The sequence below is a fragment of the Macrosteles quadrilineatus genome, unplaced genomic scaffold (assembly GCF_028750875.1).
Source record: "Macrosteles quadrilineatus isolate MER2022 unplaced genomic scaffold, UCM_ALF_1.0 Scaffold_1__1_contigs__length_201487025, whole genome shotgun sequence".
Lineage (NCBI taxonomy): Eukaryota > Metazoa > Arthropoda > Insecta > Hemiptera > Cicadellidae > Macrosteles > Macrosteles quadrilineatus.
In genome coordinates this window covers 92,192,317-92,264,405 of record NW_026542594.1, presented here as the reverse complement: position 1 = coordinate 92,264,405, position 72,089 = coordinate 92,192,317, and positions in this window count along the sequence as shown.

The window sequence follows — 72,089 nt, the reverse complement described above, 5'->3', positions numbered from 1 at the left end:
ACTCTCGATACTCTTGATACTCATGATACTCTCGATACTCTTGATACTCTTGATACTCCTGATACTCTTGATACTCATGATACTCTTGATAATCTTGATACTCATGATACTCTTGATACTCTTGATACTCATGATACTCTTGATACTCTTGATACTCATGATACTCATGATACTCTTGATACCCTTGATACTCATGATACTCTTGATACTCTTGATACTCTTGATACTCATGATACTTTCGATACTCTTGATACTCTTGATACTCCTGATACTCATGATACTCATGATACTTTTGATACTCATGATACTCTCGATACTCTTGATACTCGTGATACTCATGATACTTATGATTCAAATGATACTCTTGATACTCTTGATACTCATGATACTCATGATACTCATGATACTCTTGATACTCATGATACTCATGATACTCTCGATACTCTTGATACTCTCGATACTCATGATACTCTCGATTCTCTTGATACTCATGATACTCTTAATACTCATGATACTAATGATACTCTTGATACTCATGATACTCATGATACTCTTGATACTCTTGATACTCATGATACTCTTGATACTCTTGATACTCTTGATACTCATGATACTTTCGATACTCTTGATACTCTTGATACTCCTGATACTCATGATACTCATGATACTTTTGATACTCATGATACTCTCGATACTCTTGACACTCGTGATACTCATGATACTTATGATACAAATGATACTCTTGATACTCTTGATACTCATGATACTCATGATACTCATGATACTCATGATACTCTTGATACTCATGATACTCTTGATACTCATGATACTCTTGATACTCTCGATACTCATGATACTCTCGATACTCTTGATACTCATGATACACATGATACTCATGATACACTTGATACTCTTGATAATCATGATACTAATGATACTCTTGATACTCTTTATACTCATGATACTCTTGATACTCATAATACTAATGATACTCATGATACTCATGATACTAATGATACTAATGATACTCATGATACTCTTGATACTCTCGATACTCATGATACTCTCGATACTCTTGATACTCATGATACACATGATACTCATGATACACTTGATACTCTTGATACTCATGATACTAATGATACTCTTGATACTCATTATACTCATGATACTCTTGATACTCATAATACTAATGATACTCATGATACTCTTGATACTCATGATACTCATGATACTCTTGATACTCATGATACTAATGATACTCATGATACTCTTGATACGTTTGATACTCATGATACTCTTGATACTCATGATACCCATGATACTCTTAATCCTCTTGATAGACTTGATACTCATGATACTCTTGATACTCATGATACTCATAATACTCTTGATACTTATGATACTCTTGATACTCATGATACTCTTGCTACTAATGATACTCCTGATACTCACGATACTCATGATACTTTTGATACTCTTGATACTCATGATACTTTTGATACTCTTGATACTCATGATACTCATGATACTCTTGATACTCATGGTACTCATGATACTCTTGATACTCTTGATACTCTTGATACTCTTGATACTCTTGATACTCATGATACTTTCGATACTCTTGATACTCTTGATACTCCTGATACTCATGATACTCATGATACTTTTGATACTCATGATACTCTCGATACTCTTGATACTCGTGATACTCATGATACTTATGATACAAATGATACTCTTGATACTCTTGATACTCATGATACTCATGATACACTTGATACTCTTGATACTCTTGATACTCATGATACTCTTGATACTAATGATACTCTTGATACTAATGATACTCCTGATACTCATGATACTCATGATACTTTTGATACTCTTGATACTCATGATACTTTTGATACTCTTGATACTCATGATACTCATGATACTCTTGATACTCATGATACTCTTGATACTCATGATACTCATGATACTTTCGATACTCATGATACTCTCGATACTCTTGATACTCTTGATACTCCTGATACTCTTGATACTCAATATACTAATGATACTCTTGATACTCATGATACTCTTGATACTCTTTAATCTCTTGATACTCATGATACTCTTGATACTCATGATACTCATGATACTCTTGACACTCATGATACTCATGATACTTTTGATACTCATGATACTCTTGATACTCATGATACTCTTGATACTTTCGATACTCATGATACTCTCGATACTCTTGATACTCTTGATACTCCTGATACTCTTGATACTCATGATACTCTTGATACTCTCGATACTCATGATACTCTTGATACTCATGATACTCATGATACTCATGATACTTACGATACTCATGATACTCTTGATACTCTTGATACTCTTGATACTCATGATACTCTTGATACTCTTGATACTAATGATACTCCTGATACTCATGATACTCATGATACTTTTGATACTCTTGATACTCTTGATACTCATGATACTCATGATACTCTTGATACTCTCGATACTCTTGATACTCATGATACTCATGATACTCTTGATACTCATGATACTCATGATACTCTCGATACTCTTGATACTCTCGATACTCTTGATACTCTCGATACTCTTGATACTCTCGATACTCATGATACTCTTGATACTCATGATACTCATGATACTCATGATACTCATGATACTCTTGATACTCTTGATACTCTTGATACTCATGATACTCTTGATACTCTTGATACTAATGATACTCCTGATACTCATGATACTCATGATACTTTTGATACTCTTGATACTCTTGATACTCATGATACTCATGATACTCTTGATACTCTCGATACTCTTGATACTCATGATACTCTCGATACTCTTGATACTCTTGATACTCCTGATACTCTTGATACTCATGATACTCTTGATACTCTTGATACTCATGATACTCTTGATACTCTTGATACTTTTGATACTCAATATACTAATGATACTCTTGATACTCATGATACTCTTGATACTCTTAAATCTCTTGATAATCATGATACTCTTGATACTCATGATACTCATGATACTCTTGATACTCTTGATACTCATGATACTCTCGATACTCTCGATACTCTTGATACTCTCGATACTCATGATACTCTCGATACTCTTGATACTCATGATACTCTTGATACTCATGATACTCATGATACTCTTGATACTCATGATACTCATGATACTCTTGATACTCTTGATACTCTTGATACTCTTGATACTCTTGATACTCTTGATACTCATGATACTTTCGATACTCTTGATACTCTTGATACTCCTGATACTCATGATACTCATGATACTTTTGATACTCTTGATACTCATAATACTCTTGATACTCTAATACTCTTGATACTCATGATACTCATGATACTCTTAATACTCTTGATACTCATGATACTCTTGATACTCATGATACTCTTAATACTCATGATACTCTTGATACTTTCGATACTCATGATACTCTCGATACTCTTGATACTCTTGATACTCCTGATACTCTTGATACTCATGATACTCTTGATACTCTTGATACTCATGATACTCTTGATACTCTTGATACTCATGATACTCATGATACTTTTGATACTCATGATACTCATGATTCTCTCGATACTCTTGATACTCTCGATACTCATGATACTCTCGATACTCTTGATACTAATGATACTCCTGATACTCATGATACTCATGATACTTTTGATACTCTTGATACTCTTGATACTCATGATACTCATGATACTCTTGATACTCTCGATAATCTTGATACTCATGATACTCTCGATACTCTTGATACTCTTGATACTAATGATACTCTTGATACTCTTGATACTCATGATACTCTTGATACTCATGATACTAATGATACTCATGATACTCTTGATAATCTTGATACTCATGATACACATGATACTCATGATACACTTGATACTCTTGATACTCATGATACTAATGATACTCTTGATACTCATGATACTCATGATACTCTTGATACTTATAATTATAATGATACTCATGATACTCATGATACTTATGATACTCTTGATACTCTTGAGACTCCTGATACTCTTGATACTCATGATACTCTTGATACTCTCGATACTCATGATACTCTCGATACTCTTGATACTCATGATACACATGATACTCATGATACACTTGATACTCTTGATACTCATGATACTAATGATACTCTTGATACTCATGATACTCATGATACTCTTGATACTTATAATACTAATGATACTCATGATACTCATGATACTCTTGATACTCATGATACTCATGATACTCTTGATCCTCTTGATACTCTTGATACTCATGATACTCTTGATACTCATGATACTCATGATACTCTTGATACTCATGATACTCTTGATACTCATGATACTCTTGATACTAATGATACTCCTGATACTCATGATACTCATGATACTTTTGATACTCTTGATACTCATGATACTTTTGATACTCTTGATACTCATGATACTCATGATACTCTTGATACTCATGGTACTCATGATACTCATGATACTCTTGATACTCTTGATACTCTTGATACTCTTGATACTCATGATACTCTTGATACTCTTGATACTAATGATACTCCTGATACTCATGATACTCCTGATACTCATGATACTCATGATACTTTTGATACTCTTGATACTCTTTATACTCATGATACTCTTGATACTCTCGATACTCTTGATACTCATGATACTCTCGATACTCTTGATACTCTTGATACTCCTGATACTCTTGATACTCATGATACTCTTGATACTCTTGATACTCATGATACTCATGATACTCTTGATATTCATGATACTCATGATACTCTCGATACTCTTGATACTCATGATACTCATGATACTCTTGATACTCTCGATACTCTTGATACTCATGATACTCTCGATACTCTTGATACTCTTGATACTCCTGATACTCTTGATACTCATGATACTCTTGATACTCTTGATACTCATGATACTCTTGATACTCTTGATACTCATGATACTCTTGATACTCTTGATACTCATGATACTCATGATACTCTTGATACCCTTGATACTCATGATACTCTTGATACTCTTGATACTCTTGATACTCTTGATACTCATGATACTTTCGATACTCTTGATACTCTTGATACTCCTGATACTCATGATACTCATGATACTTTTGATACTCATGATACTCTCGATACTCTTGATACTCGTGATACTCATGATACTTATGATTCAAATGATACTCTTGATACTCTTGATACTCATGATACTCATGATACTCATGATACTCATGATACTCTTGATACTCATGATACTCATGATACTCTCGATACTCTTGATACTCTCGATACTCATGATACTCTCGATTCTCTTGATACTCATGATACTCTTAATACTCATGATACTAATGATACTCATGATACTCTTGATACTCTTGATACTCATGATACACATGATACTCATGATACACTTGATACTCTTGATACTCATGATACTAATGATACTCTTGATACTCTTGATACTCTCGATACTCATGATACTCTCGATACTCTTGATAATAATGATACTCATGATACTAATGATACTCTTGATACTCATGATACTCATGATACTCTTGATACTCTTGATACTCATGATACTCTCGATACTCTCGATACTCTTGATACTCTCGATACTCATGATACTCTCGATACTCTTGATACTCATGATACTCTTGATACTCATGATACTCATGATACTCTTGATACTCATGATACTCATGATACTCTTGATACTCTTGATACTCTTGATACTCTTGATACTCTTGATACTCTTGATACTCATGATACTTTCGATACTCTTGATACTCTTGATACTCCTGATACTCATGATACTCATGATACTTTTGATACTCTTGATACTCATAATACTCTTGATACTCTAATACTCTTGATACTCATGATACTCATGATACTCTTAATACTCTTGATACTCATGATACTCTTGATACTCATGATACTCTTAATACTCATGATACTCTTGATACTTTCGATACTCATGATACTCTCGATACTCTTGATACTCTTGATACTCCTGATACTCTTGATACTCATGATACTCTTGATACTCTTGATACTCATGATACTCTTGATACTCTTGATACTCATGATACTCATGATACTTTTGATACTCATGATACTCATGATTCTCTCGATACTCTTGATACTCTCGATACTCATGATACTCTCGATACTCTTGATACTAATGATACTCCTGATACTCATGATACTCATGATACTTTTGATACTCTTGATACTCTTGATACTCATGATACTCATGATACTCTTGATACTCTCGATAATCTTGATACTCATGATACTCTCGATACTCTTGATACTCTTGATACTAATGATACTCTTGATACTCTTGATACTCATGATACTCTTGATACTCATGATACTAATGATACTCATGATACTCTTGATAATCTTGATACTCATGATACACATGATACTCATGATACACTTGATACTCTTGATACTCATGATACTAATGATACTCTTGATACTCATGATACTCATGATACTCTTGATACTTATAATTATAATGATACTCATGATACTCATGATACTTATGATACTCTTGATACTCTTGAGACTCCTGATACTCTTGATACTCATGATACTCTCGATACTCTTGATACTCATGATACACATGATACTCATGATACACTTGATACTCTTGATACTCATGATACTAATGATACTCTTGATACTCATGATACTCATGATACTCTTGATACTTATAATACTAATGATACTCATGATACTCATGATACTCTTGATACTCATGATACTCATGATACTCTTGATCCTCTTGATACTCTTGATACTCATGATACTCTTGATACTCATGATACTCATGATACTCTTGATACTCATGATACTCTTGATACTCATGATACTCTTGATACTAATGATACTCCTGATACTCATGATACTCATGATACTTTTGATACTCTTGATACTCATGATACTTTTGATACTCTTGATACTCATGATACTCATGATACTCTTGATACTCATGGTACTCATGATACTCATGATACTCTTGATACTCTTGATACTCTTGATACTCTTGATACTCATGATACTCTTGATACTCTTGATACTAATGATACTCCTGATACTCATGATACTCCTGATACTCATGATACTCATGATACTTTTGATACTCTTGATACTCTTTATACTCATGATACTCTTGATACTCTCGATACTCTTGATACTCATGATACTCTCGATACTCTTGATACTCTTGATACTCCTGATACTCTTGATACTCATGATACTCTTGATACTCTTGATACTCATGATACTCATGATACTCTTGATATTCATGATACTCATGATACTCTCGATACTCTTGATACTCATGATACTCATGATACTCTTGATACTCTCGATACTCTTGATACTCATGATACTCTCGATACTCTTGATACTCTTGATACTCCTGATACTCTTGATACTCATGATACTCTTGATACTCTTGATACTCATGATACTCTTGATACTCTTGATACTCATGATACTCTTGATACTCTTGATACTCATGATACTCATGATACTCTTGATACCCTTGATACTCATGATACTCTTGATACTCTTGATACTCTTGATACTCTTGATACTCATGATACTTTCGATACTCTTGATACTCTTGATACTCCTGATACTCATGATACTCATGATACTTTTGATACTCATGATACTCTCGATACTCTTGATACTCGTGATACTCATGATACTTATGATTCAAATGATACTCTTGATACTCTTGATACTCATGATACTCATGATACTCATGATACTCATGATACTCTTGATACTCATGATACTCATGATACTCTCGATACTCTTGATACTCTCGATACTCATGATACTCTCGATTCTCTTGATACTCATGATACTCTTAATACTCATGATACTAATGATACTCATGATACTCTTGATACTCTTGATACTCATGATACACATGATACTCATGATACACTTGATACTCTTGATACTCATGATACTAATGATACTCTTGATACTCTTGATACTCTCGATACTCATGATACTCTCGATACTCTTGATAATAATGATACTCATGATACTAATGATACTCTTGATACTCTTGATACTCATGATACTCTTGATACTCATGATACTAATGATACTCATGATACTCTTGATAATCTTGATACTCATGATACACATGATACTCATGATACACTTGATACTCTTGATACTCATGATACTAATGATACTCTTGATACTCATGATACTCATGATACTCTTGATACTTATAATACTAATGATACTCATGATACTCATGATACTTATGATACTCTTGATACTCTTGATACTCCTGATACTCTTGATACTCATGATACTCTTGATACTCATGATACTCTTGATACTCATGATACTAATGATACTCATGATACTCTTGATACTCATGATACTCATGATACTCTTGATACTCATGATACTAATGATACTCATGATACTCTTGATACGTTTGATACTCATGATACTCTTGATACTCATGATACCCATGATACTCTTAATCCTCTTGATAGTCTTGATACTCATGATACTCTTGATACTCATGATACTCATGATACTCTTGATACTCATGATAATCTTGATACTCATGATACTCTTGCTACTAATGATACTCCTGATACTCACGATACTCATGATACTTTTGATACTCTTGATACTCATGATACTTTTGATACTCTTGATACTCATGATACTCATGATACTCTTGATACTCATGGTACTCATGATACTCTTGATACTCTTGATACTCATGATAATCATGATACTTTTGATACTCATGATACTCTCGATACTCTTGATACTCATGATACTCTTGATACTAATGATACTCTTGATACTAATGATACTCCTGATACTCATGATACTCATGATACTTTTGATACTCTTGATACTCATGATACTTTTGATACTCTTGATACTCATGATACTCATGATACTCTTGATACTCATGATACTCTTGATACTCATGATACTCATGATACTCTTGATACTCATAATACTCATGATACTCATGATACTCTTGATACTCATGATACTCTTAATACTCATGATACTCTTGATACTTTTGATACTCATGATACTCTCGATACTCTTGATACTCGTGATACTTATGATACTCATGATACTTTTAATACTCTTGATACTAATGATACTCCTGATACTCTTGATACTCATGATACTCTTGATACTAATGATACTCCTGATACTCATGATGATACTCATGATACTTTTGATACTCTTGATACTCATGATACTTTTGATACTCTTGATACTCATGATACTCATGATACTCTTGATACTCTTGATACTCTTGATACTCTAATACTCTTGATACTCATGATACTCTTGATACTCATGATACTCATGATACTCATGATACTCATGATACTCATGATACTCTTGATACTCTGAATACTCTTGATACTCTCGATACTCTTGATACTCATGATACTCTCGACACTCTTGATACTCTCGATACTCCTGATACTCTTGATACTCATGATACTCTTGATACTCTTGATACTCATGATACTCTTGATACTCTTGATACTCATGATACTCATGATACTCTTGATACTCATGATACTCATGATACTTTCGATACTCTTGATACTCTCGATACTCATGATACTCTCGATACCTTTGATACTCATGATACTAATGATACTCTTTATACTCATAATACTAATTATACTCATGATACTCTTGATACTCTTGATACTCATGATACTCTTGATACTCTCGATACTCATGATACTCTCGATACTCATGATACTCTCGATACTCTTGATACTCATGATACTCATGATACTAATGATACTCTTGATACTCTTAAATCTCTTGATAATCATGATACTCTTGATACTCATGATACTCATGATACTCTTGATACTCTTGATACTCATGATACTCTCGATACTCTCGATACTCTTGATACTCTCGATACTCATGATACTCTCGATACTCTTGATACTCATGATACTCTTGATACTCATGATACTCATGATACTCTTGATACTCCTGATACTCTTGATACTCATGATACTCTTGATACTCTTGATACTCATGATACTCTTGATACTCTTGATACTCATGATACTCATGATACTCTTGATACTCATGATACTCATGATACTCTCGATACTCTTGATACTCATGATACTCATGATACTCTTGATACTCTCGATACTCATGATACTCTCGATACTCATGATACTCTCGATACTCTTGATACTCATGATACTCATGATACTAATGATACTCTTGATACTCTTAAATCTCTTGATAATCATGATACTCTTGATACTCATGATACTCATGATACTCTTGATACTCTTGATACTCATGATACTCTCGATACTCTCGATACTCTTGATACTCTCGATACTCATGATACTCTCGATACTCTTGATACTCATGATACTCTTGATACTCATGATACTCATGATACTCTTGATACTCCTGATACTCTTGATACTCATGATACTCTTGATACTCTTGATACTCATGATACTCTTGATACTCTTGATACTCATGATACTCATGATACTCTTGATACTCATGATACTCATGATACTCTCGATACTCATGATACTCTTGATACTCTTGATACTCATGATACTCTTGATACTCTTGATACTCATGATACTCATGATACTCTTGATACTCTTGATACTCATGATACTCTTGATACTCTTGATACTCTTGATACTCATGATACTTTCGATACTCTTGATACTCTTGATACTCCTGATACTCATGATACTCATGATACTTTTGATACTCATGATACTCTCGATACTCTTGATACTCGTGATACTCATGATACTTATGATACAAATGATACTCTTGATACTCTTGATACTCATGATACTCATGATACTCATGATACTCTTGATACTCATGATACTCTTGATACTCATGATACTCTTGATACTCTCGATACTCATGATACTCTCGATACTCTTGATACTCATGATACACATGATACTCATGATACACTTGATACTCTTGATACTCATGATACTAATGATACTCTTGATACTCATTATACTCATGATACTCTTGATACTCATAATACTAATGATACTCATGATACTCATGATACTAATGATACTCATGATACTCTTGATACTCTCGATACTCATGATACTCTCGATACTCTTGATACTCATGATACACATGATACTCATGATACACTTGATACTCTTGATACTCATGATACTAATGATACTCTTGATACTCATTATACTCATGATACTCTTGATACTCATAATACTAATGATACTCATGATACTCATTATACTCATGATACTCTTGATACTCATAATACTAATGATACTCATGATACTCTTGATACTCATGATACTCATGATACTCTTGATACTCATGATACTAATGATACTCATGATACTCTTGATACGTTTGATACTCATGATACTCTTGATACTCATGATACCCATGATACTCTTAATCCTCTTGATAGACTTGATACTCATGATACTCTTGATACTCATGATACTCATAATACTCTTGATACTCATGATACTCTTGATACTCTTGATACTCATGATACTCTTGCTACTAATGATACTCCTGATACTCACGATACTCATGATACTTTTGATACTCTTGATACTCATGATACTTTTGATACTCTTGATACTCATGATACTCATGATACTCTTGATACTCATGGTACTCATGATACAGTTGATACTCTTGATACTCTTGATACTCATGATACTTTCGATACTCTTGATACTCTTGATACTCCTGATACTCATGATACTCATGATACTTTTGATACTCATGATACTCTCGATACTCTTGATACTCGTGATACTCATGATACTTATGATACAAATGATACTCTTGATACTCTTGATACTCATGATACTCATGATACTCATGATACACTTGATACTCTTGATACTCTTGATACTCATGATACTCTTGATACTTTCGATACTCATGATACTCTCGATACTCTTGATACTCTTGATACTCCTGATACTCTTGATACTCATGATACTCTTGATACTCTCGATACTCATGATACTCTTGATACTCATGATACTCATGATACTCATGATACTTATGATACTCATGATACTCTTGATACTCTTGATACTCTTGATACTCATGATACTCTTGATACTCTTGATACTAATGATACTCCTGATACTCATGATACTCATGATACTTTTGATACTCTTGATACTCTTGATACTCATGATACTCATGATACTCTTGATACTCTTGATACTCTTGATACTCATGATACTCATGATACTCTTGATACTCATGATACTCATGATACTCTCGATACTCTTGATACTCTCGATACTCTTGATACTCTCGATACTCTTGATACTCTCGATACTCATGATACTCTTAATACTCATGATACTCATGATACTCATGATACTCATGATACTCATGATACTCTTGATACTCTTGATACTCTTGATACTCATGATACTCTTGATACTCTTGATACTAATGATACTCCTGATACTCATGATACTCATGATACTTTTGATACTCTTGATACTCTTGATACTCATGATACTCATGATACTCTTGATACTCTCGATACTCTTGATACTCATGATACTCTCGATACTCTTGATACTCTTGATACTCCTGATACTCTTGATACTTATGATACTCTTGATACTCTTGATACTCATGATACTCTTGATACTCTTGATACTTTTGATACTCAATATACTAATGATACTCTTGATACTCATGATACTCTTGATACTCTTAAATCTCTTGATAATCATGATACTCTTGATACTCATGATACTCATGATACTCTTGATACTCTTGATACTCATGATACTCTCGATACTCTCGATACTCTTGATACTCTCGATACTCATGATACTCTCGATACTCTTGATACTCATGATACTCTTGATACTCATGATACTCATGATACTCTTGATACTCATGATACTCATGATACTCTTGATACTCTTGATACTCTTGATACTCTTGATACTCTTGATACTCTTGATACTCTTGGTACTCTTGATACTCATGATACTTTCGATACTCTTGATACTCTTGATACTCCTGATACTCATGATACTCATGATACTTTTGATACTCTTGATACTCATGATACTCTTGATACTCTAATACTCTTGATACTCATGATACTCATGATACTCTTAATACTCTTGATACTCATGAAACTCTTGATACTCATGATACTCTTAATACTCATGATACTCTTGATACTTTCGATACTCATGATACTCTCGATACTCTTGATACTCTTGATACTCCTGATACTCTTGATACTCATGATACTCTTGATACTCTTGATACTCATGATACTCTTGATACTCTTGATACTCATGATACTCATGATACTTTTGATACTCATGATACTCATGATACTCTCGATACTCTTGATACTCTCGATACTCATGATACTCTCGATACTCTTGATACTAATGATACTCCTGATACTCATGATACTCATGATACTTTTGATACTCTTGATACTCTTGATACTCATGATACTCATGATACTCTTGATACTCTCGATAATCTTGATACTCATGATACTCTCGATACTCTTGATACTCTTGATACTAATGATACTCTTGATACTCTTGATACTCATGATACTCTTGATACTCATGATACTAATGATACTCATGATACTCTTGATAATCTTGATACTCATGATACACATGATACTCATGATACACTTGATACTCTTGATACTCATGATACTAATGATACTCTTGATACTCATGATACTCATGATACTCTTGATACTTATAATTATAATGATACTCATGATACTCATGATACTTATGATACTCTTGATACTCTTGAGACTCCTGATACTCTTGATACTCATGATACTCTTGATACTCTCGATACTCATGATACTCTCGATACTCTTGATACTCATGATACACATGATACTCATGATACACTTGATACTCTTGATACTCATGATACTAATGATACTCTTGATACTCATGATACTCATGATACTCTTGATACTTATAATACTAATGATACTCATGATACTCATGATACTCTTGATACTCATGATACTCATGATACTCTTGATCCTCTTGATACTCTTGATACTCATGATACTCTTGATACTCATGATACTCATGATACTCTTGATACTCATGATACTCTTGATACTCATGATACTCTTGATACTAATGATACTCCTGATACTCATGATACTCATGATACTTTTGATACTCTTGATACTCATGATACTTTTGATACTCTTGATACTCATGATACTCATGATACTCTTGATACTCATGGTACTCATGATACTCATGATACTCTTGATACTCTTGATACTCTTGATACTCTTGATACTCATGATACTCTTGATACTCTTGATACTAATGATACTCTTAATACTCATGATACTCTTGATACTTTCGATACTCATGATACTCTCGATACTCTTGATACTCGTGATACTTATGATACTCATGATACTTTTGATACTCTTGATACTAATGATACTCATGATACTCTCGATACTCTTGATACTCTTGATACTCCTGATACTCTTGATACTCATGATACTCTTGATACTCTTGATACTCATGATACTCATGATACTCTTGATATTCATGATACTCATGATACTCTCGATACTCTTGATACTCATGATACTCATGATACTCTTGATACTATCGATACTCTTGATACTCATAATACTCTCGATACTCTTGATACTCTTGATACTCCTGATACTCTTGATACTCATGATACTCTTGATACTCTTGATACTCATGATACTCTTGATACTCTTGATACTCATGATACTCATGATACTCTTGATACCCTTGATACTCATGATACTCTTGATACTCTTGATACTCTTGATACTCATGATACTTTCGATACTCTTGATACTCTTGATACTCCTGATACTCATGATACTCATGATACTTTTGATACTCATGATACTCTCGATACTCTTGATACTCGTGATACTCATGATACTTATGATTCAAATGATACTCTTGATACTCTTGATACTCATGATACTCATGATACTCATGATACTCTTGATACTCATGATACTCATGATACTCTCGATACTCTTGATACTCTCGATACTCATGATACTCTCGATTCTCTTGATACTCATGATACTCTTAATACTCATGATACTAATGATACTCATGATACTCTTGATACTCTTGATACTCATGATACACATGATACTCATGATACACTTGATACTCTTGATACTCATGATACTAATGATACTCTTGATACTCTTGATACTCTCGATACTCATGATACTCTCGATACTCTTGATACTAATGATACTCATGATACTAATGATACTCTTGATACTCTTGATACTCATGATACTCTTGATACTCATGATACTAATGATACTCATGATACTCTTGATAATCTTGATACTCATGATACACATGATACTCATGATACACTTGATACTCTTGATACTCATGATACTAATGATACTCTTGATACTCATGATACTCATGATACTCTTGATACTTATAATACTAATGATACTCATGATACTCATGATACTTATGATACTCTTGATACTCTTGATACTCCTGATACTCTTGATACTCATGATACTCTTGATACTCATGATACTCTTGATACTCATGATACTAATGATACTAATGATACTCATGATACTCATGATACTCATGATACTCTTGATACTCATGATACTAATGATACTCATGATACCCTTGATACGTTTGATACTCATGATACTCTTGATACTCATGATACCCATGATACTCTTAATCCTCTTGATAGTCTTGATACTCATGATACTCTTGATACTCATGATACTCATGATACTCTTGATATTCATGATAATCTTGATACTCATGATACTCTTGCTACTAATGATACTCCTGATACTCACGATACTCATGATACTTTTGATACTCTTGATACTCATGATACTTTTGATACTCTTGATACTCATGATACTCATGATACTCTTGATACTCATGGTACTCATGATACTCTTGATACTCTTGATACTCTTGATACTCATGATACTTTCGATACTCTTGATACTCTTGATACTCCTGATACTCATGATAATCATGATACTTTTGATACTCATGATACTCTCGATACTCTTGATACTCATGATACTCTTGATACTAATGATACTCTTGATACTAATGATACTCCTGATACTCATGATACTCATGATACTTTTGATACTCTTGATACTCATGATACTTTTGATACTCTTGATACTCATGATACTCATGATACTCTTGATACTCATGATACTCTTGATACTCATGATACTCATGATACTCTTGATACTCATAATACTCATGATACTCATGATACTCTTGATACTCATGATACTCTTAATACTCATGATACTCTTGATACTTTCGATACTCATGATACTCTCGATACTCTTGATACTCGTGATACTTATGATACTCATGATACTTTTGATACTCTTGATACTAATGATACTCCTGATACTCTTGATACTCATGATACTCTTGATACTAATGATACTCCTGATACTCATGATGATACTCATGATACTTTTGATACTCTTGATACTCATGATACTTTTGATACTCTTGATACTCATGATACTCATGATACTCTTGATACTCTTGATACTCTTGATACTCTAATACTCTTGATACTCATGATAATCTTGATACTCATGATACTCATGATACTCATAATACTCATGATACTCATGATACTCTTGATACTCTGAATACTCTTGATACTCTTGATACTCATGATACTTTTGATACTCTTGATACTCTTGATACTCATGATACTCATGATACTCTTGATACTCTCGATACTCTTGATAATCATGATACTCTCGACACTCTTGATACTCTCGATACTCCTGATACTCTTGATACTCATGATACTCTTGATACTCTTGATACTCATGATACTCTCGATACTCTTGATACTCTTGATACTCCTGATACTCTTGATACTCATGATACTCTTGATACTCTTGATACTCATGATACTCATGATACTCTTGATATTCATGATACTCATGATACTCTCGATACTCTTGATACTCATGATACTCATGATACTCTTGATACTATCGATACTCTTGATACTCATGATACTCTCGATACTCTTGATACTCTTGATACCCTTGATACTCTTGATACTCATGATACTCTTGATACTCTTGATACTCATGATACTCTTGATACTCTTGATACTCATGATACTCATGATACTCTTGATACCCTTGATACTCATGATACTCTTGATACTCTTGATACTCTTGATACTCATGATACTTTCGATACTCTTGATACTCTTGATACTCCTGATACTCATGATACTCATGATACTTTTGATACTCATGATACTCTCGATACTCTTGATACTCGTGATACTCATGATACTTATGATTCAAATGATACTCTTGATACTCTTGATACTCATGATACTCATGATACTCATGATACTCTTGATACTCATGATACTCATGATACTCTCGATACTCTTGATACTCTCGATACTCATGATACTCTCGATTCTCTTGATACTCATGATACTCTTAATACTCATGATACTAATGATACTCATGATACTCTTGATACTCTTGATACTCATGATACACATGATACTCATGATACACTTGATACTCTTGATACTCATGATACTAATGATACTCTTGATACTCTTGATACTCTCGATACTCATGATACTCTCGATACTCTTGATACTAATGATACTCATGATACTAATGATACTCTTGATACTCTTGATACTCATGATACTCTTGATACTCATGATACTAATGATACTCATGATACTCTTGATAATCTTGATACTCATGATACACATGATACTCATGATACACTTGATACTCTTGAAACTCATGATACTAATGATACTCTTGATACTCATGATACTCATGATACTCTTGATACTTATAATACTAATGATACTCATGATACTCATGATACTTATGATACTCCTGATACTCTTGATACTCATGATACTCTTGATACTCATGATACTCTTGATACTCATGATACTAATGATACTAATGATACTCATGATACTCATGATACTCACGATACTCTTGATACTCATGATACTAATGATACTCATGATACTCTTGATACGTTTGATACTCATGATACTCTTGATACTCATGATACCCATGATACTCTTAATCCTCTTGATAGTCTTGATACTCATGATACTCTCGATACTCATGATACTCATGATACTCTTGATATTCATGATAATCTTGATACTCATGATACTCTTGCTACTAATGATACTCCTGATACTCACGATACTCATGATACTTTTGATACTCTTGATACTCATGATACTTTTGATACTCTTGATACTCATGATACTCATGATACTCTTGATACTCATGGTACTCATGATACTCTTGATACTCTTGATACTCTTGATACTCATGATACTTTCGATACTCTTGATACTCTTGATACTCCTGATACTCATGATAATCATGATACTTTTGATACTCATGATACTCTCGATACTCTTGATACTCATGATACTCTTGATACTAATGATACTCTTGATACTAATGATACTCCTGATACTCATGATACTCATGATACTTTTGATACTCTTGATACTCATGATACTTTTGATACTCTTGATACTCATGATACTCATGATACTCTTGATACTCATGATACTCTTGATACTCATGATACTCATGATACTCTTGATACTCATAATACTCATGATACTCATGATACTCTTGATACTCATGATACTCTTAATACTCATGATACTCTTGATACTTTCGATACTCATGATACTCTCGATACTCTTGATACTCGTGATACTTATGATACTCATGATACTTTTGATACTCTTGATACTAATGATACTCCTGATACTCTTGATACTCATGATACTCTTGATACTAATGATACTCCTGATACTCATGATGATACTCATGATACTTTTGATACTCTTGATACTCATGATACTTTTGATACTCTTGATACTCATGATACTCATGATACTCTTGATACTCTTGATACTCTTGATACTCTAATACTCTTGATACTCATGATAATCTTGATACTCATGATACTCATGATACTCATAATACTCATGATACTCATGATACTCTTGATACTCTGAATACTCTTGATACTCTTGATACTCATGATACTTTTGATACTCTTGATACTCTTAAAACTCATGATACTCATGATACTCTTGATACTCATGATACTCATGATACTCATAATACTCATGATACTCATGATACTCTTGATACTCTGAATACTCTTGATACTCTTGATACTCATGATACTTTTGATACTCTTGATACTCTTGATACTCTTGATACTCATGATACTCATGATACTTTTGATACTCATGATACTCTCGATACTCTTGATACTCGTGATACTCATGATACTTATGATACAAATGATACTCTTGATACTCTTGATACTCATGATACTCATGATACTCATGATACACTTGATACTCTTGATACTCTTGATACTCATGATACTCTTGATACTTTCGATACTCATGATACTCTCGATACTCTTGATACTCTTGATACTCCTGATACTCTTGATACTCATGATACTCTTGATACTCTCGATACTCATGATACTCTTGATACTCATGATACTCATGATACTCATGATACTTATGATACTCATGATACTCTTGATACTCTTGATACTCTTGATACTCATGATACTCTTGATACTCTTGATACTAATGATACTCCTGATACTCATGATACTCATGATACTTTTGATACTCTTGATACTCTTGATACTCATGATACTCATGATACTCTTGATACTCTTGATACTCTTGATACTCATGATACTCATGATACTCTTGATACTCATGATACTCATGATACTCTCGATACTCTTGATACTCTCGATACTCTTGATACTCTCGATACTCTTGATACTCTCGATACTCATGATACTCTTAATACTCATGATACTCATGATACTCATGATACTCATGATACTCATGATACTCTTGATACTCTTGATACTCTTGATACTCATGATACTCTTGATACTCTTGATACTAATGATACTCCTGATACTCATGATACTCATGATACTTTTGATACTCTTGATACTCTTGATACTCATGATACTCATGATACTCTTGATACTCTCGATACTCTTGATACTCATGATACTCTCGATACTCTTGATACTCTTGATACTCCTGATACTCTTGATACTCATGATACTCTTGATACTCTTGATACTCATGATACTCTTGATACTCTTGATACTTTTGATACTCAATATACTAATGATACTCTTGATACTCATGATACTCTTGATACTCTTAAATCTCTTGATAATCATGATACTCTTGATACTCATGATACTCATGATACTCTTGATACTCTTGATACTCATGATACTCTCGATACTCTCGATACTCTTGATACTCTCGATACTCATGATACTCTCGATACTCTTGATACTCATGATACTCTTGATACTCATGATACTCATGATACTCTTGATACTCATGATACTCATGATACTCTTGATACTCTTGATACTCTTGATACTCTTGATACTCTTGATACTCTTGATACTCTTGGTACTCTTGATACTCATGATACTTTCGATACTCTTGATACTCTTGATACTCCTGATACTCATGATACTCATGATACTTTTGATACTCTTGATACTCATGATACTCTTGATACTCTAATAATCTTGATACTCATGATACTCATGATACTCTTAATACTCTTGATACTCATGAAACTCTTGATACTCATGATACTCTTAATACTCATGATACTCTTGATACTTTCGATACTCATGATACTCTCGATACTCTTGATACTCTTGATACTCCTGATACTCTTGATACTCATGATACTCTTGATACTCTTGATACTCATGATACTCTTGATACTCTTGATACTCATGATACTCATGATACTTTTGATACTCATGATACTCATGATACTCTCGATACTCTTGATACTCTCGATACTCATGATACTCTCGATACTCTTGATACTAATGATACTCCTGATACTCATGATACTCATGATACTTTTGATACTCTTGATACTCTTGATACTCATGATACTCATGATACTCTTGATACTCTCGATAATCTTGATACTCATGATACTCTCGATACTCTTGATACTCTTGATACTAATGATACTCTTGATACTCTTGATACTCATGATACTCTTGATACTCATGATACTAATGATACTCATGATACTCTTGATAATCTTGATACTCATGATACACATGATACTCATGATACACTTGATACTCTTGATACTCATGATACTAATGATACTCTTGATACTCATGATACTCATGATACTCTTGATACTTATAATTATAATGATACTCATGATACTCATGATACTTATGATACTCTTGATACTCTTGAGACTCCTGATACTCTTGATACTCATGATACTCTTGATACTCTCGATACTCATGATACTCTCGATACTCTTGATACTCATGATACACATGATACTCATGATACACTTGATACTCTTGATACTCATGATACTAATGATACTCTTGATACTCATGATACTCATGATACTCTTGATACTTATAATACTAATGATACTCATGATACTCATGATACTCTTGATACTCATGATACTCATGATACTCTTGATCCTCTTGATACTCTTGATACTCATGATACTCTTGATACTCATGATACTCATGATACTCTTGATACTCATGATACTCTTGATACTCATGATACTCTTGATACTAATGATACTCCTGATACTCATGATACTCATGATACTTTTGATACTCTTGATACTCATGATACTTTTGATACTCTTGATACTCATGATACTCATGATACTCTTGATACTCATGGTACTCATGATACTCATGATACTCTTGATACTCTTGATACTCTTGATACTCTTGATACTCATGATACTCTTGATACTCTTGATACTAATGATACTCCTGATACTCATGATACTCCTGATACTCATGATACTCATGATACTTTTGATACTCTTGATACTCTTTATACTCATGATACTCATGATACTCTTGATACTCTCGATACTCTTGATACTCATGATACTCTCGATACTCTTGATACTCTTGATACTCCTGATACTCTTGATACTCATGATACTCTTGATACTCTTGATACTCATGATACTCATGATACTCTTGATATTCATGATACTCATGATACTCTCGATACTCTTGATACTCATGATACTCATGATACTCTTGATACTATCGATACTCTTGATACTCATGATACTCTCGATACTCTTGATACTCTTGATACTCCTGATACTCTTGATACTCATGATACTCTTGATACTCTTGATACTCATGATACTCTTGATACTCTTGATACTCATGATACTCATGATACTCTTGATACCCTTGATACTCATGATACTCTTGATACTCTTGATACTCTTGATACTCATGATACTTTCGATACTCTTGATACTCTTGATACTCCTAATACTCATGATACTCATGATACTTTTGATACTCATGATACTCTCGATACTCTTGATACTCGTGATACTCATGATACTTATGATTCAAATGATACTCTTGATACTCTTGATACTCATGATACTCATGATACTCATGATACTCTTGATACTCATGATACTCATGATACTCTCGATACTCTTGATACTCTCGATACTCATGATACTCTCGATTCTCTTGATACTCATGATACTCTTAATACTCATGATACTAATGATACTCATGATACTCTTGATACTCTTGATACTCATGATACACATGATACTCATGATACACTTGATACTCTTGATACTCATGATACTAATGATACTCTTGATACTCTTGATACTCTCGATACTCATGATACTCTCGATACTCTTGATACTAATGATACTCATGATACTAATGATACTCTTGATACTCTTGATACTCATGATACTCTTGATACTCATGATACTAATGATACTCATGATACTCTTGATAATCTTGATACTCATGATACACATGATACTCATGATACACTTGATACTCTTGATACTCATGATACTAATGATACTCTTGATACTCATGATACTCATGATACTCTTGATACTTATAATACTAATGATACTCATGATACTCATGATACTTATGATACTCTTGATACTCTTGATACTCCTGATACTCTTGATACTCATGATACTCTTGATACTCTTGATACTCCTGATACTCTTGATACTCATGATACTCATGATACTCATGATACTCTTGATACTCATGATACTAATGATACTCATGATACTCTTGATACGTTTGATACTCATGATACTCTTGATACTCATGATACCCATGATACTCTTAATCCTCTTGATAGTCTTGATACTCATGATACTCTTGATACTCATGATACTCATGATACTCTTGATATTCATGATAATCTTGATACTCATGATACTCTTGCTACTAATGATACTCCTGATACTCACGATACTCATGATACTTTTGATACTCTTGATACTCATGATACTTTTGATACTCTTGATACTCATGATACTCATGATACTCTTGATACTCATGGTACTCATGATACTCTTGATACTCTTGATACTCTTGATACTCATGATACTTTTGATACTCATGATACTCTCGATACTCTTGATACTCATGATACTCTTGATACTAATGATACTCTTGATACTAATGATACTCCTGATACTCATGATACTCATGATACTTTTGATACTCTTGATACTCATGATACTTTTGATACTCTTGATACTCATGATACTCATGATACTCTTGATACTCATGATACTCTTGATACTCATGATACTCATGATACTCTTGATACTCATAATACTCATGATACTCATGATACTCTTGATACTCATGATACTCTTAATACTCATGATACTCTTGATACTTTCGATACTCATGATACTCTCGATACTCTTGATACTCGTGATACTTATGATACTCATGATACTTTTGATACTCTTGATACTAATGATACTCTTGATACTCATGATACTCATGATACTCTTGATCCTCTTGATACTCTTGATACTCATGATACTCTTGATACTCATGATACTCATGATACTCTTGATACTCATGATACTCTTGATACTCATGATACTCTTGATACTAATGATACTCCTGATACTCATGATACTCATGATACTTTTGATACTCTTGATACTCATGATACTTTTGATACTCTTGATACTCATGATACTCATGATACTCTTGATACTCATGGTACTCATGATACTCATGATACTCTTGATACTCTTGATACTCTTGATACTCTTGATACTCATGATACTCTTGATACTCTTGATACTAATGATACTCCTGATACTCATGATACTCCTGATACTCATGATACTCATGATACTTTTGATACTCTTGATACTCTTTATACTCATGATACTCATGATACTCTTGATACTCTCGATACTCTTGATACTCATGATACTCTCGATACTCTTGATACTCTTGATACTCCTGATACTCTTGATACTCATGATACTCTTGATACTCTTGATACTCATGATACTCATGATACTCTTGATATTCATGATACTCATGATACTCTCGATACTCTTGATACTCATGATACTCATGATACTCTTGATACTATCGATACTCTTGATACTCATGATACTCTCGATACTCTTGATACTCTTGATACTCCTGATACTCTTGATACTCATGATACTCTTGATACTCTTGATACTCATGATACTCTTGATACTCTTGATACTCATGATACTCATGATACTCTTGATACCCTTGATACTCATGATACTCTTGATACTCTTGATACTCTTGATACTCATGATACTTTCGATACTCTTGATACTCTTGATACTCCTGATACTCATGATACTCATGATACTTTTGATACTCATGATACTCTCGATACTCTTGATACTCGTGATACTCATGATACTTATGATTCAAATGATACTCTTGATACTCTTGATACTCATGATACTCATGATACTCATGATACTCTTGATACTCATGATACTCATGATACTCTCGATACTCTTGATACTCTCGATACTCATGATACTCTCGATTCTCTTGATACTCATGATACTCTTAATACTCATGATACTAATGATACTCATGATACTCTTGATACTCTTGATACTCATGATACACATGATACTCATGATACACTTGATACTCTTGATACTCATGATACTAATGATACTCTTGATACTCTTGATACTCTCGATACTCATGATACTCTCGATACTCTTGATACTAATGATACTCATGATACTAATGATACTCTTGATACTCTTGATACTCATGATACTCTTGATACTCATGATACTAATGATACTCATGATACTCTTGATAATCTTGATACTCATGATACACATGATACTCATGATACACTTGATACTCTTGATACTCATGATACTAATGATACTCTTGATACTCATGATACTCATGATACTCTTGATACTTATAATACTAATGATACTCATGATACTCATGATACTTATGATACTCTTGATACTCTTGATACTCCTGATACTCTTGATACTCATGATACTCTTGATACTCTTGATACTCCTGATACTCTTGATACTCATGATACTCATGATACTCATGATACTCTTGATACTCATGATACTAATGATACTCATGATACTCTTGATACGTTTGATACTCATGATACTCTTGATACTCATGATACCCATGATACTCTTAATCCTCTTGATAGTCTTGATACTCATGATACTCTTGATACTCATGATACTCATGATACTCTTGATATTCATGATAATCTTGATACTCATGATACTCTTGCTACTAATGATACTCCTGATACTCACGATACTCATGATACTTTTGATACTCTTGATACTCATGATACTTTTGATACTCTTGATACTCATGATACTCATGATACTCTTGATACTCATGGTACTCATGATACTCTTGATACTCTTGATACTCTTGATACTCATGATACTTTTGATACTCATGATACTCTCGATACTCTTGATACTCATGATACTCTTGATACTAATGATACTCTTGATACTAATGATACTCCTGATACTCATGATACTCATGATACTTTTGATACTCTTGATACTCATGATACTTTTGATACTCTTGATACTCATGATACTCATGATACTCTTGATACTCATGATACTCTTGATACTCATGATACTCATGATACTCTTGATACTCATAATACTCATGATACTCATGATACTCTTGATACTCATGATACTCTTAATACTCATGATACTCTTGATACTTTCGATACTCATGATACTCTCGATACTCTTGATACTCGTGATACTTATGATACTCATGATACTTTTGATACTCTTGATACTAATGATACTCCTGATACTCTTGATACTCATGATACTCTTGATACTAATGATACTCCTGATACTCATGATGATACTCATGATACTTTTGATACTCTTGATACTCATGATACTTTTGATACTCTTGATACTCATGATACTCATGATACTCTTGATACTCTTGATACTCTTGATACTCTAATACTCTTGATACTCATGATAATCTTGATACTCATGATACTCATGATACTCATAATACTCATGATACTCATGATACTCTTGATACTCTGAATACTCTTGATACTCTTGATACTCATGATACTTTTGATACTCTTGATACTCTTGATACTCATGATACTCATGATACTCTTGATACTCTCGATACTCTTGATAATCATGATACTCTCGACACTCTTGATACTCTCGATACTCCTGATACTCTTGATACTCATGATACTCTTGATACTCTTGATACTCATGATACTCTCGATACTCTTGATACTCTTGATACTCCTGATACTCTTGATACTCATGATACTCTTGATACTCTTGATACTCATGATACTCATGATACTCTTGATATTCATGATACTCATGATACTCTCGATACTCTTGATACTCATGATACTCATGATACTCTTGATACTATCGATACTCTTGATACTCATGATACTCTCGATACTCTTGATACTCTTGATACTCCTGATACTCTTGATACTCATGATACTCTTGATACTCTTGATACTCATGATACTCTTGATACTCTTGATACTCATGATACTCATGATACTCTTGATACCCTTGATACTCATGATACTCTTGATACTCTTGATACTCTTGATACTCATGATACTTTCGATACTCTTGATACTCTTGATACTCCTGATACTCATGATACTCATGATACTTTTGATACTCATGATACTCTCGATACTCTTGATACTCGTGATACTCATGATACTTATGATTCAAATGATACTCTTGATACTCTTGATACTCATGATACTCATGATACTCATGATACTCTTGATACTCATGATACTCATGATACTCTCGATACTCTTGATACTCTCGATACTCATGATACTCTCGATTCTCTTGATACTCATGATACTCTTAATACTCATGATACTAATGATACTCATGATACTCTTGATACTCTTGATACTCATGATACACATGATACTCATGATACACTTGATACTCTTGATACTCATGATACTAATGATACTCTTGATACTCTTGATACTCTCGATACTCATGATACTCTCGATACTCTTGATACTAATGATACTCATGATACTAATGATACTCTTGATACTCTTGATACTCATGATACTCTTGATACTCATGATACTAATGATACTCATGATACTCTTGATAATCTTGATACTCATGATACACATGATACTCATGATACACTTGATACTCTTGATACTCATGATACTAATGATACTCTTGATACTCATGATACTCATGATACTCTTGATACTTATAATACTAATGATACTCATGATACTTATGATACTTATGATACTCTTGATACTCTTGATACTCCTGATACTCTTGATACTCATGATACTCTTGATACTCATGATACTCTTGATACTCATGATACTAATGATACTAATGATACTCATGATACTCATGATACTCATGATACTCTTGATACTCATGATACTAATGATACTCATGATACTCTTGATACGTTTGATACTCATGATACTCTTGATACTCATGATACCCATGATACTCTTAATCCTCTTGATAGTCTTGATACTCATGATACTCTTGATACTCATGATACTCATGATACTCTTGATATTCATGATAATCTTGATACTCATGATACTCTTGATACTCATGATACCCATGATACTCTTAATCCTCTTGATAGTCTTGATACTCATGATACTCTTGATACTCATGATACTCATGATACTCTTGATATTCATGATAATCTTGATACTCATGATACTCTTAATCCTCTTGATAGTCTTGATACTCATGATACTCTTGATACTCATGATACTAATGATACTCATGATACTCTTGATACGTTTGATACTCATGATACTCTTGATACTCATGATACCCATGATACTCTTAATCCTCTTGATAGTCTTGATACTCATGATACTCTTGATACTCATGATACTCATGATACTCTTGATATTCATGATAATCTTGATACTCATGATACTCTTGCTACTAATGATACTCCTGATACTCACGATACTCATGATACTTTTGATACTCTTGATACTCCTGATACTCTTGATACTCATGATACTCTTGATACTCTCGATACTCATGATACTCTTGATACTCATGATACTCATGATACTCATGATACTCATGATACTCTTGATACTTTCGATACTCTTGATACTCTCGATACTCTTGATACTCGTGATACTTATGATACTCATGATACTTTTGATACTCTTGATACTAATGATACTCCTGATACTCTTGATACTCATGATACTCTTGATACTAATGATACTCCTGATACTCATGATGATACTCATGATACTTTTGATACTCTTGATACTCATGATACTTTTGATACTCTTGATACTCATGATACTCATGATACTCTTGATACTCTTGATACTCTTGATACTCTAATACTCTTGATACTCATGATAATCTTGATACTCATGATACTCATGATACTCATAATACTCATGATACTCATGATACTCTTGATACTCTGAATACTCTTGATACTCTTGATACTCATGATACTTTTGATACTCTTGATACTCTTGATACTCATGATACTCATGATACTCTTGATACTCTCGATACTCTTGATAATCGTGATACTCTCGACACTCTTAAAACTCTCGATACTCCTGATACTCTTGATACTCATGATACTCTTGATACTCTTGATACTCATGATACTCTTGATACTCTTGATACTCATGATACTCATGATACTCTTGATACTCATGATACTCATGATACTTTCGATACTCTTGATACTCTCGATACTCATGATACTCTCGATACCTTTGATACTCATGATACTAATGATACTCTTTATACTCATAATACTAATTATACTTATGATACTCTTGATACTCTTGATACTCATGATACTCTTGATACTCTCGATACTCATGATACTCTCGATACTCATGATACTCTCGATACTCTTGATACTCATGATACTCATGATACTAATGATACTCTTGATACTCTTGATACTCCTGATACTCTTGATACTCATGATACTCTTGATACTCTCGATACACATGATACTCTCGATACTTTTGATACTCAATATACTAATGATACTCTTGATAGTCATGATACTCTTGATACTCTTAAATCTCTTGATAATCATGATACTCTTGATACTCATGATACTCATGATACTCTTGATACTCTTGATACTCATGATACTCTCGATACTCTCGATACTCTTGATACTCTCGATACTCATGATACTCTCGATACTCTTGATACTCATGATACTCTTGATACTCATGATATTCATGATACTCTTGATACTCCTGATACTCTTGATACTCATGATACTCTTGATACTCTTGATACTCATGATACTCTTGATACTCTTGATACTCATGATACTCATGATACTCTTGATACTCATGATACTCATGATACTCTCGATACTCTTGATACTCATGATACTCATGATACTCTTGATACTCTCGATACTCTTGATACTCATGATACTCTCGATACTCTCGATACTCTTGATACTCTTGATACCCCTGATACTCTTGATACTCATGATACTCTTGATACTCTTGATACTCATGATACTCTTGATACTCTTGATACTCATGATACTCATGATACTCTTGATACTCTTGATACTCATGATACTCTTGATACTCTTGATACTCTTGATACTCATGATACTTTCGATACTTTTGATACTCTTGATACTCTTGATACTCATGATACTCATGATACTTTTGATACTCATGATACTCTCGATACTCTTGATACTCGTGATACTCATGATACTTATGATACAAATGATACTCTTGATACTCTTGATACTCATGATACTCATGATACTCATGATACTCATGATACTCTTGATACTCATGATACTCTTGATACTCATGATACTCTTGATACTCTCGATACTCATGATACTCTCGATACTCTTGATACTCATGATACACATGATACTCATGATACACTTGATACTCTTGATACTCATGATACTAATGATACTCTTGATACTCATTATACTCATGATACTCTTGATACTCATAATACTAATGATACTCATGATACTCATGATACTAATGATACTCATGATACTCTTGATACTCTCGATACTCATGATACTCTCGATACTCTTGATACTCATGATACACATGATACTCATGATACACTTGATACTCTTGATACTCATGATACTAATGATACTCTTGATACTCATTATACTCATGATACTCTTGATACTCATAATACTAATGATACTCATGATACTCATTATACTCATGATACTCTTGATACGTTTGATACTCATGATACTCTTGATACTCATGATACCCATGATACTCTTAATCCTCTTGATAGACTTGATACTCATGATACTCTTGATACTCATGATACTCATAATACTCTTGATACTCATGATACTCTTGATACTCATGATACTCTTGCTACTAATGATACTCCTGATACTCACGATACTCATGATACTTTGGATACTCTTGATACTCATGATACTTTTGATACTCTTGATACTCATGATACTCATGATACTCTTGATACTCATGGTACTCATGATACAGTTGATACTCTTGATACTCTTGATACTCTTGATACTCATGATACTTTCGATACTCTTGATACTCTTGATACTCCTGATACTCATGATACTCATGATACTTTTGATACTCATGATACTCTCGATACTCTTGATACTCGTGATACTCATGATACTTATGATACAAATGATACTCTTGATACTCTTGATACTCATGATACTCATGATACTCATGATACACTTGATACTCTTGATACTCTTGATACTCATGATACTCTTGATACTAATGATACTCTTGATACTAATGATACTCCTGATACTCATGATACTCATGATACTTTTGATACTCTTGATACTCATGATACTCTTGATACTCATGATACTCTTGATACTCATGATACTCATGATACTCTTGATACTCATGATACTCATGATACTCTTGATACTCATGATACTCATGATACTCTTGATACTCTTGATACTCTTGATACTCTTGATACTCTTGATACTCTTGATACTCTTGATACTCTTGATACTCTTGATACTCATGATACTTTCGATACTCTTGATACTCTTGATACTCCTGATACTCATGATACTCATGATACTTTTGATACTCTTGATACTCATGATACTCTTGATACTCTAATACTCTTGATACTCATGATACTCATGATACTCTTAATACTCTTGATACTCATGATACTCTTGATACTCATGATACTCTTAATACTCATGATACTCTTGATACTTTCGATACTCATGATACTTTCGATACTCTTGATACTCTTGATACTCCTGATACTCTTGATACTCATGATACTCTTGATACTCTTGATACTTATGATACTCTTGATACTCTTGATACTCATGATACTCATGATACTTTTGATACTCATGATACTCATGATACTCTCGATACTCTTGATACTCTCGATACTCATGATACTCTCGATACTCTTGATACTCTTGATACTCTTGATACTAATGATACTCCTGATACTCATGATACTCATGATACTTTTGATACTCTTGATACTCTTGATACTCATGATACTCATGATACTCTTGATACTCTCGATAATCTTGATACTCATGATACTCTCGATACTCTTGATACTCTTGATACTAATGATACTCTTGATACTCTTGATACTCATGATACTCTTGATACTCATGATACTAATGATACTCATGATACTCTTGATAATCTTGATACTCATGATACACATGATACTCATGATACACTTGATACTCTTGATACTCATGATACTAATGATACTCTTGATACTCATGATACTCATGATACTCTTGATACTTATAATTATAATGATACTCATGATACTCATGATACTTATGATACTCTTGATACTCTTGATACTCCTGATACTCTTGATACTCATGATACTCTTGATACTCTCGATACTCATGATACTCTCGATACTCTTGATACTCATGATACACATGATACTCATGATACACTTGATACTCTTGATACTCATGATACTAATGATACTCTTGATACTCATGATACTCATGATACTCTTGATACTTATAATACTAATGATACTCATGATACTCTTGATACTCATGATACTCATGATACTCTTGATACTCATGATACTCTTGATCCTCTTGATACTCTTGATACTAATGATACTCTTGATACTCATGATACTCATGATACTCTTGATACTCTTGATACTCATGATACTCTTGATACTCTTGATACTCTTGATACTCATGATACTTTCGATACTCTTGATACTCTTGATACTCCTGATACTCATGATACTCATGATACTTTTGATACTCATGATACTCTCGATACTCTTGACACTTGTGATACTCATGATACTTATGATACAAATGATACTCTTGATACTCTTGATACTCATGATACTCATGATACTCATTATACTTATGATACTCTTGATACTCATGATACTCTTGATACTCATGATACTCTTGATACTCTCGATACTCATGATACTCTCGATACTCTTGATACTCATGATACACATGATACTCATGATACACTTGATACTCTTGATAATCATGATACTAATGATACTCTTGATACTCTTTATACTCATGATACTCTTGATACTCAAAATACTAATGATACTCATGATACTCATGATACTAATGATACTCATGATACTCTTGATACTCTCGATACTCATGATACTCTCGATACTCTTGATACTCATGATACACATGATACTCATGATACACTTGATACTCTTGATACTCATGATACTAATGATACTCTTGATACTCATTATACTCATGATACTCTTGATACTCATAATACTAATGATACTCATGATACTCTTGATACTCATGATACTCATGATACTCTTGATACTCATGATACTAATGATACTCATGATACTCTTGCTACTAATGATACTCCTGATACTCACGATACTCATGATACTCTTGATACTCATGATACTCTTGCTACTAATGATACTCCTGATACTCACGATACTCATGATACTTTTGATACTCTTGATACTCATGATACTTTTGATACTCTTGATACTCATGATACTCATGATACTCTTGATACTCATGGTACTCATGATACTCTTGATACTCTTGATACTCTTGATACTCTTGATACTCTTGATACTCATGATACTTTCGATACTCTTGATACTCTTGATACTCCTGATACTCATGATACTCATGATACTTTTGATACTCATGATACTCTCGATACTCTTGATACTCGTGATACTCATGATACTTATGATACAAATGATACTCTTGATACTCTTGATACTAATGATACTCCTGATACTCATGATACTCATGATACTTTTGATACTCTTGATACTCATGATACTTTTGATACTCTTGATACTCATGATACTCATGATACTCTTGATACTCATGATACTCTTGATACTCATGATACTCATGATACTTTCGATACTCATGATACTCTCGATACTCTTGATACTCTTGATACTCCTGATACTCTTGATACTCAATATACTAATGATACTCTTGATACTCATGATACTCTTGATACTCTTTAATCTCTTGATACTCATGATACTCTTGATACTCATGATACTCATGATACTCTTGACACTCATGATACTCATGATACTTTTGATACTCATGATACTCTTGATACTCATGATACTCTTGATACTTTCGATACTCATGATACTCTCGATACTCTTGATACTCTTGATACTCCTGATACTCTTGATACTCATGATACTCTTGATACTCTCGATACTCATGATACTCTTGATACTCATGATACTCATGATACTCATGATACTTATGATACTCATGATACTCTTGATACTCTTGATACTCTTGATACTCATGATACTCTTGATACTCTTGATACTAATGATACTCCTGATACTCATGATACTCATGATACTTTTGATACTCTTTAAACTCTTGATACTCATGATACTCATGATACTCTTGATACTCTCGATACTCTTGATACTCATGATACTCATGATACTCTTGATACTCATGATACTCATGATACTCTCGATACTCTTGATACTCTCGATACTCTTGATACTCTCGATACTCTTGATACTCTCGATACTCATGATACTCCTGATACTCATGATACTCATGATACTCATGATACTCATGATACTCTTGATACTCATGATACTCATGATACTCTTGATACTGTCGATACTCTTGATACTCATGATACTCTCGATACTCTTGATACTCTTGATACTCCTGATACTCTTGATACTCATGATACTCTTGATACTCTTGATACTCATGATACTCTTGATACTCTTGATACTTTTGATACTCAATATACTAATGATACTCTTGATACTCATGATACTCTTGATACTCTTAAATCTCTTGATAATCATGATACTCTTGATACTCATGATACTCATGATACTCTTGATACTCTTGATACTCATGATACTCTCGATACTCTCGATACTCTTGATACTCTCGATACTCATGATACTCTCGATACTCTTGATACTCATGATACTCTTGATACTCATGATACTCATGATACTCTTGATACTCATGATACTCATGATACTCTTGATACTCTTGATACTCTTGATACTCTTGATACTCTTGATACTCTTGATACTCTTGATACTCTTGATACTCATGATACTTTCGATACTCATGATACTCTTGATACTCATGATACTCTTGATACTCTAATACTCTTGATACTCATGATACTCTTGATACTCATGATACTCTTAATACTCATGATACTCTTGATACTTTCGATACTCATGATACTCTCGATACTCTTGATACTCTTGATACTCCTGATACTCTTGATACTCATGATACTCTTGATACTCTTGATACTCATGATACTCTTGATACTCTTGATACTCATGATACTCATGATACTTTTGATACTCATGATACTCATGATACTCTCGATACTCTTGATACTCTCGATACTCATGATACTCTCGATACTCTTGATACTAATGATACTCCTGATACTCATGATACTCATGATACTTTTGATACTCTTGATACTCTTGATACTCATGATACTCATGATACTCTTGATACTCTCGATAATCTTGATACTCATGATACTCTCGACACTCTTGATACTCTTGATACTAATGATACTCTTGATACTCTTGATACTCATGATACTCTTGATACTCATGATACTAATGATACTCATGATACTCTTGATAATCTTGATACTCATGATACACATGATACTCATGATACACTTGATACTCTTGATACTCATGATACTAATGATACTCTTGATACTCATGATACTCATGATACTCATGATACTCATGATACTCTTGATACTTATAATTATAATGATACTCATGATACTCATGATACTTATGATACTCTTGATACTCTTGAGACTCCTGATACTCTTGATACTCATGATACTCTTGATACTCTCGATACTCATGATACTCTCGATACTCTTGATACTCATGATACACATGATACTCATGATACACTTGATACTCTTGATACTCATGATACTAATGATACTCTTGATACTTATAATTATAATGATACTCATGATACTCATGATACTTATGATACTCTTGATACTCTTGATACTCCTGATACTCTTGATACTCATGATACTCTTGATACTCTCGATACTCATGATACTCTCGATACTCTTGATACTCATGATACACATGATACTCATGATACACTTGATACTCTTGATACTCATGATACTCTTGATCCTCTTGATACTCTTGATACTAATGATACTCTTGATACTCATGATACTCATGATACTCTTGATACTCTCGATACTCATGATACTCTCGATACTCTTGATACTCATGATACACATGATACTCATGATACACTTGATACTCTTGATAATCATGATACTAATGATACTCTTGATACTCTTTATACTCATGATACTCTTGATACTCATAATACTAATGATACTCATGATACTCATGATACTAATGATACTCATGATACTCTTGATACTCTCGATACTCATGATACTCTCGATACTCTTGATACTCATGATACACATGATACTCATGATACACTTGATACTCTTGATACTCATGATACTAATGATACTCTTGATACTCATTATACTCATGATACTCTTGATACTCATGATACTAATGATACTCATGATACTCTTGATACGTTTGATACTCATGATACTCTTGATACTCATGATACCCATGATACTCTTAATCCTCTTGATAGACTTGATACTCATGATACTCTTGATACTCATGATACTCATAATACTCTTGATACTCATGATACTCTTGATACTCATGATACTCTTGCTACTAATGATACTCCTGATACTCACGATACTCAATACTTTTGATACTCTTGATACTCATGATACTTTTGATACTCTTGATACTCATGATACTCATGATACTCTTGATACTCATGGTACTCATGATACTCTTGATACTCTTGATACTCTTGATACTCTTGATACTCTTGATACTCTTGATACTCATGATACTTTCGATACTCTTGATAGTCTTGATACTCCTGATACTCATGATACTCATGATACTTTTGATACTCATGATACTCTCGATACTCTTGATACTCGTGATACTCATGATACTTTTGATACAAATGATACTCTTGATACTCTTGATACTCATGATACTCATGATACTCATGATACACTTGATACTCTTGATACTCTTGATACTCATGATACTCTTGATACTAATGATACTCTTGATACTAATGATACTCCTGATACTCATGATACTCATGATACTTTTGATACTCTTGATACTCATGATACTCATGATACTCTTGATACTCATGATACTCTTGATACTCATGATACTCATGATACTTTCGATACTCATGATACTCTCGATACTCTTGATACTCTTGATACTCCTGATACTCTTGATACTCAATATACTAATGATACTCTTGATACTCATGATACTCTTGATACTCTTTAATCTCTTGATACTCATGATACTCTTGATACTCATGATACTCATGATACTCTTGACACTCATGATACTCATGATACTTTTGATACTCATGATACTCTTGATACTCATGATACTCTTGATACTTTCGATACTCATGATACTCTCGATACTCTTGATACTCTTGATACTCCTAAAACTCTTGATACTCATGATACTCTTGATACTCTCGATACTCATGATACTCTTGATACTCATGATACTCATGATACTCATGATACTTATGATACTCATGATACTCTTGATACTCTTGATACTCTTGATACTCATGATACTCTTGATACTCTTGATACTAATGATACTCCTGATACTCATGATACTCATGATACTTTTGATACTCTTGATACTCATGATACTCTTGATACTCTCGATACTCTTGATACTCATGATACTCATGATACTCTTGATACTCATGATACTCATGATACTCTCGATACTCTTGATACTCTCGATACTCTTGATACTCTCGATACTCTTGATACTCTCGATACTCATGATACTCTTGATACTCATGATACTCATGATACTCATGATACTCATGATACTCATGATACTCTTGATACTCTTGATACTCTTGATACTCATGATACTCTTGATACTCTTGATACTAATGATACTCCTGATATTAATGATACTCATGATACTTTTGATACTCTTGATACTCTTGATACTCATGATACTCATGATACTCTTGATACTCTCGATACTCTTGATACTCATGATACTCTCGATACTCTTGATACTCTTGATACTCCTGATACTCTTGATACTCATGATACTCTTGATACTCTTGATACTCATGATACTCTTGATACTCTTGATACTTTTGATACTCAATATACTAATGATACTCTTGATACTCATGATACTCTTGATACTCTTAAATCTCTTGATAATCATGATACTCTTGATACTCATGATACTCATGATACTCTTGATACTCTTGATACTCATGATACTCTCGATACTCTCGATACTCTTGATACTCTCGATACTCATGATACTCTCGATACTCTTGATACTCATGATACTCTTGATACTCATGATACTCATGATACTCTTGATACTCATGATACTCATGATACTCTTGATACTCTTGATACTCATGATACTCTTGATACTCTTGATACTCTTGATACTCTTGATACTCTTGATACTCTTGATACTCTTGATACTCATGATACTTTCGATACTCTTGATACTCTTGATACTCCTGATACTCATGATACTCATGATACTTTTGATACTCTTGATACTCATGATACTCTTGATACTCTAATACTCTTGATACTCTTGATACTCATGATACTCTTGATACTCATGATACTCTTAATACTCATGATACTCTTGATACTTTCGATACTCATGATACTCTCGATACTCTTGATACTCTTGATACTCCTGATACTCTTGATACTCATGATACTCTTGATACTCTTGATACTCATGATACTCTTGATACTCTTGATACTCATGATACTCATGATACTTTTGATACTCATGATACTCATGATACTCTCGATACTCTTGATACTCTCGATACTCATGATACTCTCGATACTCTTGATACTAATGATACTCCTGATACTCATGATACTCATGATACTTTTGATACTCTTGATACTCTTGATACTCATGATACTCATGATACTCTTGATACTCTCGATAATCTTGATACTCATGATACTCTCGATACTCTTGATACTCTTGATACTAATGATACTCTTGATACTCTTGATACTCATGATACTCTTGATACTCATGATACTAATGATACTCATGATACTCTTGATAATCTTGATACTCATGACACACATGATACTCATGATACACTTGATACTCTTGATACTCATGATACTAATGATACTCTTGATACTCATGATACTCATGATACTCTTGATACTTATAATTATAATGATACTCATGATACTCATAATACTTATGATACTCTTGATACTCTTGAGACTCCTGATACTCTTGATACTCATGATACTCTTGATACTCTCGATACTCATGATACTCTCGATACTCTTGATACTCATGATACACATGATACTCATGATACACTTGATACTCTTGATACTCATGATACTAATGATACTCTTGATACTCATGATACTCATGATACTCTTGATACTTATAATACTAATGATACTCATGATACTCATGATACTCTTGATACTCATGATACTCATGATACTCTTGATCCTCTTGATACTCTTGATACTCATGATACTCTTGATACTCATGATACTCATGATACTCTTGATACTCATGATACTCTTGATACTCATGATACTCTTGATACTAATGATACTCATGATACTCTTGATACTAATGATACTCCTGATACTCATGATACTCATGATACTTTTGATACTCTTGATACTCATGATACTTTTGATACTCTTGATACTCATGATACTCATGATACTCTTGATACTAATGGTACTCATGATACTCATGATACTCTTGATACTCTTGATACTCTTGATACTCTTAATACTCATGATACTCTTGATACTCTTGATACTAATGATACTCCTGATACTCATGATACTCCTGATACTCATGATACTCATGATACTTTTGATACTCTTGATACTCATTATACTCATGATACTCATGATACTCTTGATACTCTCGATACTCTTGATACTCATGATACTCTCGATACTCTTGATACTCTTGATACTCCTGATACTCTTGATACTCATGATACTCTTGATACTCTTGATACTCATGATACTCATGATACTCTTGATATTCATGATACTCATGATACTCTCGATACTCTTGATACTCATGATACTCATGATACTCTTGATACTCTCGATACTCTTGATACTCATGATACTCTCGATACTCTTGATACTCTTGATACTCCTGATACTCTTGATACTCATGATACTCTTGATACTCTTGATACTCATGATACTCTTGATACTCTTGATACTCATGATACTCATGATACTCTTGATACCCTTGATACTCATGATACTCTTGATACTCTTGATACTCTTGATACTCATGATACTTTCGATACTCTTGATACTCTTGATACTCCTGATACTCATGATACTCATGATACTTTTGATACTCATGATTCTCTCGATACTCTTGATACTCGTGATACTCATGATACTTATGATTCAAATGATACTCTTGATACTCTTGATACTCATGATACTCATGATACTCATGATACTCTTGATACTCATGATACTCATGATACTCTCGATACTCTTGATACTCTCGATACTCATGATACTCTCGATTCTCTTGATACTCATGATACTCTTAATACTCATGATACTAATGATACTCATGATACTCTTGATACTCTTGATACTCATGATACACATGATACTCATGATACACTTGATACTCTTGATACTCATGATACTAATGATACTCTTGATACTTTTGATACTCTCGATACTCATGATACTCTCGATTCTCTTGATACTAATGATACTCATGATACTAATGATACTCTTGATACTCTTGATACTCATGATACTCTTGATACTCATGATACTAATGATACTCATGATACTCTTGATAATCTTGATACTCATGATACACATGATACTCATGATACACTTGATACTCTTGATACTCATGATACTAATGATACTCTTGATACTCATTATACTCATGATACTCTTGATACTCATGATACTCTTGCTACTAATGATACTCCTGATACTCACGATACTCAATACTTTTGATACTCTTGATACTCATGATACTTTTGATACTCTTGATACGTTTGATACTCATGATACTCTTGATACTCATGATACCCATGATACTCTTAATCCTCTTGATAGACTTGATACTCATGATACTCTTGATACTCATGATACTCATAATACTCTTGATACTCATGATACTCTTGATACTCATGATACTCTTGCTACTAATGATACTCCTGATACTCACGATACTCAATACTTTTGATACTCTTGATACTCATGATACTTTTGATACTCTTGATACTCATGATACTCATGATACTCTTGATACTCATGGTACTCATGATACTCTTGATACTCTTGATACTCTTGATACTCTTGATACTCTTGATACTCTTGATACTCATGATACTTTCGATACTCTTGATAGTCTTGATACTCCTGATACTCATGATACTCATGATACTTTTGATACTCATGATACTCTCGATACTCTTGATACTCGTGATACTCATGATACTTTTGATACAAATGATACTCTTGATACTCTTGATACTCATGATACTCATGATACTCATGATACACTTGATACTCTTGATACTCTTGATACTCATGATACTCTTGATACTAATGATACTCTTGATACTAATGATACTCCTGATACTCATGATACTCATGATACTTTTGATACTCTTGATACTCATGATACTCATGATACTCTTGATACTCATGATACTCTTGATACTCATGATACTCATGATACTTTCGATACTCATGATACTCTCGATACTCTTGATACTCTTGATACTCCTGATACTCTTGATACTCAATATACTAATGATACTCTTGATACTCATGATACTCTTGATACTCTTTAATCTCTTGATACTCATGATACTCTTGATACTCATGATACTCATGATACTCTTGACACTCATGATACTCATGATACTTTTGATACTCATGATACTCTTGATACTCATGATACTCTTGATACTTTCGATACTCATGATACTCTCGATACTCTTGATACTCTTGATACTCCTAAAACTCTTGATACTCATGATACTCTTGATACTCTCGATACTCATGATACTCTTGATACTCATGATACTCATGATACTCATGATACTTATGATACTCATGATACTCTTGATACTCTTGATACTCTTGATACTCATGATACTCTTGATACTCTTGATACTAATGATACTCCTGATACTCATGATACTCATGATACTTTTGATACTCTTGATACTCATGATACTCTTGATACTCTCGATACTCTTGATACTCATGATACTCATGATACTCTTGATACTCATGATACTCATGATACTCTCGATACTCTTGATACTCTCGATACTCTTGATACTCTCGATACTCTTGATACTCTCGATACTCATGATACTCTTGATACTCATGATACTCATGATACTCATGATACTCATGATACTCATGATACTCTTGATACTCTTGATACTCTTGATACTCATGATACTCTTGATACTCTTGATACTAATGATACTCCTGATATTAATGATACTCATGATACTTTTGATACTCTTGATACTCTTGATACTCATGATACTCATGATACTCTTGATACTCTCGATACTCTTGATACTCATGATACTCTCGATACTCTTGATACTCTTGATACTCTTGATACTCATGATACTTTCGATACTCTTGATACTCTTGATACTCCTGATACTCATGATACTCATGATACTTTTGATACTCTTGATACTCATGATACTCTTGATACTCTAATACTCTTGATACTCTTGATACTCATGATACTCTTGATACTCATGATACTCTTAATACTCATGATACTCTTGATACTTTCGATACTCATGATACTCTCGATACTCTTGATACTCTTGATACTCCTGATACTCTTGATACTCATGATACTCTTGATACTCTTGATACTCATGATACTCTTGATACTCTTGATACTCATGATACTCATGATACTTTTGATACTCATGATACTCATGATACTCTCGATACTCTTGATACTCTCGATACTCATGATACTCTCGATACTCTTGATACTAATGATACTCCTGATACTCATGATACTCATGATACTTTTGATACTCTTGATACTCTTGATACTCATGATACTCATGATACTCTTGATACTCTCGATAATCTTGATACTCATGATACTCTCGATACTCTTGATACTCTTGATACTAATGATACTCTTGATACTCTTGATACTCATGATACTCTTGATACTCATGATACTAATGATACTCATGATACTCTTGATAATCTTGATACTCATGACACACATGATACTCATGATACACTTGATACTCTTGATACTCATGATACTAATGATACTCTTGATACTCATGATACTCATGATACTCTTGATACTTATAATTATAATGATACTCATGATACTCATAATACTTATGATACTCTTGATACTCTTGAGACTCCTGATACTCTTGATACTCATGATACTCTTGATACTCTCGATACTCATGATACTCTCGATACTCTTGATACTCATGATACACATGATACTCATGATACACTTGATACTCTTGATACTCATGATACTAATGATACTCTTGATACTCATGATACTCATGATACTCTTGATACTTATAATACTAATGATACTCATGATACTCATGATACTCTTGATACTCATGATACTCATGATACTCTTGATCCTCTTGATACTCTTGATACTCATGATACTCTTGATACTCATGATACTCATGATACTCTTGATACTCATGATACTCTTGATACTCATGATACTCTTGATACTAATGATACTCATGATACTCTTGATACTAATGATACTCCTGATACTCATGATACTCATGATACTTTTGATACTCTTGATACTCATGATACTTTTGATACTCTTGATACTCATGATACTCATGATACTCTTGATACTAATGGTACTCATGATACTCATGATACTCTTGATACTCTTGATACTCTTGATACTCTTAATACTCATGATACTCTTGATACTCTTGATACTAATGATACTCCTGATACTCATGATACTCCTGATACTCATGATACTCATGATACTTTTGATACTCTTGATACTCATTATACTCATGATACTCATGATACTCTTGATACTCTCGATACTCTTGATACTCATGATACTCTCGATACTCTTGATACTCTTGATACTCCTGATACTCTTGATACTCATGATACTCTTGATACTCTTGATACTCATGATACTCATGATACTCTTGATATTCATGATACTCATGATACTCTCGATACTCTTGATACTCATGATACTCATGATACTCTTGATACTCTCGATACTCTTGATACTCATGATACTCTCGATACTCTTGATACTCTTGATACTCCTGATACTCTTGATACTCATGATACTCTTGATACTCTTGATACTCATGATACTCTTGATACTCTTGATACTCATGATACTCATGATACTCTTGATACCCTTGATACTCATGATACTCTTGATACTCTTGATACTCTTGATACTCATGATACTTTCGATACTCTTGATACTCTTGATACTCCTGATACTCATGATACTCATGATACTTTTGATACTCATGATTCTCTCGATACTCTTGATACTCGTGATACTCATGATACTTATGATTCAAATGATACTCTTGATACTCTTGATACTCATGATACTCATGATACTCATGATACTCTTGATACTCATGATACTCATGATACTCTCGATACTCTTGATACTCTCGATACTCATGATACTCTCGATTCTCTTGATACTCATGATACTCTTAATACTCATGATACTAATGATACTCATGATACTCTTGATACTCTTGATACTCATGATACACATGATACTCATGATACACTTGATACTCTTGATACTCATGATACTAATGATACTCTTGATACTTTTGATACTCTCGATACTCATGATACTCTCGATTCTCTTGATACTAATGATACTCATGATACTAATGATACTCTTGATACTCTTGATACTCATGATACTCTTGATACTCATGATACTAATGATACTCATGATACTCTTGATAATCTTGATACTCATGATACACATGATACTCATGATACACTTGATACTCTTGATACTCATGATACTAATGATACTCTTGATACTCATGATACTCATGATACTCTTGATACTTATAATACTAATGATACTCATGATACTCATGATACTTATGATACTCTTGATACTCTTGATACTCCTGATACTCTTGATACTCATGATACTCTTGATACTCATGATACTAATGATACTCATGATACTCTTGATACTCATGATACTCATGATACTCTTGATACTCATGATACTAATGACACTCATGATACTCTTGATACGTTTGATACTCATGATACTCTTGATACTCATGATACCCATGATACTCTTAATCCTCTTGATAGTCTTGATACTCATGATACTCTTGATACTCATGATACTCATGATACTCTTGATACTCATGATAATCTTGATACTCATGATACTCTTGCTACTAATGATACTCATGATACTCTTGATACTCATGGTACTCATGATACTCTTGATACTCTTGATACTCCTGATACTCATGATAATCATGATACTTTTGATACTCATGATACTCTCGATACTCTTGATACTCATGATACTCTTGATACTAATGATACTCTTGATACTAATGATACTCCTGATACTCATGATACTCATGATACTTTTGATACTCTTGATACTCATGATACTTTTGATACTCTTGATACTCATGATACTCATGATACTCTTGATACTCATGATACTCTTGATACTCATGATACTCATGATACTCTTGATACTCATAATACTCATGATACTCATGATACTCTTGATACTCATGATACTCTTAATACTCATGATACTCTTGATACTTTCGATACTCATGATACTCTCGATACTCTTGATACTCGTGATACTTATGATACTCATGATACTTTTGATACTCTTGATACTAATGATACTCCTGATACTCTTGATACTCATGATACTCTTGATACTAATGATACTCCTGATACTCATGATGATACTCATGATACTTTTGATACTCTTGATACTCATGATAATTTTGATACTCTTGATACTCATGATACTCATGATACTCTTGATACTCTTGATACTCTTGATACTCTAATACTCTTGATACTCATGATACTCTTGATACTCATGATACTCATGATACTCATGATACTCATGATACTCATGATACTCTTGATACTCTGAATACTCTTGATACTCTTGATACTCATGATACTTTTGATACTCTTGATACTCTTGATACTCATGATACTCATGATACTCTTGATACTCTCGATACTCTTGATACTCATGATACTCTCGACACTCTTGATACTCTCGATACTCCTGATACTCTTGATACTCATGATACTCTTGATACTCTTGATACTCATGATACTCTTGATACTCTTGATACTCATGATACTCATGATACTCTTGATACTCATGATACTCATGATACTTTCGATACTCTTGATACTCTCGATACTCATGATACTCTCGATACCTTTGATACTCATGATACTAATGATACTCTTTATACTCATAATACTAATTATACTCATGATACTCTTGATACTCTTGATACTCATGATACTCTTGATACTCTCGATACTCGTGATACTCTTGATACTCTAATACTCTTGATACTCTTGATACTCATGATACTCTTGATACTCATGATACTCTTAATACTCATGATACTCTTGATACTTTCGATACTCATGATACTCTCGATACTCTTGATACTCTTGATACTCCTGATACTCTTGATACTCATGATACTCTTGATACTCTTGATACTCATGATACTCTTGATACTCTTGATACTCATGATACTCATGATACTTTTGATACTCATGATACTCATGATACTCTCGATACTCTTGATACTCTCGATACTCATGATACTCTCGATACTCTTGATACTAATGATACTCCTGATACTCATGATACTCATGATACTTTTGATACTCTTGATACTCTTGATACTCATGATACTCATGATACTCTTGATACTCTCGATAATCTTGATACTCATGATACTCTCGATACTCTTGATACTCTTGATACTAATGATACTCTTGATACTCTTGATACTCATGATACTCTTGATACTCATGATACTAATGATACTCATGATACTCTTGATAATCTTGATACTCATGACACACATGATACTCATGATACACTTGATACTCTTGATACTCATGATACTAATGATACTCTTGATACTCATGATACTCATGATACTCTTGATACTTATAATTATAATGATACTCATGATACTCATAATACTTATGATACTCTTGATACTCTTGAGACTCCTGATACTCTTGATACTCATGATACTCTTGATACTCTCGATACTCATGATACTCTCGATACTCTTGATACTCATGATACACATGATACTCATGATACACTTGATACTCTTGATACTCATGATACTAATGATACTCTTGATACTCATGATACTCATGATACTCTTGATACTTATAATACTAATGATACTCATGATACTCATGATACTCTTGATACTCATGATACTCATGATACTCTTGATCCTCTTGATACTCTTGATACTCATGATACTCTTGATACTCATGATACTCATGATACTCTTGATACTCATGATACTCTTGATACTCATGATACTCTTGATACTAATGATACTCATGATACTCTTGATACTAATGATACTCCTGATACTCATGATACTCATGATACTTTTGATACTCTTGATACTCATGATACTTTTGATACTCTTGATACTCATGATACTCATGATACTCTTGATACTAATGGTACTCATGATACTCATGATACTCTTGATACTCTTGATACTCTTGATACTCTTAATACTCATGATACTCTTGATACTCTTGATACTAATGATACTCCTGATACTCATGATACTCCTGATACTCATGATACTCATGATACTTTTGATACTCTTGATACTCATTATACTCATGATACTCATGATACTCTTGATACTCTCGATACTCTTGATACTCATGATACTCTCGATACTCTTGATACTCTTGATACTCCTGATACTCTTGATACTCATGATACTCTTGATACTCTTGATACTCATGATACTCATGATACTCTTGATATTCATGATACTCATGATACTCTCGATACTCTTGATACTCATGATACTCATGATACTCTTGATACTCTCGATACTCTTGATACTCATGATACTCTCGATACTCTTGATACTCTTGATACTCCTGATACTCTTGATACTCATGATACTCTTGATACTCTTGATACTCATGATACTCTTGATACTCTTGATACTCATGATACTCATGATACTCTTGATACCCTTGATACTCATGATACTCTTGATACTCTTGATACTCTTGATACTCATGATACTTTCGATACTCTTGATACTCTTGATACTCCTGATACTCATGATACTCATGATACTTTTGATACTCATGATTCTCTCGATACTCTTGATACTCGTGATACTCATGATACTTATGATTCAAATGATACTCTTGATACTCTTGATACTCATGATACTCATGATACTCATGATACTCTTGATACTCATGATACTCATGATACTCTCGATACTCTTGATACTCTCGATACTCATGATACTCTCGATTCTCTTGATACTCATGATACTCTTAATACTCATGATACTAATGATACTCATGATACTCTTGATACTCTTGATACTCATGATACACATGATACTCATGATACACTTGATACTCTTGATACTCATGATACTAATGATACTCTTGATACTTTTGATACTCTCGATACTCATGATACTCTCGATTCTCTTGATACTAATGATACTCATGATACTAATGATACTCTTGATACTCTTGATACTCATGATACTCTTGATACTCATGATACTAATGATACTCATGATACTCTTGATAATCTTGATACTCATGATACACATGATACTCATGATACACTTGATACTCTTGATACTCATGATACTAATGATACTCTTGATACTCATGATACTCATGATACTCTTGATACTTATAATACTAATGATACTCATGATACTCATGATACTTATGATACTCTTGATACTCTTGATACTCCTGATACTCTTGATACTCATGATACTCTTGATACTCATGATACTAATGATACTCATGATACTCTTGATACTCATGATACTCATGATACTCTTGATACTCATGATACTAATGACACTCATGATACTCTTGATACGTTTGATACTCATGATACTCTTGATACTCATGATACCCATGATACTCTTAATCCTCTTGATAGTCTTGATACTCATGATACTCTTGATACTCATGATACTCATGATACTCTTGATACTCATGATAATCTTGATACTCATGATACTCTTGCTACTAATGATACTCATGATACTCTTGATACTCATGGTACTCATGATACTCTTGATACTCTTGATACTCCTGATACTCATGATAATCATGATACTTTTGATACTCATGATACTCTCGATACTCTTGATACTCATGATACTCTTGATACTAATGATACTCTTGATACTAATGATACTCCTGATACTCATGATACTCATGATACTTTTGATACTCTTGATACTCATGATACTTTTGATACTCTTGATACTCATGATACTCATGATACTCTTGATACTCATGATACTCTTGATACTCATGATACTCATGATACTCTTGATACTCATAATACTCATGATACTCATGATACTCTTGATACTCATGATACTCTTAATACTCATGATACTCTTGATACTTTCGATACTCATGATACTCTCGATACTCTTGATACTCGTGATACTTATGATACTCATGATACTTTTGATACTCTTGATACTAATGATACTCCTGATACTCTTGATACTCATGATACTCTTGATACTAATGATACTCCTGATACTCATGATGATACTCATGATACTTTTGATACTCTTGATACTCATGATAATTTTGATACTCTTGATACTCATGATACTCATGATACTCTTGATACTCTTGATACTCTTGATACTCTAATACTCTTGATACTCATGATACTCTTGATACTCATGATACTCATGATACTCATGATACTCATGATACTCATGATACTCTTGATACTCTGAATACTCTTGATACTCTTGATACTCATGATACTTTTGATACTCTTGATACTCTTGATACTCATGATACTCATGATACTCTTGATACTCTCGATACTCTTGATACTCATGATACTCTCGACACTCTTGATACTCTCGATACTCCTGATACTCTTGATACTCATGATACTCTTGATACTCTTGATACTCATGATACTCTTGATACTCTTGATACTCATGATACTCATGATACTCTTGATACTCATGATACTCATGATACTTTCGATACTCTTGATACTCTCGATACTCATGATACTCTCGATACCTTTGATACTCATGATACTAATGATACTCTTTATACTCATAATACTAATTATACTCATGATACTCTTGATACTCTTGATACTCATGATACTCTTGATACTCTCGATACTCGTGATACTCTCGATAATCATGATACTCTCGATACTCTTGATACTCATGATACTCATGATACTAATGATACTCTTGATACTCTTGATACTCCTGATACTCTTGATACTCATGATACTCTTGATACTCTCGATACACATGATACTCTCGATACTTTTGATACTCAATATACTAATGATACTCTTGATACTCATGATACTCTTGATACTCTTAAATCTCTTGATAATCATGATACTCTTGATACTCATGATACTCATGATACTCTTGATACTCTTGATACTCATGATACTCTCGATACTCTCGATACTCTTGATACTCTCGATACTCATGATACTCTCGATACTCTTGATACTCATGATACTCTTGATACTCATGATACTCATGATACTCTTGATACTCCTGATACTCTTGATACTCATGATACTCTTGATACTCTTGATACTCATGATACTCTTGATACTCTTGATACTCATGATACTCATGATACTCTTGATACTCATGATACTCATGATACTCTCGATACTCTTGATACTCATGATACTCATGATACTCTTGATACTCTCGATACTCTTGATACTCATGATACTCTCGATACTCTCGATACTCTTGATACTCTTGATACTCCTGATACTCTTGATACTCATGATACTCTTGATACTCTTGATACTCATGATACTCTTGATACTCTTGATACTCATGATACTCATGATACTCTTGATACTCTTGATACTCATGATACTCTTGATACTCTTGATACTCTTGATACTCATGATACTTTCGATACTCTTGATACTCTTGATACTCCTGATACTCATGATACTCATGATACTTTTGATACTCATGATACTCTCGATACTCTTGATACTCGTGATACTCATGATACTTATGATACAAATGATACTCTTGATACTCTTGATACTCATGATACTCATGATACTCATGATACTCATGATACTCTTGATACTCATGATACTCTTGATACTCATGATACTCTTGATACTCTCGATACTCATGATACTCTCGATACTCTTGATACTCATGATACACATGATACTCATGATACACTTGATACTCTTGATATTCATGATACTAATGATACTCTTGATACTCATTATACTTATGATACTCTTGATACTCATAATACTAATGATACTCATGATACTCATGATACTAATGATACTCATGATACTCTTGATACTCTCGATACTCATGATACTCTCGATACTCTTGATACTCATGATACACATGATACTCATGATACACTTGATACTCTTGATACTCATGATACTAATGATACTCTTGATACTCATTATACTCATGATACTCTTGATACTCATAATACTAATGATACTCATGATACTCATTATACTCATGATACTCTTGATACTCATAATACTAATGATACTCATGATACTCTTGATACTCATGATACTCATGATACTCTTGATACTCATGATACTAATGATACTCATGATACTCTTGATACGTTTGATACTCATGATACTCTTGATACTCATGATACCCATGATACTCTTAATCCTCTTGATAGACTTGATACTCATGATACTCTTGATACTCATGATACTCTTGCTACTAATGATACTCCTGATACTCACGATACTCATGATACTTTTGATACTCTTGATACTCATGATACTTTTGATACTCTTGATACTCATGATACTCATGATACTCTTGATACTCATGGTACTCATGATACAGTTGATACTCTTGATACTCTTGATACTCTTGATACTCATGATACTTTCGATACTCTTGATACTCCTGATACTCATGATACTCATGATACTTTTGATACTCATGATACTCTCGATACTCTTGATACTCGTGATACTCATGATACTTATGATACAAATGATACTCTTGATACTCTTGATACTCATGATACTCATGATACTCATGATACACTTGATACTCTTGATACTCTTGATACTCATGATACTCTTGATACTTTCGATACTCATGATACTCTCGATACTCTTGATACTCTTGATACTCCTGATACTCTTGATACTCATGATACTCTTGATACTCTCGATACTCATGATACTCTTGATACTCATGATACTCATGATACTCATGATACTTATGATACTCATGATACTCTTGATACTCTTGATACTCTTGATACTCATGATACTCTTGATACTCTTGATACTAATGATACTCCTGATACTCATGATACTCATGATACTTTTGATACTCTTGATACTCTTGATACTCATGATACTCATGATACTCTTGATACTCTCGATACTCTTGATACTCATGATACTCATGATACTCTTGATACTCATGATACTCATGATACTCTCGATACTCTTGATACTCTCGATACTCTTGATACTCTCGATACTCTTGATACTCTCGATACTCATGATACTCTTGATACTCATGATACTCATGATACTCATGATACTCTTGATACTCATGATACTCATGATACTCATGATACTCTTGATACTCATGATACTCTTGATACTCTTGATACTCTTGATACTCATGATACTCTTGATACTCTTGATACTAATGATACTCCTGATACTCATGATACTCATGATACTTTTGATACTCTTGATACTCTTGATACTCTTGATACTCATGATACTCTCGATACTCTTGATACTCTTGATACTCCTGATACTCTTGATACTCATGATACTCTTGATACTCTTGATACTCATGATACTCTTGATTATCTTGATACTTTTGATACTCAATATACTAATGATACTCTTGATACTCATGATACTCTTGATACTCTTAAATCTCTTGATAATCATGATACTCTTGATACTCATGATACTCATGATACTCTTGATACTCTTGATACTCATGATACTCTCGATACTCTCGATACTCTTGATACTCTCGATACTCATGATACTCTCGATACTCTTGATACTCATGATACTCTTGATACTCATGATACTCATGATACTCTTGATACTCATGATACTCATGATACTCTTGATACTCTTGATACTCTTGATACTCATGATACTCTCGATACTCTTGATACTAATGATACTCCTGATACTCATGATACTCATGATACTTTTGATACTCTTGATACTCTTGATACTCATGATACTCATGATACTCTTGATACTCTCGATACTCTTGATACTCATGATACTCATGATACTCTTGATACTCATGATACTCATGATACTCTCGATACTCTTGATACTCTCGATACTCTTGATACTCTCGATACTCTTGATACTCTCGATACTCATGATACTCTTGATACTCATGATACTCATGATACTCATGATACTCTTGATACTCATGATACTCTTGATACGTTTGATACTCATGATACTCTTGATACTCATGATACCCATGATACTCTTAATCCTCTTGATAGACTTGATACTCATGATACTCTTGATACTCATGATACTCTTGCTACTAATGATACTCCTGATACTCACGATACTCATGATACTTTTGATACTCTTGATACTCATGATACTTTTGATACTCTTGATACTCATGATACTCATGATACTCTTGATACTCATGGTACTCATGATACAGTTGATACTCTTGATACTCTTGATACTCTTGATACTCATGATACTTTCGATACTCTTGATACTCCTGATACTCATGATACTCATGATACTTTTGATACTCATGATACTCTCGATACTCTTGATACTCGTGATACTCATGATACTTATGATACAAATGATACTCTTGATACTCTTGATACTCATGATACTCATGATACTCATGATACACTTGATACTCTTGATACTCTTGATACTCATGATACTCTTGATACTTTCGATACTCATGATACTCTCGATACTCTTGATACTCTTGATACTCCTGATACTCTTGATACTCATGATACTCTTGATACTCTCGATACTCATGATACTCTTGATACTCATGATACTCATGATACTCATGATACTTATGATACTCATGATACTCTTGATACTCTTGATACTCTTGATACTCATGATACTCTTGATACTCTTGATACTAATGATACTCCTGATACTCATGATACTCATGATACTTTTGATACTCTTGATACTCTTGATACTCATGATACTCATGATACTCTTGATACTCTCGATACTCTTGATACTCATGATACTCATGATACTCTTGATACTCATGATACTCATGATACTCTCGATACTCTTGATACTCTCGATACTCTTGATACTCTCGATACTCTTGATACTCTCGATACTCATGATACTCTTGATACTCATGATACTCATGATACTCATGATACTCTTGATACTCATGATACTCATGATACTCATGATACTCTTGATACTCATGATACTCTTGATACTCTTGATACTCTTGATACTCATGATACTCTTGATACTCTTGATACTAATGATACTCCTGATACTCATGATACTCATGATACTTTTGATACTCTTGATACTCTTGATACTCTTGATACTCATGATACTCTCGATACTCTTGATACTCTTGATACTCCTGATACTCTTGATACTCATGATACTCTTGATACTCTTGATACTCATGATACTCTTGATTATCTTGATACTTTTGATACTCAATATACTAATGATACTCTTGATACTCATGATACTCTTGATACTCTTAAATCTCTTGATAATCATGATACTCTTGATACTCATGATACTCATGATACTCTTGATACTCTTGATACTCATGATACTCTCGATACTCTCGATACTCTTGATACTCTCGATACTCATGATACTCTCGATACTCTTGATACTCATGATACTCTTGATACTCATGATACTCATGATACTCTTGATACTCATGATACTCATGATACTCTTGATACTCTTGATACTCTTGATACTCATGATACTTTCGATACTCTTGATACTAATGATACTCCTGATACTCATGATACTCATGATACTTTTGATACTCTTGATACTCTTGATACTCATGATACTCATGATACTCTTGATACTCTCGATACTCTTGATACTCATGATACTCATGATACTCTTGATACTCATGATACTCATGATACTCTCGATACTCTTGATACTCTCGATACTCTTGATACTCTCGATACTCTTGATACTCTCGATACTCATGATACTCTTGATACTCATGATACTCATGATACTCATGATACTCTTGATACTCATGATACTCATGATACTCATGATACTCTTGATACTCATGATACTCTTGATACTCTTGATACTCTTGATACTCATGATACTCTTGATACTCTTGATACTAATGATACTCCTGATACTCATGATACTCATGATACTTTTGATACTCTTGATACTCTTGATACTCTTGATACTCATGATACTCTCGATACTCTTGATACTCTTGATACTCCTGATACTCTTGATACTCATGATACTCTTGATACTCTTGATACTCATGATACTCTTGATTATCTTGATACTTTTGATACTCAATATACTAATGATACTCTTGATACTCATGATACTCTTGATACTCTTAAATCTCTTGATAATCATGATACTCTTGATACTCATGATACTCATGATACTCTTGATACTCTTGATACTCATGATACTCTCGATACTCTCGATACTCTTGATACTCTCGATACTCATGATACTCTCGATACTCTTGATACTCATGATACTCTTGATACTCATGATACTCATGATACTCTTGATACTCATGATACTCATGATACTCTTGATACTCTTGATACTCTTGATACTCATGATACTTTCGATACTCTTGATACTCTTGATACTCCTGATACTTATGATACTCATGATACTTTTGATACTCTTGATACTCATGATACTCTTGATACTCTAATACTCTTGATACTCATGATACTCATGATACTCTTAATACTCTTGATACTCATGATACTCTTGATACTCATGATACTCTTAATACTCATGATACTCTTGATACTTTCGATACTCATGATACTCTCGATACTCTTGATACTCTTGATACTCCTGATACTCTTGATACTCATGATACTCTTGATACTCTTGATACTCATGATACTCTTGATACTCTTGATACTCATGATACTCATGATACTTTTGATACTCATGATACTCATGATACTCTCGATACTCTTGATACTCTCGATACTCATGATACTCACGATACTCTTGATACTAATGATACTCCTGATACTCATGATACTCATGATACTTTTGATACTCTTGATACTCTTGATACTCATGATACTCATGATACTCTTGATACTCTCGATAATCTTGATACTCATGATACTCTCGATACTCTTGATACTCTTGATACTAATGATACTCTTGATACTCTTGATACTCATGATACTCTTGATACTCATGATACTAATGATACTCATGATACTCTTGATAATCTTGATACTCATGATACACATGATACTCATGATACACTTGATACTCTTGATACTCATGATACTAATGATGCTCTTGATACTCATGATACTCATGATACTCTTGATACTTATAATTATAATGATACTCATGATACTCATGATACTTATGATACTCTTGATACTCTTGAGACTCCTGATACTCTTGATACTCATGATACTCTTGATACTCTCGATACTCATGATACTCTCGATACTCTTGATACTCATGATACACATGATACTCATGATACACTTGATACTCTTGATACTCATGATACTAATGATACTCTTGATACTCATGATACTCATGATACTCTTGATACTTATAATACTAATGATACTCATGATACTCATGATACTCTTGATACTCATGATACTCATGATACTCTTGATCCTCTTGATACTCTTGATACTCATGATACTCTTGATACTCATGATACTCATGATACTCTTGATACTCATGATACTCTTGATACTCATGATACTCTTGATACTCATGATACTTTTGATACTCTTGATACTCTTTATACTCATGATACTCATGATACTCTTGATACTCTCGATACTCTTGATACTCATGATACTCTCGATACTCTTGATACTCTTGATACTCCTGATACTCTTGATACTCATGATACTCTTGATACTCTTGATACTCATGGTACTCATGATACTCATGATACTCTTGATACTCTTGATACTCTTGATACTCTTGATACTCATGATACTCTTGATACTCTTGATACTAATGATACTCCTGATACTCATGATACTCCTGATACTCATGATACTCATGATACTTTTGATACTCTTGATACTCTTGATACTCTTTATACTCATGATACTCATGATACTCTTGATACTCTCGATACTCTTGATACTCATGATACTCTCGATACTCTTGATACTCTTGATACTCCTGATACTCTTGATACTCATGATACTCTTGATACTCTTGATACTCATGATACTCATGATACTCTTGATATTCATGATACTCATGATACTCTCGATACTCTTGATACTCATGATACTCTTGATACTCATGATACTCATGATACTCTCGATACTCTTGATACTCTCGATACTCTTGATACTCTCGATACTCTTGATACTCTCGATACTCATGATACTCTTGATACTCATGATACTCATGATACTCATGATACTCTTGATACTCATGATACTCATGATACTCATGATACTCTTGATACTCATGATACTCTTGATACTCTTGATACTCTTGATACTCATGATACTCTTGATACTCTTGATACTAATGATACTCCTGATACTCATGATACTCATGATACTTTTGATACTCTTGATACTCTTGATACTCTTGATACTCATGATACTCTCGATACTCTTGATACTCTTGATACTCCTGATACTCTTGATACTCATGATACTCTTGATACTCTTGATACTCATGATACTCTTGATTATCTTGATACTTTTGATACTCAATATACTAATGATACTCTTGATACTCATGATACTCTTGATACTCTTAAATCTCTTGATAATCATGATACTCTTGATACTCATGATACTCATGATACTCTTGATACTCTTGATACTCATGATACTCTCGATACTCTCGATACTCTTGATACTCTCGATACTCATGATACTCTCGATACTCTTGATACTCATGATACTCTTGATACTCATGATACTCATGATACTCTTGATACTCATGATACTCATGATACTCTTGATACTCTTGATACTCTTGATACTCATGATACTTTCGATACTCTTGATACTCTTGATACTCCTTATACTTATGATACTCATGATACTTTTGATACTCTTGATACTCATGATACTCTTGATACTCTAATACTCTTGATACTCATGATACTCATGATACTCTTAATACTCTTGATACTCATGATACTCTTGATACTCATGATACTCTTAATACTCATGATACTCTTGATACTTTCGATACTCATGATACTCTCGATACTCTTGATACTCTTGATACTCCTGATACTCTTGATACTCATGATACTCTTGATACTCTTGATACTCATGATACTCTTGATACTCTTGATACTCATGATACTCATGATACTTTTGATACTCATGATACTCATGATACTCTCGATACTCTTGATACTTTTGATACTCATGATACTCTCGATACTCTTGATACTAATGATACTCCTGATACTCATGATACTCATGATACTTTTGATACTCTTGATACTCTTGATACTCATGATACTCATGATACTCTTGATACTCTCGATAATCTTGATACTCATGATACTCTCGATACTCTTGATACTCTTGATACTAATGATACTCTTGATACTCTTGATACTCATGATACTCTTGATACTCATGATACTAATGATACTCATGATACTCTTGATAATCTTGATACTCATGATACACATGATACTCATGATACACTTGATACTCTTGATACTCATGATACTAATGATACTCTTGATACTCATGATACTCATGATACTCTTGATACTTATAATTATAATGATACTCATGATACTCATGATACTTATGATACTCTTGATACTCTTGAGACTCCTGATACTCTTGATACTCATGATACTCTTGATACTCTCGATACTCATGATACTCTCGATACTCTTGATACTCATGATACACATGATACTCATGATACACTTGATACTCTTGATACTCATGATACTAATGATACTCTTGATACTCATGATACTCATGATACTCTTGATACTTATAATACTAATGATACTCATGATACTCATGATACTCTTGATACTCATGATACTCATGATACTCTTGATCCTCTTGATACTCTTGATACTCATGATACTCTTGATACTCATGATACTCATGATACTCTTGATACTCATGATACTCTTGATACTCATGATACTCTTGATACTCATGATACTTTTGATACTCTTGATACTCTTTATACTCATGATACTCATGATACTCTTGATACTCTCGATACTCTTGATACTCATGATACTCTCGATACTCTTGATACTCTTGATACTCCTGATACTCTTGATACTCATGATACTCTTGATACTCTTGATACTCATGGTACTCATGATACTCATGATACTCTTGATACTCTTGATACTCTTGATACTCTTGATACTCATGATACTCTTGATACTCTTGATACTAATGATACTCCTGATACTCATGATACTCCTGATACTCATGATACTCATGATACTTTTGATACTCTTGATACTCTTGATACTCTTTATACTCATGATACTCATGATACTCTTGATACTCTCGATACTCTTGATACTCATGATACTCTCGATACTCTTGATACTCTTGATACTCCTGATACTCTTGATACTCATGATACTCTTGATACTCTTGATACTCATGATACTCATGATACTCTTGATATTCATGATACTCATGATACTCTCGATACTCTTGATACTCATGATACTCATGATACTCTTAATACTATCGATACTCTTGATACTCATGATACTCTCGATACTCTTGATACTCTTGATACTCCTGATACTCTTGATACTCATGATACTCTTGATACTCTTGATACTCATGATACTCTTGATACTCTTGATACTCATGATACTCTTGATATCCTTGATACTCATGATACTCTTGATACTCTTGATACTCTTGATACTCATGATACTTTCGATACTCTTGATACTCTTGATACTCCTGATACTCATGATACTCATGATACTTTTGATACTCATGATACTCTCGATACTCTTGATACTCGTGATACTCATGATACTTATGATTCAAATGATACTCTTGATACTCTTGATACTCATGATACTCATGATACTCATGATACTCTTGATACTCATGATACTCTTGATACTCTCGATACTCTTGATACTCTCGATACTCATGATACTCTCGATTCTCTTGATACTCATGATACTCTTAATACTCATGATACTAATGATACTCATGATACTCTTGATACTCTTGATACTCATGATACACATGATACTCATGATACACTTGATACTCTTGATACTCATGATACTAATGATACTCTTGATACTCTTGATACTCTCGATACTCATGATACTCTCGATACTCTTGATACTAATGATACTCATGATACTAATGATACTCTTGATACTCTTGATACTCATGATACTCTTGATACTCATGATACTAATGATACTCATGATACTCTTGATAATCTTGATACTCATGATACACATGATACTCATGATACACTTGATACTCTTGATACTCATGATACTAATGATACTCTTGATACTCATGATACTCATGATACTCTTGATACTTATAATACTAATGATACTCATGATACTCATGATACTTATGATACTCTTGATACTCTTGATACTCCTGATACTCTTGATACTCATGATACTCTTGATACTCATGATACTCTTGATACTCATGATACTAATGATACTCATGATACTCTTGATACTCATGATACTCATGATACTCTTGATACTCATGATACTAATGATACTCATGATACTCTTGATACGTTTGATACTCATGATACTCTTGATACTCATGATACCCATGATACTCTTAATCCTCTTGATAGTCTTGATACTCATGATACTCATGATACTCTTGATACTCATGATACTCTTGATACTCATGATACTCATGATACTCTTGATACTCATAATACTCATGATACTCATGATACTCTTGATACTCATGATACTCTTAATACTCATGATACTCTTGATACTTTCGATACTCATGATACTCTCGATACTCTTGATACTCGTGATACTTATGATACTCATGATACTTTTGATACTCTTGATACTAATGATACTCCTGATACTCTTGATACTCATGATACTCTTGATACTAATGATACTCCTGATACTCATGATGATACTCATGATACTTTTGATACTCTTGATACTCATGATAATTTTGATACTCTTGATACTCATGATACTCATGATACTCTTGATACTCTTGATACTCTTGATACTCTAATACTCTTGATACTCATGATACTCTTGATACTCATGATACTCATGATACTCATGATACTCATGATACTCATGATACTCTTGATACTCTGAATACTCTTGATACTCTTGATACTCATGATACTTTTGATACTCTTGATACTCTTGATACTCATGATACTCATGATACTCTTGATACTCTCGATACTCTTGATACTCATGATACTCTCGACACTCTTGATACTCTCGATACTCCTGATACTCTTGATACTCATGATACTCTTGATACTCTTGATACTCATGATACTCTTGATACTCTTGATACTCATGATACTCATGATACTCTTGATACTCATGATACTCATGATACTTTCGATACTCTTGATACTCTCGATACTCATGATACTCTCGATACCTTTGATACTCATGATACTAATGATACTCTTTATACTCATAATACTAATTATACTCATGATACTCTTGATACTCTTGATACTCATGATACTCTTGATACTCTCGATACTCGTGATACTCTCGATAATCATGATACTCTCGATACTCTTGATACTCATGATACTCATGATACTAATGATACTCTTGATACTCTTGATACTCCTGATACTCTTGATACTCATGATACTCTTGATACTCTCGATACACATGATACTCTCGATACTTTTGATACTCAATATACTAATGATACTCTTGATACTCATGATACTCTTGATACTCTTAAATCTCTTGATAATCATGATACTCTTGATACTCATGATACTCATGATACTCTTGATACTCTTGATACTCATGATACTCTCGATACTCTCGATACTCTTGATACTCTCGATACTCATGATACTCTCGATACTCTTGATACTCATGATACTCTTGATACTCATGATACTCATGATACTCTTGATACTCCTGATACTCTTGATACTCATGATACTCTTGATACTCTTGATACTCATGATACTCTTGATACTCTTGATACTCATGATACTCATGATACTCTTGATACTCATGATACTCATGATACTCTCGATACTCTTGATACTCATGATACTCATGATACTCTTGATACTCTCGATACTCTTGATACTCATGATACTCTCGATACTCTCGATACTCTTGATACTCTTGATACTCCTGATACTCTTGATACTCATGATACTCTTGATACTCTTGATACTCATGATACTCTTGATACTCTTGATACTCATGATACTCATGATACTCTTGATACTCTTGATACTCATGATACTCTTGATACTCTTGATACTCTTGATACTCATGATACTTTCGATACTCTTGATACTCTTGATACTCCTGATACTCATGATACTCATGATACTTTTGATACTCATGATACTCTCGATACTCTTGATACTCGTGATACTCATGATACTTATGATACAAATGATACTCTTGATACTCTTGATACTCATGATACTCATGATACTCATGATACTCATGATACTCTTGATACTCATGATACTCTTGATACTCATGATACTCTTGATACTCTCGATACTCATGATACTCTCGATACTCTTGATACTCATGATACACATGATACTCATGATACACTTGATACTCTTGATATTCATGATACTAATGATACTCTTGATACTCATTATACTTATGATACTCTTGATACTCATAATACTAATGATACTCATGATACTCATGATACTAATGATACTCATGATACTCTTGATACTCTCGATACTCATGATACTCTCGATACTCTTGATACTCATGATACACATGATACTCATGATACACTTGATACTCTTGATACTCATGATACTAATGATACTCTTGATACTCATTATACTCATGATACTCTTGATACTCATAATACTAATGATACTCATGATACTCATTATACTCATGATACTCTTGATACTCATAATACTAATGATACTCATGATACTCTTGATACTCATGATACTCATGATACTCTTGATACTCATGATACTAATGATACTCATGATACTCTTGATACGTTTGATACTCATGATACTCTTGATACTCATGATACCCATGATACTCTTAATCCTCTTGATAGACTTGATACTCATGATACTCTTGATACTCATGATACTCATAATACTCTTGATACTCATGATACTCTTGATACTCATGATACTCTTGCTACTAATGATACTCCTGATACTCACGATACTCATGATACTTTTGATACTCTTGATACTCATGATACTTTTGATACTCTTGATACTCATGATACTCATGATACTCTTGATACTCATGGTACTCATGATACAGTTGATACTCTTGATACTCTTGATACTCTTGATACTCATGATACTTTCGATACTCTTGATACTCCTGATACTCTTGATACTCATGATACTCTTGATACTCTTGATACTCATGATACTCTTGATACTCTTGATACTTTTGATACTCAATATACTAATGATACTCTTGATACTCATGATACTCTTGATACTCTTAAATCTCTTGATAATCATGATACTCTTGATACTCATGATACTCATGATACTCTTGATACTCTTGATACTCATGATACTCTCGATACTCTCGATACTCTTGATACTCTCGATACTCATGATACTCTCGATACTCTTGATACTCATGATACTCTTGATACTCATGATACTCATGATACTCTTGATACTCATGATACTCATGATACTCTTGATACTCTTGATACTCTTGATACTCTTGATACTCTTGATACTCTTGATACTCTTGATACTCTTGATACTCATGATACTTTCGATACTCTTGATACTCTTGATACTCCTGATACTCATGATACTCATGATACTCTTGATACTCATGATACTCTTGATACTCTAATACTCTTGATACTCATGATACTCTTGATACTCATGATACTCTTAATACTCATGATACTCTTGATACTTTCGATACTCATGATACTCTCGATACTCTTGATACTCTTGATACTCCTGATACTCTTGATACTCATGATACTCTTGATACTCTTGATACTCATGATACTCTTGATACTCTTGATACTCATGATACTCATGATACTTTTGATACTCATGATACTCATGATACTCTCGATACTCTTGATACTCTCGATACTCATGATACTCTCGATACTCTTGATACTAATGATACTCCTGATACTCATGATACTCATGATACTTTTGATACTCTTGATACTCTTGATACTCATGATACTCATGATACTCTTGATACTCTCGATAATCTTGATACTCATGATACTCTCGACACTCTTGATACTCTTGATACTAATGATACTCTTGATACTCTTGATACTCATGATACTCTTGATACTCATGATACTAATGATACTCATGATACTCTTGATAATCTTGATACTCATGATACACATGATACTCATGATACACTTGATACTCTTGATACTCATGATACTAATGATACTCTTGATACTCATGATACTCATGATACTCATGATACTCATGATACTCTTGATACTTATAATTATAATGATACTCATGATACTCATGATACTTATGATACTCTTGATACTCTTGAGACTCCTGATACTCTTGATACTCATGATACTCTTGATACTCTCGATACTCATGATACTCTCGATACTCTTGATACTCATGATACACATGATACTCATGATACACTTGATACTCTTGATACTCATGATACTAATGATACTCTTGATACTTATAATTATAATGATACTCATGATACTCATGATACTTATGATACTCTTGATACTCTTGATACTCCTGATACTCTTGATACTCATGATACTCTTGATACTCTCGATACTCATGATACTCTCGATACTCTTGATACTCATGATACACATGATACTCATGATACACTTGATACTCTTGATACTCATGATACTAATGATACTCTTGATACTCATGATACTCATGATACTCTTGATACTTATAATACTAATGATACTCATGATACTCTTGATACTCATGATACTCATGATACTCTTGATACTCATGATACTCTTGATCCTCTTGATACTCTTGATACTAATGATACTCTTGATACTCATGATACTCATGATACTCTTGATACTCTCGATACTCATGATACTCTCGATACTCTTGATACTCATGATACACATGATACTCATGATACACTTGATACTCTTGATAATCATGATACTAATGATACTCTTGATACTCTTTATACTCATGATACTCTTGATACTCATAATACTAATGATACTCATGATACTCATGATACTAATGATACTCATGATACTCTTGATACTCTCGATACTCATGATACTCTCGATACTCTTGATACTCATGATACACATGATACTCATGATACACTTGATACTCTTGATACTCATGATACTAATGATACTCTTGATACTCATTATACTCATGATACTCTTGATACTCATGATACTAATGATACTCATGATACTCTTGATACGTTTGATACTCATGATACTCTTGATACTCATGATACCCATGATACTCTTAATCCTCTTGATAGACTTGATACTCATGATACTCTTGATACTCATGATACTCATAATACTCTTGATACTCATGATACTCTTGATACTCATGATACTCTTGCTACTAATGATACTCCTGAAACTCACGATACTCAATACTTTTGATACTCTTGATACTCATGATACTTTTGATACTCTTGATACTCATGATACTCATGATACTCTTGATACTCATGGTACTCATGATACTCTTGATACTCTTGATACTCTTGATACTCTTGATACTCTTGATACTCTTGATACTCATGATACTTTCGATACTCTTGATAGTCTTGATACTCCTGATACTCATGATACTCATGATACTTTTGATACTCATGATACTCTCGATACTCTTGATACTCGTGATACTCATGATACTTTTGATACAAATGATACTCTTGATACTCTTGATACTCATGATACTCATGATACTCATGATACACTTGATACTCTTGATACTCTTGATACTCATGATACTCTTGATACTAATGATACTCTTGATACTAATGATACTCCTGATACTCATGATACTCATAATACTTTTGATACTCTTGATACTCATGATACTCATGATACTCTTGATACTCATGATACTCTTGATACTCATGATACTCATGATACTTTCGATACTCATGATACTCTCGATACTCTTGATACTCTTGATACTCCTGATACTCTTGATACTCAATATACTAATGATACTCTTGATACTCATGATACTCTTGATACTCTTTAATCTCTTGATACTCATGATACTCTTGATACTCATGATACTCATGATACTCTTGACACTCATGATACTCATGATACTTTTGATACTCATGATACTCTTGATACTCATGATACTCTTGATACTTTCGATACTCATGATACTCTCGATACTCTTGATACTCTTGATACTCCTAAAACTCTTGATACTCATGATACTCTTGATACTCTCGATACTCATGATACTCTTGATACTCATGATACTCATGATACTCATGATACTTATGATACTCATGATACTCTTGATACTCTTGATACTCTTGATACTCATGATACTCTTGATACTCTTGATACTAATGATACTCCTGATACTCATGATACTCATGATACTTTTGATACTCTTGATACTCATGATACTCTTGATACTCTCGATACTCTTGATACTCATGATACTCATGATACTCTTGATACTCATGATACTCATGATACTCTCGATACTCTTGATACTCTCGATACTCTTGATACTCTCGATACTCTTGATACTCTCGATACTCATGATACTCTTGATACTCATGATACTCATGATACTCATGATACTCATGATACTCATGATACTCTTGATACTCTTGATACTCTTGATACTCATGATACTCTTGATACTCTTGATACTAATGATACTCCTGATATTAATGATACTCATGATACTTTTGATACTCTTGATACTCTTGATACTCATGATACTCATGATACTCTTGATACTCTCGATACTCTTGATACTCATGATACTCTCGATACTCTTGATACTCTTGATACTCCTGATACTCTTGATACTCATGATACTCTTGATACTCTTGATACTCATGATACTCTTGATACTCTTGATACTTTTGATACTCAATATACTAATGATACTCTTGATACTCATGATACTCTTGATACTCTTAAATCTCTTGATAATCATGATACTCTTGATACTCATGATACTCATGATACTCTTGATACTCTTGATACTCATGATACTCTCGATACTCTCGATACTCTTGATACTCTCGATACTCATGATACTCTCGATACTCTTGATACTCATGATACTCTTGATACTCATGATACTCATGATACTCTTGATACTCATGATACTCATGATACTCTTGATACTCTTGATACTCATGATACTCTTGATACTCTTGATACTCTTGATACTCTTGATACTCTTGATACTCTTGATACTCTTGATACTCATGATACTTTCGATACTCTTGATACTCTTGATACTCCTGATACTCATGATACTCATGATACTTTTGATACTCTTGATACTCATGATACTCTTGATACTCTAATACTCTTGATACTCTTGATACTCATGATACTCTTGATACTCATGATACTCTTAATACTCATGATACTCTTGATACTTTCGATACTCATGATACTCTCGATACTCTTGATACTCTTGATACTCCTGATACTCTTGATACTCATGATACTCTTGATACTCTTGATACTCATGATACTCTTGATACTCTTGATACTCATGATACTCATGATACTTTTGATACTCATGATACTCATGATACTCTCGATACTCTTGATACTCTCGATACTCATGATACTCATGATACTTATGATACTAATGATACTCCTGATACTCATGATACTCATGATACTTTTGATACTCTTGATACTCTTGATACTCATGATACTCATGATACTCTTGATACTCTCGATAATCTTGATACTCATGATACTCTCGATACTCTTGATACTCTTGATACTAATGATACTCTTGATACTCTTGATACTCATGATACTCTTGATACTCATGATACTAATGATACTCATGATACTCTTGATAATCTTGATACTCATGACACACATGATACTCATGATACACTTGATACTCTTGATACTCATGATACTAATGATACTCTTGATACTCATGATACTCATGATACTCTTGATACTTATAATTATAATGATACTCATGATACTCATAATACTTATGATACTCTTGATACTCTTGAGACTCCTGATACTCTTGATACTCATGATACTCTTGATACTCTCGATACTCATGATACTCTCGATACTCTTGATACTCATGATACACATGATACTCATGATACACTTGATACTCTTGATACTCATGATACTAATGATACTCTTGATACTCATGATACTCATGATACTCTTGATACTTATAATACTAATGATACTCATGATACTCATGATACTCTTGATACTCATGATACTCATGATACTCTTGATCCTCTTGATACTCTTGATACTCATGATACTCTTGATACTCATGATACTCATGATACTCTTGATACTCATGATACTCTTGATACTCATGATACTCTTGATACTAATGATACTCATGATACTCTTGATACTAATGATACTCCTGATACTCATGATACTCATGATACTTTTGATACTCTTGATACTCATGATACTTTTGATACTCTTGATACTCATGATACTCATGATACTCTTGATACTAATGGTACTCATGATACTCATGATACTCTTGATACTCTTGATACTCTTGATACTCTTAATACTCATGATACTCTTGATACTCTTGATACTAATGATACTCCTGATACTCATGATACTCCTGATACTCATGATACTCATGATACTTTTGATACTCTTGATACTCATTATACTCATGATACTCATGATACTCTTGATACTCTCGATACTCTTGATACTCATGATACTCTCGATACTCTTGATACTCTTGATACTCCTGATACTCTTGATACTCCTGATACTCTTGATACTCATGATACTCTTGATACTCTTGATACTCATGATACTCATGATACTCTTGATATTCATGATACTCATGATACTCTCGATACTCTTGATACTCATGATACTCATGATACTCTTGATACTCTCGATACTCTTGATACTCATGATACTCTCGATACTCTTGATACTCTTGATACTCCTGATACTCTTGATACTCATGATACTCTTGATACTCTTGATACTCATGATACTCTTGATACTCTTGATACTCATGATACTCATGATACTCTTGATACCCTTGATACTCATGATACTCTTGATACTCTTGATACTCTTGATACTCATGATACTTTCGATACTCTTGATACTCTTGATACTCCTGATACTCATGATACTCATGATACTTTTGATACTCATGATTCTCTCGATACTCTTGATACTCGTGATACTCATGATACTTATGATTCAAATGATACTCTTGATACTCTTGATACTCATGATACTCATGATACTCATGATACTCTTGATACTCATGATACTCATGATACTCTCGATACTCTTGATACTCTCGATACTCATGATACTCTCGATTCTCTTGATACTCATGATACTCTTAATACTCATGATACTAATGATACTCATGATACTCTTGATACTCTTGATACTCATGATACACATGATACTCATGATACACTTGATACTCTTGATACTCATGATACTAATGATACTCTTGATACTTTTGATACTCTCGATACTCATGATACTCTCGATTCTCTTGATACTAATGATACTCATGATACTAATGATACTCTTGATACTCTTGATACTCATGATACTCTTGATACTCATGATACTAATGATACTCTTGATACTCTTGATACTCTTGATACTCATGATACTTTCGATACTCTTGATACTCTTGATACTCCTGATACTCATGATACTCATGATACTTTTGATACTCTTGATACTCATGATACTCTTGATACTCTAATACTCTTGATACTCTTGATACTCATGATACTCTTGATACTCATGATACTCTTAATACTCATGATACTCTTGATACTTTCGATACTCATGATACTCTCGATACTCTTGATACTCTTGATACTCCTGATACTCTTGATACTCATGATACTCTTGATACTCTTGATACTCATGATACTCTTGATACTCTTGATACTCATGATACTCATGATACTTTTGATACTCATGATACTCATGATACTCTCGATACTCTTGATACTCTCGATACTCATGATACTCTCGATACTCTTGATACTAATGATACTCCTGATACTCATGATACTCATGATACTTTTGATACTCTTGATACTCTTGATACTCATGATACTCATGATACTCTTGATACTCTCGATAATCTTGATACTCATGATACTCTCGATACTCTTGATACTCTTGATACTAATGATACTCTTGATACTCTTGATACTCATGATACTCTTGATACTCATGATACTAATGATACTCATGATACTCTTGATAATCTTGATACTCATGACACACATGATACTCATGATACACTTGATACTCTTGATACTCATGATACTAATGATACTCTTGATACTCATGATACTCATGATACTCT